The sequence below is a fragment of the Somniosus microcephalus genome, unplaced genomic scaffold, assembly GCF_052327205.1.
Source record: "Somniosus microcephalus isolate GS21.2 unplaced genomic scaffold, FLI_Smic_1.0 unresolved_chr6, whole genome shotgun sequence".
Lineage (NCBI taxonomy): Eukaryota > Metazoa > Chordata > Chondrichthyes > Squaliformes > Somniosidae > Somniosus > Somniosus microcephalus.
The window spans coordinates 28414168-28486256 of NW_028225184.1; the positions used below are offsets into that span (position 1 = coordinate 28414168).

At 43.6% G+C, this 72089-nt stretch overlaps 1 protein-coding gene across 1 annotated transcript; it reads left to right on the forward strand.

Moving 5' to 3' along the window:
- The first annotated feature begins 8142 nt into the window (after positions 1–8142).
- Positions 8143–33035, forward strand: LOC147087148 (Fc receptor-like protein 5). The gene is made up of 6 exons (XM_085978062.1): positions 8143–8209; positions 17913–18251; positions 18942–19247; positions 26240–26527; positions 30858–31154; positions 32896–33035. Exons 1-6 carry the CDS (start codon positions 8143–8145, stop codon positions 33033–33035), a joined length of 1437 nt encoding a protein of 478 aa, XP_085834188.1.
- The last annotated feature ends 39054 nt before the right edge of the window (positions 33036–72089 follow it).

Sequence of the window (72089 nt, forward strand, 5' to 3'; positions counted from 1 at the left end):
TCAATTTCAGTCTAGGCTGACACTCTAGTGCAGTACTGAGGGAGTGCTTAACCATCAGTCTAGCATGACACCCCAGTGCAGTACTGAGGAAGTACTGTCCTATCAGTCTAGGCTGACACTCCAGTGCAGTACTGAGGGAGTGATGTACTGTCAGTCTAGGCTGATACTCCAGTGCAGTACTGAAGGAGTGCTGTCCTATCAGTCTAGGCTGACACTCCAGTGCAGTACTGAGGGAGTGATGTACTGCCAGTCTAGGCTGATACTCCAGTGCAGTACTGGGGGAGTGATGCAATTTCATTCTAGGCTGACACTCCAGTGCAGTACTGAGGGAGTGCTTAACCATCAGTCTAGGCTGACACCCCAGTGCAGTACTGAGGAAGTACTGTCCTATCAGTCTAGGCTGACACTCCAGTGCAGTACTGAGGGAGTGATGTACATCCGGTCTAGGCTGATACTCCAGTGCAGTACTGGGGGAGTGATGCAATTTCAGTCTAGGCTGATACTCCAGTGCAGTACTGAAGGAGTGCTGTCCTATCAGTCTAGGCTGACACTCCAGTGCAGTACTGAGGGAGTGATGTACTATTAGTCTATGCTGATACTCCAGTGCAGTACTGGGGGAGTGATGCAGTTTCAGTCTAGGCTGACACTCCAGTGCAGTACTGAGGGAGTGCTGTACTATCAGTCTAGGCTGATACTCCAGTGCAGTACTGGGGGAGTGATGCAATTTCAGCCTAGGCTGACTACCAAGTGCACTACTTCTGCAGAGTTGTTCTATCAGTCTAGGCTGACACTGCAGTGCAGTACTGAGGGAGTGCTGTATTGTCAGTATAGACTGAAGCTCCAGTGCAGTACTGAGGGAGTGCTGTACTATCAGTCTAGGCTGATACTGCAGTGCAGTACTGAGGGAGTAACATAATATCAGTCTAGGCTGACACTGCAGTGCAGTACTGAGGGAGTGATGTACTATCCGTCTAAGCTGACAGCCCAGTGCAGTACTGAGGGAGTGATGTACTATCAGTCTAGGCTGACACTGCAGTGCAGTACTGAGGCAGTGCTGTAATATCAGTCTAGGCTGAAACTGCAGTGCAGTACTGAGTTAGTGCTGTAAAATCAGTCTAGGCTGACACTGCAGTGTAGTACTGAGGCAGAGTTGTACTATCAGTCTAGGCTGACACTGCAGTGCTGTACTGAGGGAGTGATATACTATCATATTAGGCTGACACTCCAGTGCACTGCTGAGGGAGTGATGCAATTTCAGTCTAGGCTGAGAGCCCAGTGCAGTATTGGGGGAGTGCTGTGCTATCAGTCTAGGGTGACAACCCAGGCCAGTACTGAGGGAGTGATGCAATTTCAGTCTAGGCTTACAACCAAGTGCTGTACTGAGGGAGTGCTGTACTATCAGTCTAGGCTGACAGTCCAGTGCAGTACTGAAGGAGTGCTGTACTATCAGTCTAGGCTGACAGTCCAGTGCAGTACTGAGGGAGTGTTGTACTATCAGTCTAGGCTGACACTGCAGTGCAGTACTGAGGTAGTGCTTTACCATCAGTATGGACTGACGCTCCAGTGCAGTACTGAGGTAGTGCTTTACCATCAGTATGGACTGACGCTCCAGTGCAGTACTGAGGCAGTGATTTACTATCAGTCTAGGCTGACACTGCAGTGCAGTACTGAGGAACTGCTGTAATATCAGTCTAGGCTGACAGTCCAGTGCACTACTGAACGATGAGCCATTAAACCGCATGCCCTGTCTGCTCTCTCTGGTAGACGTAAGCATCCCCATGGCAATATTTCGAATAAGAGCAGGGGAGATAACCCTGGTGTGCTGTAAAAATATATCACTCTATCAACATCCTGTAAGAACCCATTATCAGTCCTTTTTCACATTGCTGTTGCTGCAAACCCACTGTTTGCTAAGTTGACTGACGCCTTTCTTACATTACAACAGTGACTACACTGCAAAGTGCTGTAAACTGCTGTTGGGCAAAACTGCTGTGGTGGTGAAAGGCCCTATATTACTGGAAGTATTCCTTTCATTACTTTGTAATATCCACTTCACTGTTTCGTACTATCTCAAGGTGAATTAATTCGCATTCGGGCTACTAGGTGACTTGCTTTTTTTTAGATGAAACCATGGGGACATTAAAATGCATAGATTTCATTTTCGTGAAAATAGGATTTACATGTTGTGGTTTAAACATCTTTTAGTCACTTTAAAATATTAGGAATCAGAAATAAACATAATGGGGCAGAAATTCCTCCCCAAATGCGTGAGACCGGAAGGGGTACTCTCGCGTCTGGCCGGAAGAAATGCCGGTTTTGAGCATGCACAGCGCATGCGCTGAAAACCGGGATTTCCTCTCCTTTAACCCAAGAGTTGAAGAGGCTAGCATGTGCGCTGTAGGGGGCAGCGCGTGCGTCTTGGATTTCCTCTGCTTTGGGGGATTTGAGCATGTCTAAAGGCCTCCGGTCTTTACGCTTGTAAAAAGCACACGTAAGTATTTATTTTTACAGGTAAGTGGTGTTTTAGTGTAATTTAGAATTTTATTTTTCCACCGGTTTATTATTTTAAAGAATCTACAATAAGGTAAGTTTAGTTTTAGAACCTTTTTATTAAAAAATATCCCAATCATTAAATTAAGTATAAATAAGTTTAAAAAAAATTATTGTATTAATTATTTTTTTAAACTTATTTATACTTAATTTAATGATTGGGATGTTTTTTAATTTTTTATTTAAAGTTTAAATAGTGTTTTGGGCCCCCGTAGTTTTTAATCTCAAAATCATGAATGAACCTTCCCCTCCCCTGATTGGCTGCACAGTGCTCACCTGATCCCAGCCGGCACATCGCACTAACTACGCCGTTGGATCAGTTAAGCACTCCACGCTGACATCTGAACCAGGCCTGTGAAAGGAAATGCAAGCAGGCCCGGGCTTCAGATGTCAGCACGCAGGGTGAGTGCAGATCGGGGGCTTGCACACGCAGCAATCCCCCGACACCAAGTTCTGGGCCTTTAGGTTTTAAGACACATCTTAATTTGCAGCACAGTAAACGGTTAAGAGCTTGTTTTATCCTCAGTTTTCTCACATTGAGTTTGTACACGCCCCTTGTTTATAGTTTAGGAGATGTTATGTGGAATCTTGTCTCCCCATGTGTTTTAAGCGATTAAATTCAATTTTATTATTAACTAAACGTCTGCGAATCAGTCTTTTGCTGCATCTCCAATTGTAACTTTCAAAAGGGAACCGGACAAATATATCAAAAGAAAACAATGCAGGGCTATCGAAAAAGAGCTGATGGGAGAGGTGAATTGGTTGGAAGCCTCAAAGTGCCGGCACAGGCAAGCTGGGCTGAATAGTCTCCTTAATAATTTATAATTTTATGATTCTAATAGTGACGAAATTCGAAAGTAAATTAATTATGTGTTGCATAACGTTCCAGAAAGACTGCTACAATGTAGTTTGATTCAATAATTTGAACGATTCAGTTCTGACACACTGTTTTTAGTGTCCGGAGCTTAACTTCCTTTTTGCCAAAGAGGAAGCACTTCTGAGATGAAATCACAAATTGCCTTTATAAGAACTTCCTGTCACTATCAACTACGCCTGAAATATTTTCACCCTCATTCCAAGCTAAGGGCACACACATTGTGGATTATATGAAAATGAGTAAACTGATGTAAAAGTTTAGATTTCCGGTGAAATGAAACCCCATTGATTTGTAATTATTGGAGTACACTTCACTATGTTATAATTCATCATATCACTGAGATACAGATCTGCACTCTGGGTGTAGTTAATGTACTTCAATAAACGCAATACTGCAACTCTCACTTGTGCTCTGCATTTATTCCTCAAGTTCCTCCTAGATTGTTTGCCATTAAACTTAAATCTGTGCCATCTGTTATCCGATCCTCTTGCCCTTGAAAACAGTGTCTTCCTTTCTACTCTATCAAAACCTTTCCTAATTTTTGAAGGCGTCTATGATATCTCTACATAATCTGCTCTGATCGAAGGATAACTATCCCACCTTCTATAATCTCTCCACTGAAATGAAGACTAAGACCATCCGTTCAGCTGACTCTGCTGCCTTCCTAAATTCCGTCGGCCAATAAAACAAAAATGACCTGAAGCTCTCCCACCTTCCTAGCCCTGATCCTGAGTCGTATAATTTCTCTATTAGGTCCACACATGCAATGCTCGTGTTTAATTTGCCCATGAAAACCATATCCTGCTCCCTTGACATTATTTCCAGTAATCAGCTGATCTCGCAACTTCCTTTCAGGAGCTTGAACCAATTGAAGTTGGTCCATCTCCTCAGATGTTGTCCTCCACTCGCAAAACTACCATCATGCAGTTTGAGCCCTCCTATTTCTCCCATTTGATTTGTACAGTGTCGCTAAATATTCCTGCGTATTTATAGGAAAGGTTATGAGGAATATTAAATATCTCCATACATTTTACGTGAGTGAATTCATTTTTATTAATAAAGAAGTGCATGCGATTAATCTGTTACCACACCTCTAATAGTGATAGTTTACAGAATATTGATTAATTACTCAGTTTAAGCATATTAGAATGTTTGTCAGAATGTATTTTCATTCAATATATTTAAACACATTCTTGGTTCTCAGGCACTGTTTTTACTGACAGGTGTAAATGTACTGATTGTCCGAGATGAATCTTTCTGAGCTGAAACCACTGGTTTACGTTCTAAGCATTTGTTATCGTTGTTAAAATAAGCCTGAAATATTTTCAGATTATTTTAATTATTGTTATTAAATCTTCCATTTTCCATGCTGATTACACCCACCTTGTGATATCTGTGAAAGTGTGTAAACTGGCTATAAATGTTCCAGTGAACAATAATACCTTTCAGTTCTAATTATTTAGACTTCACTTCCTCATTCAGTATACAAGTGATGACATACCACTGAGATACAGATCTGCAAAGTGGGTGGAAACTAATACACTACAAAAACACGATGCTGCATTAACCTCTTAATCACCAACATCTCCAAACACAATTAACACTGGCAATGACGCCATCCTTTCAATAATGGATCTCCCTCACTGCCATTGCAATTATATTTCGTGGTGTTTGCCCCCACACACTATGCAGCTGCAGTATTTTGATTTTCAATCAAGTTTTCATTCCGCGTCAAAAAGGATCTTTTAACTTTTCACCCTGTTTGCTGTCCTTAGGCCCAAGGGCTCATTCTGTTAATTACCGTGGATTATTGGAATTATTTGCAATTGAACATCTCGGTTGAATTTATTCATTTATGGTGTGTGAATCCGTAACAAGGGATAGGATTTTAAAACTGGTGCCAGTTAATTTGTGTGAAACCATGAGGTACTTTCTCACACAAAGTGTAGTGTAAATCTGGAACTCTCTTTATTTAATATCTGCCTACATTATGTGGCCATGATCTGGAGCGGGAGTTTAATTGAAATGGGCCAGAATGTCACCAACTCAGACACACTGAGAAATGTCCATAAAGGAATGCATGGCAATCAGTCTGTACATTCGTACACTAAAGGTGTCTGTGTTCGAATAACTAATACATAATTTCTCTGTTTAGTGACTTTTGGGGCTCAGCGGATCGTTGCACAAGGTTAGTGTCATCTTTTTTCCCTAAAATACGAAATTGTGCAACTAATGTTCAAGCTGCTAAATAATTGAGTTTGTATTTATATAAGTTAAATTGATTGCTGTAACCAATCGTGATGTGACATTGATAATGTTAAGGAAAGTCTGCATCATGGCAGCTTTCATTACGCAGGTACTATGAGAGATGTCCCTGTTCCAGTCAGAGATACAAAGAAAACTAAATTAAATCAAGGAGTGAACTAAATAGCTTCAATTTAAGTCAAATAAATGGCGATGAGGATGCTAATGAGATCAAAAACAGATAAATGTCGAGGAATCGATCATTTCTACTTAAAATAAGAGGGAAAGAGAGATCAACTATGAATGTGTCGGCCGAATAGTCTGCTGTCAGCCGTGGGAATGCACTACAATCTATTATTAGGGACAGAGTGACTGGGCATTTGGACAGATATGAACTGAGCTGAGAGATCCAGCATGGATTGTAAAGTGTAAAACTAACGAGCCTAGTTGATCTTTTTGAAGAGGTACCTTACATGGTAGATAAAGCACGGCCTGTGGATGTAATGTCTGGAGTGGGAGTTTAATTGAAACGGGTCAGCTTGTGCGTGGAATTGGAGGCAATTTATTGAGTTGGACAGGAAATTGGTTATTTGGTTGGAGACAGATATCAGGGATTATGGCTCTATACTCACGTTGGCAGAATGTGACTAATGTTGACCCCCGGGGATCTGTACTGGAGCCTCAGCTTTTCACTATATTTGTAGCTGACCTGGATGGAGAAATCGAAAGCTGTATATCTAAGTTTGGTGGCGAACCTATATTACGTGCCAGAGTAAATATTGCATATATGAGCAGAAAGTTGTAAAGGGAAATTGCTAGATTGTGTAAGTGGCAAAACTGTAGCAAAATGAATTTCAAGTGAGAAAATGTGAGGCCTTGCACTTTGGAAGTAAAAGCAAGATCATTCAATTTTCTAATTAGTGAAAAGCTCGGGAAAGTGGAGGATCGGAGATATTTAAGATTCAAAATACGGAAATGACAAAAATCTAATGGGCAGGTACGAAAATAATTAAAGCGAGAGTTGAAAAAGTAGCGGTGAAAGTGATATCACAAAAGACCTTGTTGTTGAATCAATAATTGGGCCAGCGGTTGGTGATGAAGCAGAAAGCTGCAGACGCCAGGAAGATATCAATGGACTGGCCAAGTGGTCAGAAAAGTGGCAAATGGAATTCAATCTGGAGAAGTCACAAATAATGCATTTGGACAGGTCTAACAAGGCAAAGGAATAACTTATAAATTGTAGGACACTGAGAATTGCAGAAGATCAGAGGGACCTTGGAATGCATGTCCACAGATCCCTGAAGGTAGCAGGACAGGTAGATAACGTGGTTAATAAGACATACGGGATATTTGCCTTTATTTGCCAAGGCATTGAATAATGGAGCACAGAGGTTATGCTTGAACTTATGGAACACTAGTTGGCCGCAGCTAGAGCACTGCGTGCAGTTGTGTTCACCACATTACAGGAATCTTCACCACACGTCAATTACAAGAGAAACGCAGGGAACAGCACCAACCGCTGTACATGGCCTTCTTTGATCTCACAAAGCCTTCGACACTGTCAACCATGGGGGATTATGGAGTGTCCTCCTCAAATTCAGCTGCCCTCAAAAGTCAGTCACCATCCTCCGCTGGCTCACGACGACATGGCAGCCGTGATCATGACCAATGGTTTCCACCAGAGACACAATACACGTACGAAGTGGGGTCAAACAAGGCTGTCGAATCGCACAAACGCTCTTCTCGATCTTCCTTGCTGCAAGGCTCCATCTCGCCCTCAGTAAGCTCCCCACTGGAGTGTAGCAAATTTACAGAACAAATGGGAAACTTTTCAACCTCCGTCGCCTCCAGTCCAGATACAAATCGTCCCATCTTCTGTCGTCGAATTACAGTATGCAGACTACGCTTATGTCTGCACACACTCGGAGATCGTAATCCAAAACATCACGACCTTCACTGAAGCATATGAGAGCATGGGCAATAGACTAAACATCCGTAAGACAAAGGTCCTCAATGAACCTGCCCCCGCCACACAGTCCGGCCCCCCGATTATCACAATCCACGACAAGGCCGTGGACAACGTGGAATACTTTTCATACCTCGGGAGCCAATTGTCAACAAGCACAGACGTCAACAACGACGTCCATCACCATCTTCAGTGTGCCACTGCAGCCTTCGGTCGCCTGAGGAAGAGAGTGTTTGAAGACGAGGACCTCAAACGCGGCACTAAGCTCATAGTCTACAGAGCAGCTGTGATACCCGCTCTGCTGTATGACTCAGAGACAAGAGCCATATAAAGCAGTCACCTCAAAGCACTGGAGAGGCAATACTAATGCTGCCTCCACAAAATCCTGCAAATCCATTGGCAGGATAGTCGCACCAAAGTCAGTGTTCTTCCTCAGGCCATCATCCCCAGCATCGATGCTTTGACCAGGCACAATCAGCTCCGATGGACGGGTCACATTGTCCGCATGCCAGATAAGAGGCTCCGAAAACAAGCGCACTACTCGGAGCTCTGGCACGGCAATAGAGCCGCAGGTAAGCAGAGGAAATGCTTCAAGGACACCCTGAAAGACTCCTTGAAAAAGTCTAACCTCCCCACCGAAACCTGGGAATCCCTGGACCAAGACCACACGAAGTGGAGGAGAAGTTCTGGTAAGGTGCCAAACACCTCGAGTCTCTTCGCCGGGAGCAAGTGGAAGCCAAGCGCAGGCAGTGCAAGGAGGCACGTCAACCCAAGCACGCCACCCACCCGCCCCTTCAACCATCGTCTGCCCACCTGTGACAGAGACTGTAGGTCCCGCAATAGACTCATCAGTCACTTGAGAACTCATTTTTAATGTGGAAGCAGGTCGTCCTCGGTTCCGAGGGACTGCCTAAGAAGAAGAAGGAGACAGGTAGGATGTGTTTGCACTAGATGGGGTGCAGAGGATATTTACGAGGATGTTGCCTGGGCTGATGAATTTTAGCTATTTGGAAAGATTGGATATGCTCGGGTTGTTTTCTTTGGAACAGAGGAGATTGAGAGAAGAACAAATTGAGGTGTATATAATTATGAGGTGTGTAGATCGAGTGGAGAAGGACATGCCTCCCATAGTAGGACTGTCAATTACCAGGGGGCATAGTTATAAAGTAATTGGTCGGAGATTTAGAGGTGATTTGAGGAGATTCTTTTTCACCCAGATGCTGGTGGGGTTCCAGAACTCGCTGCCCGAAAGACTGGTCGAGGCAGAAATCCTTATCACATTTAAAAACTACTTGGAGTGCCGCAAACTGCAGGGTTTTGGACCAAGTGCTGAAAAGAGGGATTAGGGTGGATAGCTCTTTGTCGTTCAGCACGGAGAAGAAGGGCCAAATGGCCTCTGGCTGTGCTGTAAATTTCTATGATTCTATGTTTAGAGCTCTGGTTAGATCTCAGCTGGAGTAACTGCATTCAGCTCTTGTCTTCTCACCTCATGAAGTATATATAGGCCATTAATTGCAGTCGGTGATGTAACTACAGACTATTGAGCGGCGGAGAATGGAGGCTTGCTGTTCGGTGCGGCAGAGTTGTCTGCAGTGTATGACATCACTCACGCAAGGAGCGCTGCGTTTGCATAAGGGAAGACACGCCCACAGTAGCTGTCAAGATTAAGCCGCGCCCACAGAAAATTATTTCTGTCTCTTCCATTGAAATTACATTTTAAAATCTTTACAAATTTTCTAAAAATTTTCAATTTTTTAAAATTAAACTGGTGCTTGGACTTACATCATGAGTCAGCCGTTTGTTTGATTTTTTCAGCCAAACTCACAATGTAGTAGTCTCTATGGACACAACTTCCTGTTTTGATACTCAGCAATAGTCTAACAATGTTTTATATCCTCTACAAGTAACGGTGTTGAACTTCAAAAAGAGATTCCCAGCCAAATATTCAAAGTGAATTTTCGGGGTTAAACTATATTATTCAGAAATCAATTAGACTGGTAATAGATTAATGTATTCTCCACGTTATAGTTGCATTGGATTGTTTGTTATGTTGTTTATTTGGATGTTTATTCACTGAAATCTGATAGATGTTCACTTTTTTAATTTTCTTTTTCAACTGACAAATAAGTAAATCAAACTCTAATGATAATAAAGACTCCTTCACCAAAACGTCCACAATATACACACACAGATCTTATAACATATGAATCAGGCTCCTGGACATGCTTTCTGTAAGCGTAAAATTTTAAGATGCAATTGCTGGGCAGTTGGTAATAAGCACCAATCTGCGCCAATAATTAGTATTTCCCAATCGTTGCGGATCATCTGTGAAGGTGATCATAGACAGATCGCAACTTCGGGATTTAGCGCATACAAAACCAAATGCAGAAATCCCGAACTTGTGCCAAATTTCAATGGCGGCATTGCGGAGTGCTTTCAGAGTCGACCATCATACCCGCTGCAAAATCTGCCCATTTGGCTTTGTCGTGGGTGCAGCATAGATTCAGCAGAATTTTACCGGGGATAAAATGGTTAAATTATGAGTACAGGGTCCAAAATCTAGGCTTGTATTCCTTCGAGTACATAAGGTTAAGGGGTGATCCAATTGAGCTGTAATAGGTCATTCAATAATTTTATCTCATAGAAAGAGATAAACTCTTTCCTCTGGTGGGAGAGTACATAGCAAGTGGGCAAAAAATAAATTAGTGCTAGATCCTTCAAAGGTGATATCAGGAAACACTTCTGTACACAAAGTGTAGTGAAAATCTTGAACTGTCACCCAAAAGTCGGTTAGGACTAGGTCAATTGAAAATTTCAAAACTGAGATTGATAGATTTTAAGTAAGCAATGGAAATAAGTGTTACAAAACCAAGGCAGGTAGGTGGAGTTAGGATAGACATCAGCGATGAATGAATTGAATGGGGAAACAGGCTCAAAGGGCTCAATGGCCTAGTTCTGTTCATAAGTTCCTACATCCTTAACCTGGTGTGGGTTTAAAAAGTGCACTCAGCATTCCAGGTGTAATACATATCTTGCTTAGGTCCAAAGTGGTGGACCTCACACACCCCCAACACCGAACTGAACCTGCCAGAATTGTGCCCACACAATAATCTAGCAATGTCGCTTTGCAACATTCTGCTGTCATCGACACACCTTACAGTGCTTCCTAACATAGTGTCGTCAGTAAACTTGGATATCTGGAACTCTATTCATTCCTCTAACTTATAGGTCAATGCAGTGAAAACACGAGGTCACATTGCAGAATCCTCGGGACACCTCTTGTCATATCCTGCATTTGGATACAGACCCATTATCCCTGGTCTCTGTCTCCTAACTTCGAATCAATTCGCTACCAACGTCAATAGGTTGCCTTCAGTTCCATGTGATTTACAGGACAAATGCTCTATTATTTAGAGGATTACTGATTTTGATCACACCGGTGTATCATTTTGTCAGCAACCCATATACTGACATTGGGCATGAGCCAGACATGAGCTGCAAGAGTTCATGGCCTAGAAATTCAGTTGTTAGCGGCAGCCGCTAGTGCCTTAGGAGGAGGAGAAGTAGTGCGCTAAGCGGCTAGTGCCCGGGCTCGGCGTGATCTGCGCATCTCGCGAACTTCACTCAAGATTTAGCAGTGGCGCAAGACCACAGCACCTGCTGAGCTGCGCTCTCAGATCGTAACATCATTTCATGGTGCAACGCCCTTGGTGCACCCTGAACCAGAACTTCAGCGGCGCCGCCCTTCTTTGCACTTGCCGCCCCCAGCGACTGGTAGAGGGTAACGGTTCCCAGTCACTACGCGGCACGGGGGGCACTATTTAAAGGGGACTCCTCCTGCATTATAAGTGGCAGCCATTGTGCGCCAAACCTTCTGTGAGAGAGACGGATATTTGGAGAGAGAAAAAAGACAGAGAGCTTTCTGCTTGACTCAGCGCTCACACAGTTACTTCTGGCTTCAAACCAGAGCTTTGCACTTGGATTTAACTTTCAGTGCCATAGCCTTGATTCGCCACATATAATGGGGGTGCAATGGGTGGAAACGTTGGCTTTCTGCATTGCATTTAGAGGGATCAGAGACGCTGTGAGATAGTGCCAGTCATGGCCAGATGGAGAAGGGCCAACAGGCGTCTGCACAGGAGGCTTTACACACCCAGTGTATACCATCAGCAGTTCTCATATCTGAACATGTCTGAGGAGCAGTGTGTTCAGAGGCTGCGATTCAGAAGGGAGGTGATCACTGAGATCTGCCACCTGCTTTGCAGAGAACTGCACCCACAGCTGAGGAGCAGGACGTCTGTGTGGGTGGCAGAGAAGGTGACAGTGGCTCTCAACTTCTATGCCACTGGCTCCTTCCAATCCGCTACTGGGTACATTGCATACATCTCCCAGTTCACGGTACATTGCTGCATCTGCCAGGTGACCAAAGCCCTTTTCAGAAGGAGACGCCAGTATATCTCCTTCCCCATGAACCTGGACAAGCAGCAAGAACGTGCAATGGGATTTGGAAGAATAGCGGGCTTCCCCATGGTCCAGGGCGTAGAACTGATGAACCAGCAATGGTCAGGCATTGCTTCAGGGCTGCAGTGTGCAGGGCATGGCAGCCAAACAATTCGACCCTCCCCCTTTAAGAGCTGACTGCTGCCAGCGTGTCTGCCTTCATTCAGAAATTCGGCGCACCTGCGCTGTGCCCACCCTTGGTGTTAGCACCCCGGCTCGCTGGCTTAGTGCCTTATGATAGTCGTGCATTGCCTGCTTAAGCGCAGCAGCAACCTCTTGGGCCGATGCAACTGAATATCGGCGAAGGTGGCGCTATGTTGCGCCGGGCAATAAATTTAGCGAACAACCGGCTGCAGCACCCCAAACGTGGTTATACTGAATTTCTAGGCCCAAGTGTCAATAATTCACCAGTCCCATATCATTTTATTGATTCTCTCTTTTCTGTATTTTTCTCTTCTGTATTATTGAACCGCCATTATCCCAACAATTCACTAATCCACTAGTTTCCCCATCCCTTGCATTTCTGGAATTGAATTATTCGTTAACAGGTCCATAGTGACCCTTTCTGCCTCTCCTGGCATTTTCCAAAAGGCTCATCGAGAGCTCTGTCAATCGTTGCATGCGAGCAGTGAAACCAACTCCCGCTTCTTCTGTGTTGCTGATCGTCACACCCATCGCACTTGCAGAGGCCTAATCTCACAAACTACTTATCCCTCCCAGTCAAGTAATCCTCCACTCTCCCCTTGGACTCTTCAGTTGATCAACCAACGCCCCTGCCAATTTCCATCAGCATGATGGTTCACTATTAGATGTGCATACTAGCTGGGGGAGCCCGGCTTTGCTAGGGCCGTTTTGGGCCGGGCGGTTTAAATCGAGTCCCAGGCTTTGGGGCCTGTCTGTCTGTCCCTGTGTGAATCTGCTGCCGAGCAACGTTTTAAATCGAGTCCCAGGCTTTGGCGGCCTGTCTCTGTGTCCCTTTGTGAATCTGCTGCCGGGCAACATTTCTACCTTTTACTAGCTTCAAAGATGAAAGTGAAAGTACTTATAAAACGTTTTTGGTCAATGTGATGTTATTTTTAAAAGAGATACTAACTTTTTAGAAGCTGGATTAGCAGATTATGAGATGGAAGTAGTGAAGCAATGGCTGCCCGATGCCGGAGTTGAAAAGCATTAGTCCCACCCACAGACGCAGTGATTGGCCAACCATCAGGTGACTGAACTGTAGGATTGGTCAATCGTGACGGCACAGGATTGGTCGACATTGACATCAGGCAATCAATGCTTTTAGCAGATAATGAGTTTAATTTTGAATGTTTTTTGAATAACGCGCGAACAATATTAGTCTGACCGAAAAGTAAATATGCTTATGACGGTTCTGGAATCGTCAGCTTTCTTTCAACGTAACGCACGTGTAGGTACGCTCTATAACTTTCGAGTTTATTCAAGACAGACAGACAGACGGAATGACAGACAGAAGTATCCTTTTATATATATAAGATACTAGCTGGGGGATCCCGGCTTTGCCAGGGCTGTTTTGGGCCGGGCGGTTTAAATCGAGTCCCAGGCTTTGGGGCCTCTCTGTGTCCCTCTATGAATCTGCTGCCGGGTAACATTTTAAATCGACTCCCAGGCTTTTGGGCCCTGTCTCTGTGTCCCTCTCTCAATCTGCTGCTGGGCAACATTTCTACCTTTTAATACCTTGAAAGATGAAAGTGAAAGTACTTATAAAACGTTTTTGGTAAATCTTATGTTATTTTTAAAAGAGATACTAACTTTTTCGAAGCTGGATTAGCAGAGTAGTTTGAGCTGGAAGTAGTGAAGCAATGGCTGCCTGATGCCTGAGTTGAAAACCATTAGTCCCGCCCACAGATGCAGCGATTGGCCAACCATCAGGCGACTGAACTGTAGGATTGGTCAATCGTGACGGCACAGGATTGGTCGAGATTGACGTCAGTCAATCAATGCTAATTAGCAGATAATCAGTTTAGGTTTGAAGGTTTTTTGCATACCGCGGGAACAATTTTCATCCGACCGAAAAGCAAATACGCTTAGGACGGTACTGGAATCATCAGCTTTCTTTCGCTGTAACACACGTGTAGGTACACTCTATAGTTTTTGAGTTTATTCAATACAGACAGACAGACAGACGGAATGACAGACAGACAGATGTATCTTTTTATATATATAGATATATATAAAAAGATAAAGTGTGACGTGGAAGGTTTTAAGTGGAATAACCTATATATGTGCAATAATGATGGCACTTACTCCTTCGAAACTAAATGCCTAAATGTGGTAGAGAAGCAGAGATAACAGGGGGTCCAGGCACACACATCACTAATAGTTGAGATGCAGGTTAATAAGGCTATGAGGGGTTGTTTTCTTTGGAACAGAGGAGCCAAGGGGAGACATCATCAACTTGTATAAAATGATAAGCGTACTAGATAGATTGGATAGGAAGCACCTATTGCCCCTTGTAAAGAGGTCAATAAACAGAATGCATAGATTTAAATAAATTGTTGGAAGGATTACAATGGATTTGCAGAGAATATTTCCACCCAGACGGTGGTGGGGTTTTGAACTCACTGCCTGAAAGGCTGCTAGAGGCAGAAACACTCATCACATTTAAAAAGTACTTGGCTAAGCACTTAAAGTTCCATAACCTAGAAGGCTACGAACCAAGTGCTGGAATGTGGGATTCGGCATGATGGCTCTTTATCAGTAGGCACGGAAACGGTGGGTCGAATGGCTAACATCTGTGCCATAAAGTTCAATGATGCTCTCATTATAGAAAAGCAAAGGAAACCCTGCGATCCATTTCTGGAGGCCGAGAATTGAACAGCAGAGAAATTAACCAGGTTTAGACCATACTTGGAGCTCTCTGCAGAGTCCTGGTCTCCATATTATAAAATGGAAATGAAAGCCCTGGAGATGTTGCAGTGTATATTGACCAGGAGGATACGATAATTGAAAGGCTATAACTATCAGGAAAGATGGACGAAGTTTGCGCATTTTTATCTAGAAAAGGGAGGGCTGGACATGGGATCTGATAGAGGTATTTAAGTTTATGAAAAGTTTTGAAAGGGCAGACTGAGAAAAGATGTTTCCACTTGCGGGGGAGACCAGAAATAATGTTTACGAATATAAGACCGTCGCGTATGAAACTAATAGGGAATCCAGAAGAAAATCTCAACCTAGAGTGTAGTGAGAATGTGGAACTCGCTACCACAGGGAGTGGCTGAAGCGAACAGAGCACAAATGATTTTGAGCGGAAGCTAGGTGAACACATAAGAAGGAAAGGAAAAAAAGGATACGTTGATAGGTTTAGATGAAGTAGGGGTGGGAGAAGGCTCGTCTGGAGCATAAACACCGGCATTGACGCTCTGCCATTCAATGAGTTCACAATGGCAACATCTTGAACATTACTGAAGCCTCCCAACATGCTTTGACATTCCACAACCTGCCCCACCAGGACCAGTGTGGGAGCACTGTGACCCAAATCATTCAATATCACACTTTATTCTATTCTTGCTCATCTGTTACCGTCTCTTCCATTCACTTGCTCATCCTGATCTACTCTCTGTGCCTTCCATAAGTCATAGTTGTCCAGCGAACCCCAGTTGTATCTGACTATCTAACCAGGATGTATTTTCTCCTTTCATAGCACAGCATCTTATTGAGCGATTTTAATCGTCAGTGGTATCAATCTCCATGGTGGCTTCAACACCCCAACCATTGGTTTTTGCAGCCTGACTGTGCTTCCGAAACTGCTCCCTCCATATCAGCTCGGCTCCCCAAATTGAAGACCGCCGCCCACTCTGCCCCACCCCGGTAATTTGACCCGGCGTGCCTGTATTGGTTTTAAAAGACCTTTCAATTTTAGTCCCACTCCTCAGCTGTTCCTTTAATCCTGCAAATTAGTTATCTTCAGGTATATGTTTAATTCCCTTTCGAGAGGTCCAATGGAATCTACATCCACCGCCCTTTCAGATAGTGCCTTCCAGATCTTAGACTTCTCCTCCCTTCCACACTCGCTGCCTTTTTATATCCCTTATCTAGCCTCGCTGATTCCCCCTCGTTCCATTTCACAAGGATTCTCACGGCGTCCTTCTCGCTCTGTTTCTCCTCCACTCCTATTAATCATCTTCTCCATCGCATTATCTTTTTATCATGGCTTCTCTTCCATGTCATTTGCGCTCCCTTTAACCCGTTCAATTTTCCTTCTTCTCTCTGGATGCTGTCTTTCACTTTGTATCCCACTATTTCTCCCTCTCTCTATCTGTGCCTACCTGGCTGTGCCTCTGCATTTCCCTCTCTTTCTCTATCTCTCTCTTCTATCCATCAGATCGCTCTGTATACTGCACTGTGCCTTATAGCCTTGGGCAGTTTTTGAGAGGCTAGATTAGATGGAGTTATAACATTACAGCAAGAATAATCAGGGGATAATCAAAAGTTAATATGAGGGGCGACAATAGAGTAAATAAAAAGAAACAGTAAACAACAGACAAAGGGGATAAAATTGTGTTGTTTGCGCCTCCCGTTAGAGACTTAAGAGGGCACTAATGGGGCACAAAGCAACTAGCACCCGGGGGCGAAAGTGTTTGCGTCGCTCAGGAAATTAACTGGACATTTTGTGGCAGCGCTAAACACTGCCGCCACGATCTCTTGCACCGGCAGATCATGACGTCAGTAGAGTGCGCAATTCCCTGGTCCGGATATTGTGTGGCACCCCCTGGCTTACCACCCGTTGCGAGGAACAACAGGTTGAGGGGAGCGTTTTGCAGTCAGAAAGGGACAGGGGGAGCAATATTTAAAGGCGACTGCTTCCTGCCTTTTTTTGTTGGTTACATTTGTGCAACACGCATTCTGAGAGAGAGAGAGAGGCTTCTGGAGAGATTCAACGCTGTGTGAAGGAGTTTTGTGTACTTAGCAGCATTATGCAGGTTTATTTTGATATGCACTTCCTTGTTTCGCCAGCGCTCTAAGGTAGCGACTCGCTCCTCTGACTTTGCACCTTAAGACAGGTGTGAAGCGCCTGATTTAGCGCTCCAATCACCTCCAGGGGCGATAAAATCCAAGTTTCCCGTCGGAGGCGTTAACTAGGGCCACGCACTAAACTTTGTGCAGGGCCAATAATGGCGCCCCAAATGGGGTGATACAGAATTTGTCCCGCAAATAATTGATAACTGACAAAAGAACCAGGCAGGAAATAAAGAGAATTGGTTTACGCAGCGAGTTGTTCTGATCTGGAATGCACTGCCTGAAAGGATAGTGGAAACAGATTCAATAATAATTTCCAATTGGAATTGGATAAATACACGGAAAGGGAATGTATTCATGGCTATGGGGCAAGAGCAGAGGATGAGACTAATTGGAAACCTCTTTCAAATATCTTTTTGTGGGTCCACTGATTGAAATGTGAATCCACAGAGTTTAATGGAGATGTTCACCCTTATTGCAGAGTAAAATTTCTGGCCCAACATCTAACGTTGGAAAGAGAACCACAGCTGAATTAATTTATTTGGCTCTGACATTTGATTTCCTACATTGCATCTGTCACTCTAATTCGAAAGCACTTCATTGGCTGTGAAGCATTTTCGGAAGTTATGAATTCCTGAAATGCGCTATAAAAATGCAAGCTTTTCTTATTTTCTTTTTCATCAAATCCCGAATTCTCCTTTTATGGAATCTCAGTCCTCGATGTAAAGACTTCCCACCAAATCAGTGAAACCGGTATTGAATTACCAAACAACTAATGTATATGAAAATCCACAGCTCCACCTCTAATTGTTCTTACCATTTATTTTACCACCGAACGGCTAACACCGACAGTTATATCACTTGACCAACCGACTGGGGTGTATGTAGTAGGAGAGACGGTGAACATTACCTGCACTGTGCCCGGAGATTATAGCCAAGAAAACTTCTACTTTTACACAAATGATCGACAGCTGTCTTCTAGTCAAATCGCCAGAAAGGAGAACATTGGAAGATTCACGATTACCCATGGTGACCACGGAGTTCAGAACCAATACCAATGCCAATATGGAATCTCGATGAATGGAAGGCAGTTCGTTTCCCAGCTGAGCGAGGCTGTGACGCTGACTATAGCAGGTGAGTGACAGGGGACAGAGTTTGTTAATATGTCTAGTCAACACTCGTTGTATTTTCAACAATCCATGCTGGATTCACTCTAACAAAATTAAACGTTTAATATTAGGAGGGGAGTTAAACCGAATGGCCTTCGATCTCATTGCTGAAAGCTTGACAGGATCCCTGTAACAATGGGCCCTGAAGTCGCCCGCTGTGCATCTACCGCCAGCAACAGCATTACTGAGGTAGCGCGGGTGAATTTTTTCTTGGCGGTCGAGCACAACAGGGGAAAATTAATTGGTCGGACGTTTTGCTGATTTTCATTTCCATTTGTATATATCCAATCCCATTGGGGCGATTTTTACCCAGCACGCTCAGCAGAAACCTGGCCTTTGGGCTGTTAAATTGCCTTGGCTCTTTCAAGCTCACAGCTCATGGTGAGACTTGATGGGTTATTGTGACCAAATCTAGAAAGCGGGAAAGAGCTGTTTTTTTATGGAATCCCGTTTTACGCTCCACCCTATTTTCCTCTCCATTGACTTTAGTGCAGTGTAAAATCCTGCTTGCTGATCGTGTCACAAAATGTCGCAATTTACTTTCATTTGACTTTGTGTTCAGTAAAATATTCTGGGATGAAAAGCGTGCAGCAGACCGGCTCCCGGACGACGGGTTCTTGGGTTTAAAATGAATGTTTCCTTGTTATCCTCACAGCTTATCCTCACAAACCGTCCATATCTCTTAACCGTCGTGATAAAGTGTTTGTAAGAGGGGAGATGGTTACAGTTACCTGTGGAGCACGGTCTCCATATTCAGGGAGCAGTTTGTGTTTGTACAGAGGAGGCCAAAATAATCCAATCAAAACGGACACAGCCAAGTCACGACAATCCGCAGTCACCTTTGACATCACGGACAGTGTGTGGACCGGGTCAGAAAATTACTCCTGTGTGTATGAGGAAATAGTGTCAGAGCGGCAGATAACCTCTGAGCGAAGTGATACCGTGGAGGTAACAGTAGTGGGTAAGATTCAATTAATTTCACTCAAAGAAAAACGAATATCATTGCTTGTCTTCCACGTAACGAAAATATATGAGAATGAAATGTGTCTCCTGCGGTAGCACATTACGGGCGCATGAGAAAAGCATCACCTCCAAAACCACCAACTCCAAATTCCTCTCCACACAAACTCTATTAGAGGCTAATAGAGTAGGTCGGAGGCGAGGAATTCTGCGGTGATGGAATCACCTCCTGACTCCGCCAATGCTTTCCACCATCTAGTTGCACAAGTCAGGGATGTGATGGAATACTCTCCTGGGTGAGAGCACCTCCAACTCAGGAAGCTTGACAAAATCGATGACAAAGCAGCCCGCTTGATTGTCACCCCATCTACCAGCTTAAACATTCAATCCCTCCACCACCGATGTACCACGGCTGCAGTGTGTACGATGTACAAAATGCACTGCAGCAACTCACCAACCCTTCTTGGGCAGCACATTTCAAACACACGACCTCTACCACCTAGATTGTGATGCGCAGCAGGAGCATGGGTGCACCAACACCAGCAAGTCCCCCTCCACGTCACACAACATCCTGACTTGGACATATATCGCTGTTCCATCATTGTCGCTAGGTTCAAACCGTAGAATTCACTATATTGTCGGTCACTTGGACGGCACTGAACTCACAGTCGATCAATTGCAAAGCCACCTACCACCTTCTGAAGGGGAAACTAGGGGTGGACATTAGTTGCCGACCATGCCAGCGACTATCACAATGGTAATGATAACAATAATTGCCCACCAAACATCTCGATTATGCGAAATGTGTGACCGTCACAGCCTCACTGAGTTTGGTTTATAACTGGCTTCGCTTCATGGAGGTTTTATACTTGCACTGGTACCGGCCGTGGTGCGGGTATAATGGAGCCTTTCACTCTTTCTCATCTCAGCTTCACCTGTGATAAATTAGCAGCATTCTGCTCTTTAAAGCAACCTTTTCCTTGTTCCATAAAAGAAAAGCAAAAAAGGTGACTCAACCATGACTAACAAGGGAAATTAGTGATAGCATAAGGTCGAAGGAGATGACATATTAAATGGCCAGATAAAGCAGTAAACCTGAAGATTGGGAGCAGTTTAGGATTCAACAAAGGAGGACAAACGGATTAATTATGAAGGGGAAATTAGAATATGAGAGTAAGTTGCAAGGAACAAAAAAAACGACTGTAAAAGCTTTTATAGATATGTGAAGAGAAAAGGATTGCTGAAGTCAAGCGTAAGTCCCTTGCTGTCAGAATCAGGGGAATTTATAATGGGGAACAATGAAATGGTAAACCAATTAAATACATATTTTGGTTCTGTCTTCACAATGGAGGACACAAATAACCTCCCAGAGTGGTCGGGGAAAATAGGGTCCGATAAAAGGGAGGAACTGAAAGAAATCAGTATTTGTAGGGAATTGTGTTAGGGAAATTGATGGGACTGAAGACCGCTAAATCGCCAGGGCCTGATAATCTACATCCTAGGGTAGTTAAAGAAGTGGCCCTGCAAATAGTAGATGCATTGCTGATCATCTTCCAACATTAATGTTACTCAACTATTCAAAAAAGTGGTAGAGAGAAAACGAGGAATTACAGACCGGTAAGCCTGAAATCAGTAGTGTGGAAAGTACTAGAGCCCATTATAAAAGATGTAATAGCAGAGCACTTGGAAAACAGTGACAGGATCGGACAAAATCAACATGGATTTACAAAAGGTAAATCGTGTTTGACTAATCTACTGGAATTTTTTGAGGGTGTAACTGGTAAAATAGATAAGGGAGAAACAGTGGATGTGGTGCATTTGGACTTTCAGAAGGCTTTTGATAAGCTCCGACAAAAGATATTAGCTTGTAAAGTTAAGGCACATGAGATTGAGGGCAAGGTATTGACTTGGATAGAGAACTGGTTGGCAGACAGAAAGCAAAGAGTTCGAATAAATGGCTCTATTTCCAAGTGGCAGGCAGTGACTAGTGGGATACCACAGGGATCGGTCCTTGGATCCCAGCTATTCACAATATATATTAATGATCTAGACAAGGGAACTACATGTAATATCTCTAAGTTTGCAGATGACGCAAAGTTGGGTGGGCATGTGTGCTGTGAGGAGGATGCCAAGAAAATCGATGCTGATGTGGACAGGTTGGGTCTCCTTATCTGAGGAAGGATGTTCTTGCCATGGAAGGAGTTCCTCGAAGATTCACCAGGATGATTCCTGGGAGGGCAGGAATGACGTATGAGGAGAGATTGGGTCGATTTGGCTTATACACGCTGGAATTTAGAAGATTGAGAGGGGATCTCATTGAAACTTATAGCATTCTGACAGGACTGGACACACTAGATGCAGGATGGATATTCCCGCTGGTCAGGGAGTCCAGAATCAGTGGTCACAGTCTAAGGATAAGAGGTAAGCCATTTTGGATAGAAATGAGGAGGAATTTCTTCACCCAGTGAGTGGTGAACCTCTGGAATTCTCTACCACAGAAGACAGGAGAGGCCAATTCCTTAAATATATTCAAGAAGGAGTTGGAGATATTTCTTAAGGCTACATGGATCAAGGGGTATGCTGAGAAAGCAGGGATAGGGTACTGAATTTGCATGATCAGCCATGATCGCTAAGAAAGGCGTAGCAGGCTCGAGGGGCCGAATTGCCAACTCCTGGTCCATTTTCTATCATAGAGTCATAGAGTCATAGAGTTATACAGCACAGAAAGAGGTCCTTCGGCCCATCGTGTCTGCACCGTCCATCAATCCCTGTCCAGTCTAATCCCATTTTCCAGCATTTGGTCCATAGCCTTGTATGCAGTGACATTTCAAGTGCTCATCCAAATGCTTCTTGAATGTTGTGAGGGTTCCTGCCTCTACCACCCTTTGAGGCAGTGAGTGCCAGATTCCAACCACCCTCTGGGTGAAAAAGTTCCTCCTCAAATCCCCTCTAAATCTCCTGCCCCTTACCCTGAATCTATGCCCCCTTGTTATTGACCCCCCTACTAAGGGGAAAAGTTCCTCTTTATCTACCCTATCTATGCCCCTCATCATTTTGTACGCCTCAATCAGGCCCCCCCTCAGCCTTCTTTTCTCCAAGGAAAACTACCCCAGCCTGTTTAGTCTTTCTTCATAGCTGAGGCGCGCCATCCCAGGTAACATCCTTGTGAATCTTCTCTGCACCCTCTCCAAAGCAATTACATCCTTCCTATAGTCAGGCGACCAGAACTGCACACAGTACTCCAGCTGTGTCCTCACCAGCGTTTTGTACAGCTCCATCATAACCTCCCTGCTCTTATATTCTATGCCTCGGCTAATGAAGGCAAGTATCCCATATGCCTTTTTAACCACCTTATCTACCTGTTCCACTGCCTTCAGGGATCTATGTACATGTACACCATGGTCCCTCTGACCCTCTGTACTTCCTAGGGTCCTACCACTCATTTTGTATTCCCTTGTCTTATTTGTCCGTCCAAAATGCATCACCTCGCACTTTTCAGGGTTAAATTCCATTTGCCACTTTTCCACCCATCTGACCAACTCGTTTATATCGTCCTGTAGAGTGAGGCTTTCCTCCTCCTAATTTACCACCCCACCAATTTTCGTGTCATCCGCGAACTTACTGATCATACCTTTTACATTCTCATCCAAATCATTTATGTAGATCACAAACAGCAAGGGACCCAGCACCGATCCCTGAAGTACCCCACTGGACACAGGCTTCCAGTCACAAAAGCAATCTTCGACCATCACCCTCTGCCTCCTGCCACTCAGCCAGTTTAGGATCCAATGCGCCGAGACACCCTGGATCCCATGGGCTCTTACCTTCTTGACCAGTCTCCTATGCGGGACCTTGTCAAAAGCTTTGCTGAAGTCCATGTAAACCACATCCACAGCATTTCCCTCATCCACCCCCCTAGTCACCCCCTCGAAAAATTCAATCAGGTTTGTCAGACATGATTTACCCTTGACAAAGCCATGCTGACTATCCCCGATTAATCCTTGCCTCTCCAAGTGGAGACTCATTTTGTCCCTCAGAATTTTTTCCAATAATTTCCCTACCACAGATGTTAGGCTCACTGGTCTGTAATTCCCTGGTTTATCCCTGCTACCCTTCCTGTATAATGGTACTACGTTAGCTGTTCTCCAGTCCTCTGGTACATCCCCTGTGGCCAGAGAGGTTCTGAAAATTTGTGTCAGAGCCTCTGCAATCTCCTCCTTTGCCTCATACAACAGCCTGGGATACATCTCGTCCGGGCCTGGGGATTTATCCACTTTTTGTACTGCTAAAACCGCTAGTACCTCTTCCCTATCGATGCTAATATGTTCAAGTATGTCACAGTCCCCTTGCCCGATTTCTATGTCTACATCGTCTTTCTCCATAGTGAACACAGATGCAAAAATGTCATTCAAAACCCCGCCTACATCATCTGGCTCTACACACAGATTGCCACTTTGGTCCCTAATGGGCCCTACCTTTTCCCTGGTTATCCTCTTGCCCTTAATATACTTATAAAACTACTTAGGATTTTCCTTTATGTTGCTCGCCAGTGTTACTTCATGGCCCCTCCTCGCCCTCCAATTTCTGTTTTTAATATGCCCCTGCACTTTTTATACTCCTCTAGGGCTTCCTCCATCTTTAGTCTTTTGTAACTGCCAAAAGCCCCCCTTTTTTTCCTAATGCATTTTTGTATATCCCTTGTCATCCAAGGCACGCTTTGCTTGTTGGTCCCACCCTTGACCTTTACAGGAAGATGTTGGCGTTGTACTCCCTCTATTTCCCTTCTGAAAATCTCCCACTGTTTTGATGTGGTTTTTCCTATAAGTAGCTGCTCCCAGTCCACTTTGGCCAGATCCTGCCTTATCATATTAAAATCGGCCTTCCCCCAATTTAGAAAACTTATTTCCGGGCCGTCTTTGTCTTTTTCCATGACCACCTTAAATCTCACCGAATTATGGTCACTGTCGCCAAAATGCTCTCCTACTGACACTTCCACCACTTGCCCGGCTACATTCCCTAGAATTAGGTGCAGTACCGCCCCCTCTCTTGTAGGACTTTCTACATGTTGGCTCAAAAAGCTCTCCTGGATGCACGTTAAGAATTCTGCACCCTCTAAGCCTTTCACACTCTGACTATCCCAATTAATATTGGGGAAGTTGAAATCCCCCACTATTATTACCCTATTATTTTCGCACTTCTCTGAGATTTGCCTACATATCTGTTCCTCTATCTCCCCCTGGATGTTTTGGGGCCTATAGTACACTCCCAGCAAAGTGCTTGCCCCCTTTTTGTTTTAAATTCTACCCATATGGCCTCATTAGAGGAACCCGCTAATATATCATCCCTCCTTACAGCAGTAATTGACTCCTTAATTAATATTGCAACACCCCCTCCCCTTTTACACCCCCCTCTGTCTCGCCTGAAGATTCTATACCCCGAAATATTGAGCTGCCAATCCTGACCCTCCCTCAACCATGTCTCCGTGATTGCAACAATATCGTACTCCCATGTGTTCAACAACAACTTCAGTTCATCCAACTTGTTTTCAAGACTCCTTGCATTAAAATAAATGCCTTCCAGCCTTACCATATTCCCTTTTCCCTTCCCAGTTGACTTGTTTTTTCCTCAGGATTTGGCTGTAAATCACCCACTACTATAGCTCCACTCTCTATCCCATCCCCCTGCCAAGTTAGTTTAACTCCCCCCCCCCGGCACTGCTAGCAAACCTCCCCGCAAGGATATTGGTCACCCTTTGGTTCAGGTGTAAACCGTCCGACTTGTACAAGTCCCACCTTTCCCAGAAGCAGACCCAGTGATCCAGGAAACTAAACCTCCCTCCTGCACCATCCCTTTAGCCACGCATTCATCTGTTCTATCTTCCTATTCCTTTACTCACTAGCACGTGGCACCGGGAGTAATCCAGAGATTCCAACCTTTGAGGTCCTGCTCTTTAATCTTCCACCTAGCTCCCTAAATTCTTGCTGCAGGACCTCATCCCTCTTTATACCTATGTCGTTGGTACCAATGTGGAACACGACCTCTTGCTGTTCACCCTCCCCCTCCAGAATGCCCTGCAGCCGTTCAGTGACATCCTTGACGCTGGCACCAGGGAGGCAACAAACTATCCTGGATTCACGTCTACGGCCACAGAAACGCCTATCTGTTCCCCTTACTATAGAATCCCCTACCACTATTGCTCTCCAACTCTTTCCCCCCCCTTCCTGGTCAGCAGGAGCACCCCCAGTGCTAGGAAGTTGGCTGCTGCTGCCTTCCCCTGGTGAGTCATCCCCCTCAACAGTGTCCAAATCGGTATACCTGTTTGAGAGGGGAATGGTCACAGGGGTCTCCTGCACTACCTGCCTGCTTCTATTGCTCCGCCTGGTGGTCACCCATTTCCTTTCTTCCTGTGCAGCCCTTACCTGCGGTGTGACCAACTCACTAAACGTGTTATCCACGTCCCTCTCAGCATCGTGAATGCTCCACAACCCATCCACCCGCAGCTCCAGCGCCTCAATGCAGTCTGCTGGTAGCCGCAGCGGGATGCGTTTCCGGCACACGTGGTCATCAGGGGCACTGGCAGTGTTCCTATGTTTCCGATGTTCCTATATTTCTATGTTTCTATATTTCCACTTGTACAACAGAGTAAATTCGCCGGCCTAATTCCGGATTTTGGACAGAGAACTCGAGCTGATTTAGGTTCATTGGCTCTGTCATTTGATTTCCTACATTACAGCATTGACTGCATTTCAATAGTAGTAAAATGGCTGACAAGCGCTTGGGGAAGTCCAGAGGACATGAGAGGCACTATAGACATGCAAGTCTTTCCCTGCTTCTTTGTAATCAAATCCGGATCTGCACTTTTGTGGAATCTCTGCATCCAAAGTGAAAGTGCTTTTCAACATTGCACAATCATCATTGATTAACCAACCTTGCACTGTACATGAAGATCCGCAGATCAATTTCTCATTGTAAATTCCATTAATTTTTCCACAGATCCGCTAACACCGCCAGTGATATCTCTTGATCAATCCATTGGGCTGTATGCAGTAGGAGAGACGGTGACCATTAGCTGCACCATGACTGGAGATTGTAGCTATAAAACCTTCTACTTTTACAATGAAAGTAAATGTCTGTACTCCGCTCAAAGCCTCACAAACATTGGAACATTCCTGGTTACCAGGGCAGGTCAAGGAGGAAGGTACCAGTGCAAATATGGAACATTCGTCAAGGGGAGGTGGTTAGAATCTAATCGCAGCCAGTTTGTGAAGGTCACTATAGCAGGTGAATGACTGGGAGCAACGATTTTCCATGTTTTTTTTCATCACTTAGTATTTTTATAAAATCATACTTTAGTCACTGTAACAAAATGAATGGCTTAATATTAGATGAGAGGAATATAAACTTATTTATTTAAGAACATGAGAAAATAAGCAGTAGGAGCAGGAGTGGATATTTTATCCCATCAAGCCTGCTCCACCTTTCAATAACACCATGGCTGATCGTCTACCCCATCTCGACTTGCCTGCACTTTCCCCATATCCATCGATTACCTTAATATTCAAAATATATCTGTCTCTTCCTTGAATATACTCAACGACTGCGCATAATGGTCCTCTGGGTTAGAGAATTCCAAAGGTTCACCATCATCTCAGTGGAGAAATTTCTCCTCATTCAGTCCTAAATGGCCATCCCCTTATTCTGAGACTGTGACCCCTGATTCTAGACTTACATGTCTCCACATTAGATTCCATTTGGCATGTTATTTTCCACTCACATAGCTTGTCTATAACCCCTTGAAGCCTTCTTGCATCCTCCTCTCACCATGTGTTGCACCAACTTTGAATCATCAGCAAACTTGGATATATTACATTTAGCTCCCTCTTCCAAATCATTGATGTAGATTGTGAATAGCTGAGGCCCAAACAATGAACCTTAGTGTACCCCACGAGTTACAGCCTGCCAACATGAAAATGGCCCGTTTATTCCGACTCGCTGTTTTCTGTCCATTAACCGATCATCAAGGCTTGCTAGAATAGTATCCCCAATCCCATGATCCCGAATTCTGTTCCGTAACTTCGTGTGTTGCACCTTATCGAATGCATTCTGAAAATCCAATTGCAACTCATCCACGGGTTTCCCCTTATCTATTCTGCTAGTTACAACCGCAAAACCCTCAAACAGATTTGTCAAACACGATTTCACTTTCATAAATCCGTTCTGACTCTGCCCAATCCTACTTTAATTTCCTAAGTGCCCTGTTACCACGTCCTTAAAAAAAATTCCAGCATTTTCCCTACTACTGATGTCAGGCTAACTGGTCTGCAGTTCCCGGTTTTCTCTCTTCCTCCTTTTATTAAGTAGGTTAGGTTTTGATTTTATTGTTAAATTCTAGACAGGATCCCAGTAAACCTGTGCCCTGCGATCACCTGCTGTGAATCTCTTAGCAGCAAAGGGCGTTCCTGGAGATAAGACGGTGAAAATCGTCATGGGCGGAAGCGCAAAAGGGGCAAAAGCGTAACAGCCGCCCGTTTCACATCCGCCCGATTTCGGATTCCATTTTAAGCAATGGGAACGGAAATCCAGCCATGTATAAACGGGCTGATGATGAGCTATTTCCTTTTTTAGGCTACTGTACAAGACTGTATACCCCATTGCCTCCGAATTTTGTGATGTGACCCCGCCAAAGCAACAGGAGCTCACATCCCGCGACGACATGTGGAGAGTAACTTTAACCACATCTTCCAGGCGGGAAAGATGAGGATATTGATCGGCCCTCCTTTTTACTCTCCATCCAATGATACCCTCCATTGATCTGAATGGAATGTAATGTGGTGCTAGATGACAATTGCCACTGTAACTCAGTGCTGAGGCAATGCTGTATTATGGAGCTGAGAGACCAGATATTTTGCGATGTGAAGACCAGGCCTTCTGACAAGGTGACTGCATGCTGTCGGGTATCATTACACAATCTATGTCCCTGATTTCCAATTTTAACCCCTTAATCTCTGAACCTACCACAGCGAACTTTTGAATGTCAAATGACATCATCCAGCCAGATTTTTAACCCCACTGTGTGTATATTCACCTCATACCCCATTCTGCATAGGAGATTAGCGTGTATAATTAAGGCACATGGTATTGGGGCAAGGTACTGATTTGGAAAGAGAATTAGTTGGCAAACAGAAAGCAAAGAGTTGGAATAAACTGCACTTTTTCCGAGTGGCAGGCAGTGACTAGTGGAGTACCGCAGGGATCGGTCTTTGGACCCCAGCTATTCACTATATATATTAATGATCCAGACGAGGGAAATAGATGTAATATCTCCAAGTTTGCAGACGACACAAAGCTGGGTGAGTGTGTGTGCTGTGAGGAGGATGCTGAGAAACTCCAGTATGATTTGGGCAGGTTGGGAGATTGGGCAGAAGCATGGCAGATTGCAGAATCTCAGTCAGATAAACGAAGCTGCGTATCGAGATTTTAAAAATCATCCTGAAATGTGAAATATATAACTTATGTACATTGTAGGTTTCTATATGCGTCAATGGATTGTATTTTGACTGCCACTGCAAACCTGCGATGTCCATCATCAAAAAGGACGATGGCAGTAGTTGCATGGGAACAGCCCCACCAACCAGTTCCACCTCCAATTCACACACCATCCTGACTTGGAAAAATATCTGGTGTTCCTTCACCATCGCTCGCTCAAAGGGCTGGAAGCCCATACCGAACAGCATTGTGGGACCACAAGTGGGGTTCAAGAAGAAGGCCGACCACCATCTTCCCAAGGGCAACTGGGATTGCCAGCAACACCCACATGCTAGAGCCCAGTAACACTTACTGTGAACTGCAAATACCCACCCTTCTTCTCCTTCTATCACAGTGGGACATTTCAGCAATAAGCCCAGGTTTCCGAACACGATCCCCAGCTAGTTTATTTTCTTTCCCAATTCTGTTTGAACCCATCAATGCTCCTTTTGGAGATTCTCAATCGCTGATGCAAACATTTCAATGTAACACAGCACAATCGTTATTCCGTTACCAGCCTTTCACGGATCAAGAAAATGTAGAAATCCATTTCTGTTTTGCTTTCTATTTATTTTATCACAAATGCGATAACAACACCAAATATATTAATGCAGAAGAGTGTGAAGTGATGCATTTTGGTGGGAAGAATGAAGAGAGGCAATACAAACTAAATGTTACAATCCTAATGCGGGCGAATGAACAGGGAGACCTGGGGGGATATGAGCACAAATCGTTGAAGGTGGAAGGGTAGGTTGAGAAAAAGGTTAAAGAAGCATAAGGTGCTCCTGGACTTCATTAATAGAGGCACAGAGTTCAAAAGGAAGGAAGTTAGGATGAACCTTTATAAAACACTGGTTCTGCCATACTGTGTCTAATTCTGGGTACTGCAGTGTAACAAAGCCTTAGACAGGGAGCAGAAAAAATGTACGAGGATGAATCTAGGGATACGTTATAAAATCAGGGGTTGTTCACCTAAGAGCAGACAAGTTTGAGAGGAAATTGTATTTGTGCATCGGACCTGTGTCTCCTTGTTACCTACCTTTCTGCCACTGGAAACAGTTTCTCCTTATTTACTCTTTCTAAACCCTTCATTAGTTTGATCACCTCTATTAAATCTGTCCTCAAGATCTCTGCTCTGAGGAGATCAATCACAGCATCTCCAGTGTCTCCATATATCTCAATCCGACAGTCCTGCAACCATTCTGGCAAATCTCCTCTACACCATCTCCCAGGCCTTGACTTCCTTCCTAATTTGTAATGACATGATTTGGAAACAGTATTGCTACATAACTTCTAACCAGGAATGTATACAGCGTTAGCATATCTTCTTTGATTTCTAGTCTATGCCTCTGCTTGATAAAAGTTTCTTAATAGACCCCTAATCTTATTCCACCACCTTCAAAGACTTCTCCATGTACCCACCAGATTCCTCTGTTCGTGCATCTGGCCTAAAATTGCACCATTTCCTTTATACTGTCCTGCCTCTTTCTTTCTGACCAAAATGTGTTACTTCGCACTTGTCTGTGATACATTTCAACTGACATGCTTCTCTCAATTTCTCCGGTCTGTCTATGCCCTCCAGAGAAAAAAAACATAAAATGCCTGAAATACTCAGCAGGTCAGGCAGCAACAATGGAGAGAGAAACAATTTTAACGTTTCAGGTCGATGTCTTCCGCCTGAACTGGATAAAAATTACAGGTATAACAAGCTTTAAGCAAGTGCCGAGGCAGGGAAAGTGGGAGGGGAGAAACAATAAAAGGGAAGGTCTGCTTTAGGGTGGAAGGCAGGAGAGATAAAATGAAAAAAGTCTGATTGTACAAGGTGAAATGCGATGGTAATGCGACAAATAAAGAAATAAAAGATGGGTCCAGAAGAGTTGTAACTGGGAATTGCAGAACCATGCCCTACTGATGTGTGTTGATATCCTCCTCAGTGTTCAATATATTTTCGAGTTTCGTGTCATCTGCAAACTTTGTAATTATGCCTGGTTTACCCAATTCCAGGTCATTCATATTTCGGTTCACAATAATAAGTCTGTATTGCATTTTGAATCGATGGTAACTTCTTGTTCCTTTCGAATTACAGGTCAAGCAAAACCAAATATAACAGTGGATCCTACTGTTGCTGTGAAGGGTGGAGTTGCCGTCTTTACCTGTACAAGCCCCCGGCACCTACCCGGTTTCACATTTTACTTATACAGACACGGAGAAGCAAGTTACTCGGATATCCAGCCTGCTGCTGCAGGGCACAATTCTGTAACCTTCACCATCAGGAATATAGATCACGTCCAAGGAGGAAATTACACCTGCCTTTATGAAGCGGATGTGAGGGGAAGGCGGGTAACATCGGCTCTGAGTGACCCGGTACATATAACTGTAAGAGGTGAGTGAGATTCACAGAGTCACTGTGTTCATCCGACCCCTGTACAAGGAGTTATTGCTTCATGGTTAGCCTGCATCAGTTGTTATGGTTAATGATAAAACTGATGTGGAAATGACATCCAGGAGTTAACATTCTTCTTGGACGGTGTCTCAGAGTTCTCACGCTTTACACGGCGCCCAACAGAATGGAATATCGAGCTGGGCGTAAAACAGGCGGACGATGTGTCAACGCCTATATTGCGCTAGTGCTCGATTACACTTTAAAGCTTAAACCATTAACTGTTCGCTACTTACCGCATAAATGATGTCAGGACAAACTGATCAATGTTGAACAGTTTTATTTCTCCAAATCCGATTAAAAGTTTGATTAATTGTGTTCTCTTGTAGTTCCTCGACGATTCTTTAATATTCCAAAGTTGCTCACTAGAGGAGCTCAGAATAAATTATATCCAAGTTACCAACTTTAAAAAAAGTACATTTTAACCTAGTAAGCAAAAAGCAAAAAAACTATCAGCTGCTGGAAATACACAACAGTTTAGTCGGCGTCTGTGGAGAGCGCAGTGTGCTCTGAACAAGGCCCGCACCTAAAACATTAGCTTGTCTGGTTGTCTCCTCCCATGCGCTGTTTTGACTCAGTGATCAGTATGAAACTTGCAGAATGAAACTGACTAAATTCTACACAGTCTGTTATACTTTGCCACCAGCGGTGAATAATTAAACACTCGCCTGGTCCCAATGATAAAGATATAACATTGTATCATGTCAATATACAATGACGGAATCAAATAATTAATGAGGCAATTAATCAATCGACCAATGACAATTCAGCTTCGTGCTGCATCACATGCATGTCAAACTACTGATCCTTTATTAACGATTCACTGATTCGACAGCAGTGCTTTAATGTGGGTATTTTATTCAGAAAACTGCGAGGAAGAGAGACAGAATCTAGATTCTGATGCACGTTATCGAAACAGTGCAAATCCAAGGAACCACTAAAATAAAGTATTGTGAGTTTTCGAAAGGCTACATCATTTTAAAGGAAGAGTCAATAGCAGGTGGGATTTTTCTCCTTAGAGCAGAGAAGGTCTGGCGGAGATTTATCAGTATTCTACCAGGGATGATGGACATAAGTTACTTGGACAGACTGAGAAGCTGGGGTTGTTCTCCTTGGAGCAAAAGCGGTTAAGGGCAAATTTAATATAACTGCTCCAACATATGAAGGGTCTTGATCGGGTAGAGAGGGAGACATTGTTTCCACTGGCAGGAGGGCGCATAACCAAAGGAGACAGATTTAAATTAACAGACGAGGAACCAGAGGTCAGATCAGGAGAACAGTAGTAAAAATACACAGCGGAGATTTTAAGATCTGGATCGCACTGCCTGAACGTGTGGTGGAAACAGTTTCAATGGTAACCTTCAAAGGTCAATTGGAGAAACTCTTGGAACTGAAAACAGAATACAGGGCTGTGGGGAATGAGCAGAGGTGTGATACTAACTGTTTAACTCTTCAGAAAAGCAAGCACAGGCACGATGGACCAAATCTGTTGATTCTGCTCCGTGCAAATCTATGATTCTATACCAACCTTTTAATTTCTTATGATTTTTTCCTGTTCTGGAATTAACTTCGGATTGTAAGGAATCCCATGCCTATTATTGTATTTCTTTAAGCAGTAAATTAGCGATCTTATGTAGAACATTTTAGTTAACTTGGTTCTACTGTTTCCCTTTATCTCATTTAGATAAATCCTTTGCGCTGGAAGCTGTTGTTGGGTCTGCGGTGGGTCTGATTCTCATCCTTGCTCTGTTGGGTCTGCGTTTCTGGAAGAAAGGTGGGCTAAACAATAAGGAATATCCGTTCATTACAGACGCACAGAGTTAGATTACTGTCGCCACACAACTTACACATTACTAACAAACTCCTCGAACCTTTTGCCACTGAACTGCTACCATCGGACTGTAAATATGGGAGATCGTGGACTGAGATGAAATAGCGAAGGGTGAACATGAAAGTGAACTGGGCAGAAATGCTTCTTGGGTGGAAACTCAAGACGGGAGGTATTTCATTTTCCGCCTGTTATACGGTCCACCTGATAATTAGTTCCATTGATTTCAATAGAACTGAATATGGATTTCAGCGGAAAATGTGCTGCTGATCCATACCGCTACTTTTGCACTCCTGCACTACTGGGGTACAATTGTGCCTTGCTTGATAAAGCAAAATGGAGGATATCGCATTTGCCCCTGTGATCTGCCCTATTTATGGAATGGAACCTCGTGTGGGTTGTACAAGAGGCAGGGCGAGCGATACCGCCCACTTTGCAGCACCAGCCAAGAGGAATTCCCTCCCACAGTGTCACATTATGAAGAATGAATCGACAAATTCGGGCTTCTCAGTCTGGCAGGAGGCGGTTGGGAGATGATGCTCTGGAGGCTGTTACGGTAGTACATGAGCATGGAAGCGGAAAATCTGGGACAGGGCATGGAATTAAACTATAGGGTTAGAGTGTAGTGTATGTGCCTTTAAGAGCCCCATGTGTACTGTAATGCCGGTAATGGCCACTCGGGTTTTATAAGCCTGCATATTGTGTTGTATCAGTTAGTTCCCCTCCAGACTTTGTTCAGTAAACACCTGTGAAACCAACTCCTGTCTTCAGTGTCTCTATTAACACACGGACACAACAGTGGCGACGAATTGGAAACGGACTTAACTACAATTCGGCAGCACCTCAAGGACATCGATTCCCCTGGCGTCCAAAGTTGAAGAAAAATCAAGAAAAACAAAAAGCTGTGGTTTCACCAGCTAGCCAAACTGGTGGCAGGTACTGCAATCATCCTTCCTGGGCGTCGGGCTGGGGCTCCAGCGGCTGGGTCTGCAGCTAGGCCAAGCAGAGAAGGCAGAGGCAAGCAGTAACAGACGGGGAGGGAGCACTCGGGAGACGGCCGGCGCTGCAAGCAGGTCGGCGTTCAGACCTAGAGAGAGAGTCCGGCGGGAACGAGTCTCCATCTGTAAATGAATAAATAAAAAGAACTGAAACCACGGGAAACAGCGTTGTCATCGGCAGCAGCGGCGGGGAAGCGCGGGAAGTGCCATATCTTTTCTGCAGAAAAGAAAGAAAAGCGCGGGAAGCGTCATTTTTTTCTAGGATGCCTAAGTCTGTCAATATTGATGCTTTTGATAACGAGATAGAGGATTGGACCACATATGTGGAAAGAGTGGAGGTATGTTGCACCACAAATGGAATAGAAAATGAATAAAAGCGTCAGTACTGCTAAATCTAATGGGCGCAAAGACATACGGGCTGTTACGAAATTTAATCACTCCAGCCAAACCAAAGGACAAGAATTTTAAAGAAAATGTTGATACCCTACAGGAGCACTTAAACCCAACACCGCTGCTGATAGCGGAACGATTCAAATTCTTCAAGAGAAATCAACAGAAGAATGAAAGTAACGCTGATTACCTCACCGAATTAAGAAAGCTATCAAAACACTGCCAATTCGGGGCAGGACTAGCAGATTATCTTCGAGACAAATTCGTCTGCGTTCTCCTAAGTGAAGGAACACAGAAAAGGCTGCTTTCTGAAAAAGATTTAACACTGGACAAGGCTTTCAGTATGGCTGTAACATACCAAGCAGCCGCAAGAGGAGCTGCAGAGATACAACAAAAGACACAGGACTTCGGCACCCATGAAATGACACAGGGTTTCGAGAGATGCTATCACTGTGGCAGATCCACCCATGACCAGATGGACTGCTGGTTCAAGGACAAAGCATGCAGGCAATGCGGAAAGTTTGGACACATTGCACTGGTATGCCGATCTGGACAAAAAAAATTCACGGACAGGAAATAAAAAATCAATAAAGAAAGGTACAGAAAGGTACAAATGATGATGGGCAGTAGCTCCGAATACCTGAAGAGCGACAGCGACTCTGGAAACAAGAGATTAAGCTGTCTCAAATTACATAATGTAATTGCCAAAGATGATTACCAGACCATTTGGGTTACCCTCACGATAGCAGGGTCCCCAGATAAAATGGAGCTACATACAGGATCACCTCTGACCGTCATAAATCGAAAGGATTACGAGCGGCTATTGCCGCATATACCTTTAAAAGACACATCCATTATCTTGAAAACATATACGGGGCAGAAAGTATACCCCAAAGGAAGAATAAGGGTGCCTGTTGTATACAACGGCAAGGAAATACAGAAGTTGTATGTATACGCTCTACAAGATGGTGGTCCACCGCTGTTGGGACGTGAATGGATCAGGAAAATACGTTTAGACTGGCACTCCATTCAGGCACTGACGCTGACCACGAAGGAAAAAAAACGATGCTGATGTCATACATGAACGATTAAAAGACATCTTGGCCAACGCCAAAGAAGTGTTTCAAGAGAAACTAGAAACCTTGAAAGGCATCACCGCCTCAATAAAAGTGCAAGATGCAGCAATTCCCAAGTTTTTTAAGGCAAGACCGGTGCCATACGCATTTCTTCCAGCAGTCGAGGCAGAGCTGGAGAATTTGGAAATGGCAGGCGTATTATCCAAAATAGATTGGAGCGAGTGGGCAACACCCATCGTCCCAGTCATGCAGAAAGCATTGAATAATGATAAATCTGAAGAACAGAGAAAAATTCGCATCTGTGGAGACTTCAAGGTGACTGTAAACCCGGTCCTTCACACGGTACAGTATCCTCTTCCGAGGATAGAAGACATTTTCGCCTCACTATCCGGAGGGAAACGTTTCACCAAAATTGACTTGGCACAGGCATATCTACAGATGGAGGTTGAAGAGGCCTCTAAAAAATATCTCACGGTAAATACACACAAAGGTCTGTACCAGTACAGTCGACTGGTTTTCGGAGTAGCATCCGCTCCAGCTATCTGGCAAAGAGCTATGGAGCATGTCCTCCAAGGGATTCTGGGAACTCAATGCTACCTAGTCGACATCCTTGTAATAGGAGAAAACGACAACGAGCAACTTGCCAATTTGGATCAGGTGCTCACTAGGCTGAGAGAACTGGGCCTACGAGCAAATCGCCCCAAGTGCGAATTTCCCCAAAATCAAATATCATATTGTGGCCACATAATTAATAAGGAAGGGTTGCATAAGTCACCTGAAAAAATTGAAGCGGTCATAAAAGCCCCAGCACCTGAAAATGTTTCACAATTAAGGTCGTTCCTGGGATTAATAAATTACTATCATAAATTTTTACCGAACTTATCAACTCTTCTGCACCCTCTTAATGAACTGATACAAACAGGAGTAATTTGGAAATGGAGCGAAGATTGTAACCGTGCCTTCCATAAATGCAAAGACTTAATCACGTCCAAAGAAGTTTTGGCTCATTACAACTCATCACTGCCAATCAGACTGGCGTGCGATGCATCCCCTTATGGCATAGGAGCAGTATTATTGCATAAATTCCCTGATGGCTTGGAACGGCCGATAGCTTTTGCATCACACTCATTGAAATCAGCTGAGCGTAACTATGCCCAAATCGACAGGGAAGCACTCAGCCTGTTATGGGGAGTGAAGAAATTCAACCATTACCTACACGGACAAAAATTTACCTTCTTGAATGACCATCAAGCCCTCATCTCCATATTCAACCCTAAAAAGTGTGTACCCATTATGACAGCGCAAAGGCTACAGTGGTGGTCCCTTTTTCTAGGGGCACACCAATACATCATAGAATACAAATGATCAAAACAGCATTGGAATGCTGATGGGTTATCGTGCCTACCATTGCCAACGGTAGAAGAAGCACCTACCGTAGACCCAGTGGAGATTTTCCACTCTACCATAGTCGAATATCTACCAGTAACAAATTCTGCCATTGAAAGGGAAACTAGAAATGACCCGACTCTCTCACGAGTCTACGATTTAACAGTGAAGGGAAGGCCAGCACATGGCGAACCACTGTTGCCAGCATTCTCGCAAAGAAGAGAACAGCTGTCAGTGTGCAGAGGAACCTTGATGTGTGGATCCAGAGTGCGGATTCCACCCAAACTCCAGGATAAAGTTCTAAAGGAGCTTCACGAGGCGCATCTGGGTGGAGTGAAAATGAAGAACCTAGCCAGGGCGTTTGTATGGTGGCCAGGTATCGATGGAGACATCGAAGAAATGACCAAGAGCTGCCTAGGATGCCAGAAGGTCCAAAACGCCCCACCACAAGCCCCTCTACATCCATGGGAGTGGCCCATATCTCCCTGGCAAAGGGTACACATCGACTTTGCTGGTCCATTTATGGACTCAATGTTCTTAATCGCGGTTGATGCACACTCCAAGTGGCCAGAGGTAATAAAGATGTCCTCCACCACCACGGAAAAAACCTTCACAGTATTAAGGACCATATTTGCCAGGAATGGGCTGCCGGAACAGATCTGTTCTGATAATGGACCGCAATCTGTGTCCGAAGAATTCAGGAAGTTCTTAAAAAACAATGGGGTTAAGCACTACACGTCCGCCCCATACCATCCCGCCACCAATGGATTGGCTGAAAGGTTTGTCCAGACCTTCACGAAGGCCATAAAGGCCATGGGTAATGAAGACATTAAACTTCAGCACAAGGTGGATAACTTCTTGTTCGCATACAGGAATGCAACACATATGGGTACAAACCAAACCCCCGCAATGATGTTCTTCAATAGAAGCCTAAGATGCCGGCTGGATTTGATCAAGCCAAACATCAGAATGGACATGGAGAACCAGCAATTTCAAGGCATGAATGAAAGGCCTACTGGAACCTTCCAGATAGGTCAACAAGTTTTGTCCGGGACTACCGTACCGAGAAATGGCAGCCTGGAACTATCTGCACACGACTAGGACCGCTGATGTATACCATGGACATCGGAGAAACAATAATAAGGCGCCATGCTGACCAAATCATACAGTCATCCAAAAAGGGACAACCTACACCACAACTCTATACGCCTAATGATGAAGTAGAGACACCAATATCTACCTCCGATCCGGTGATACTGGAACTCGATGAACCCTACATTGGCATTCAAGCCGAATCAGCCTTGCCAAAAGAACCTACTACACCACCAGAAGCTACTACACCACCGAGGTGTTATCCGGACCGAGTCAGGAAGCCTCCAAAGAGACTGACTTATAATTAATTAACTGCAGCAATGTGTAGATTATTTTTCTTGTAACATGTAATTAAATATTATGTACTGGTTGGCTAAAAGTGGAGGAATTGTAGTGTATGTGCCTTTAAGAGCCTCATGTGTACTGTGTACTGTAATGGCGGTAATGGCCACCCGGGCTATATAAGCCTGTATATTGTGTTGTATCAGTTAGTTCCCCTCCAGACTTTGTTCAGTAAACACCTGTGTAACCAACTCCTGTCTTCAGTGTCTCTATTAACACACGGACACAACATAGACAACGGGATACAGTAGGAAATGTTGACTGCTAAAATACAGCAGATTGAAGGGAGCTCTTCCCGAGGTAGCGGCGATGCTGCGAATGCCTTGGAATCATTGACAAAATCTCAGATCTACCAATGGGGTGAGGGCAAGCTGTAGTGTCCTTCTGGGCTTATGAATTAAGATGTGATGAATGGTCTTGCTCCTCCTCGGTATCTTGTGATCCAAAGTCAACGACAATCCGCTTCTGCCTACGTCTCATTCGACCACTATATTTTCTGGCCCACTTTCACTCAGTGTTGGATAACCCTCTCGAACCAGATTCGAAATGTTCTTTTATATCCGCTCACCCACCAACATCTAATCGAGCTACTCTATCAAGCCCACTGACTGCACACTTGGTCCTTTTCATTCCGAGCTTCTCATCACCAAATCTCTCACCCCAGCCCTCGCTTTTGACTCAATTGCTGCATCTTAAAAAGCTGCTGTCATCGCTCAAGTCCCAATAAATTATCTCAATCCTCTCCAGTTCCCCACATCTGACGGCCGCTTTCTCTATAAGGTGTTTAAAGGTGAGGTTATGTTACGAGAATGCTCCGATTGCTCCCATCACTTCCTGTTCAAGTCCTTGCCATCAAGCTTCCGTCCATCCAATATACCAATGAATCATGTCAGACTGCTGTTGTTGTTTGTTATCACTTATCTTCTTCCAGGACCAAACCACATCGTTTAAATGTTGACCTTTCCTCCAGCATCTGTCCTTCTTTAATCGTCTCCCTGGAGCTGCTTTCTTCCATTTCCACACCTGTCTGTCCACTCCTAGTCTTAGCATTGCGACAAATGACTTATTCTCCCTTGGCTGTAACGTTAACTCTGGCATACACTGTGTTCCGTCCTGGAAAGTATTCATCATCATCATCAACATCCTACACCTTTATCAACAAACATTGAGAAGTATTGGGTCAACCTTCCTTTGTACCCTTACTGAAATTAGTTACCTCTCTCAGACTGCTTCAGGCAAACCATAGCTTTGACCACTCGCTCCAACTGATAAATGGACATTGAGTAATTTTGACTAAGCACGTTGTCCAGGTTAACAGGCGTAACACTGAAGCCATCTTCTTTGGTTCCACAAGTCATTGATGTGCCACTGACCACTCAGTGGAGAGAGAATTGGGTGGCGTCTTGCCCGAATATGCCCGTTTCCCTGTGGTAGGTGAGATAATAATGACACCCTTCGTGTTTCTTCATAATACCGTTGGATGTAGTGACAGTGCTGTTGCGGTGCTGGGGCATAAGTTTCAATGGCCCAAGTACCATTCCTGTTCTTTCATTTTTCTCATGTTCCTATTTTCTAATCCAGTATTTCGCTCAGATTTCTAACACTTATATTTCCTTCTCAGGTAAGCGGAGAAGCAGCAGTGAAATGAGGTGAGAACATGAAGTGTTGAATTGTCAATTTCAACCAAATCCGACCAAGATAAGGCTCAGAAGCAAACGAACAGAAAATATTATGCTCTCTGTATGCACCTTTTCTTTTACATGTTAGATAATAGCTCACCCAATCACACTCATGCACACAATCCAACACACAATTGCACAAATAGACACACTCACCAACACATATACATACACACAAACAGACTTGATTACTTAATCACACACGCACACATTCATTCACACACTCATACTGACACACATGCACATACATTTGAACATACACTTATCGTACTGAAGCAAACACGCTCGCACTTAAACATATGAACTGATATTAAAACACACACTCACACAGAGACACACACAATCACTTACTCAAACACTCATACGTACATGTGCAGGTTTCACTTATTAAGTCATTTTGCCTTAATCTTCTCTTCATCCCTTTAAATGTGTCTTTTCAGTCACTATCTCAATAAGCTATAGCATTTTTCATCTGGGGTCCCATATTACCGACCGCTCAATGAGGGACAAAATCTCTTTTGGTGCTCGTTGAAGTGTTATCGCGATTTCATTCATGACAATTTCATCAATTCTCACTTTTAGCCAAGTGGAATCTGTCTGTGCTCGACAAAATGATTGTGCAACAGCAGGAAATATTCACAAACAATATAATGATGTCACTACACATAGTAAGAGCAGGAGCTACTTTCTAAATAATCGCCCAACACATCAAACAAATCGTTAGTCCCAGGTTAACGTAGAAATATTCCAAGGAATAAACTGGCCTGGGAACTGTTGGATTAACACATGTTCCTGTTCGTGTGCAGAGGGAGACTTCTACATATAACACGGGTTGCTATCTGAAATCCAATCAATACCTGTCTCAGAATATAATAACTTGTGTCATCGAAAATTAAATGATTAATTGACGATTCATGTTTTTTGAAGGAACACAGAGGCTCCTGGTGACCAAAACAGCGAGACCCTAACATGTAAGTTCAGTTTTGTATTTGTGCATCCAGAATTCACATTTGCATTTAGCTTGTTTTGCATTTAACGAAACAGAATAATAAAAAAGTAATTATTACATTGCTAGTAACTGTTTTAGCATTTTTATTGCAGTTAGCAACACGACTGTGCATCACATACAGGGTCAATCATTCAGAAACATTTAGTGAATCTGACCAGGAAGCAACATAAACAGTGAATTATTATTTTACATTTTCAATTAAAGTGATTTTTCAGACAGGGATTGAAAAGCGAGTATATTCAACAGATGCAGAGGTGGTAGAGGGAAATATGTCATTTGACAGCGGTGAAAAGATGTAATCCAATCGTCAATTTAAAATCCAATATTGTATGCTTCTGATGTTCGAGTGTACATTGTTTAAAGATTTATTGATTTACATTAAAATAGTGTAATAGTTGGCAATTACTGCAGCATTTATAGTCGATGAAATCATCACAGGTTTCTGAAAACATGCAATGCAGCAAGGAGATGCAAAATCCAACGGCATAGCGCCGCCGCTGGTGGTAAACTGTAATTACAGCATCGCAAATTTCCATCGACAGATTATTATTGTACGAGTAGAGCAGAGGAATTTGTAGTGGAAAAGTGACACAGCAGACTGAAAAACAATAACAATCGGAAGTAACTTTTTGTAAACAGCAGGCATAAGATTTTTAATATATTGCTAATTAAGCACACAGCACATATGGCACATGGAGTCAAGTCCATGTATTATCTTCAGGTGACGGATTGTGGGAAGTGCATTACTGCACCAGGGTGTACAAATGTAATTCATTCCAAATGTTAATGTCAGTCTGTCCTTGTTGTACAATAATTCACTTTTCTTATAAAAAACCGTTTCAAATTTGTGAAGCTGCGAACTTCCTCTGCAGTATCAATTGATATACTATAGTTCCGCCAGAGTTGAGACTGCGTAAGTAAAACGTGAGAAATTTACCCAGACACATGCCATTACCATCACGTTTTTCTTTTCACCATCGATTAATCTCCCTTAATGTCTCTTAATTGATTGATTGGGGAATGGCACTCAAAAGGTTGACGGTGGAAAGGCAATGGCAAACATTCAAAGACCGAATCGATGAGCTACAGATGTTGTTCATCCCAGTTTGGCATAAAAAAAAACAAAAAGGGTGACTCAACCGTGGCTAACAAGGGGAATTAGAGATAGCATAAGATCCAAGGAGAGGACATATAAATTAGCTAGAAAAATCAATAATCCTGAGGATTTGGAACAGTTTAGGAGTCAACAAAGGAGGACAAAAGGATTAATTAAGAAAGGGAAAATGGATTATGAGAGTAATCCTGCAGGGAACATAAAAACTGACTGTAAAAGCTTTTATAGATATGTGAAGAGAAAAAGATTGATGAAGTCAAGCATAGGTCCCTTCCAGTCAGAATCAGGGGAATTTATAATGGATAACAAGGAAATGGTAAAACCAACTAAATACATACTTTGGTTCTGTCTTCACAAAGGAGGACACAAATAACCTCCCAGATATGCCGGGGAACATAGGGTCTGATGAAAGGGAGGAACTGAAAGTATTCAGTAATTGTAGGGAAATGGTGTTAGGAAAATTGATGGGACTGAATGCCGATAAATCCCCAGGACCTGAACGTCGACATCCCGGGGTACTTAAGGACGAAGCCCTAGAGATAGTGGATGCATTGCTGGTCATCTTTCAAAACTCGATAGATTCTGGAACGGTACACATGGATTGGAGGGTAGCTAATGTTACCCCACTATTCAAAAAAGGAGGTAGAGAAAAAGCGGGTAAGCCTGTCATCGGTAGTGGGGAAAATGCTAGAGTCTATTATAAAATATGTAATAGAAGAGCACTTGGAAAGCAGTGACTGGATCGGACAAAGTCAATATGGATTTACGAAAGGTAAATCATGCTTGACAAATCTACTGGAATTTTTTGACGATGTAACTGGTAAAATAGATAAGGGAGAACCAGAGGACGTGCTTTATTTGGACTTTCAGAAGGTTTTCGATAAGGTCCCACATAAGAGATTAGCGTGCAAAATTAAGGCACATGGGATTGGGGACAAGGTATTAACTTGGATAGAGAACTGGTTGGCGGACAGAAAGCAAAGAGTTGGAATAAACGGGTCATTTTCTGAGTGGCTGGCAGTGACAAGTGGGGTACCACAAGGATCGGTCCGAGGACCCCAGCTGTTCACAATATATATTAATGATCTGGACGAGGGAATTGGATGTAATATGTTCAAATTTGCAGACGACACAAAGCTGGGTGGGAGGGTATGCCGTGACGAGGATGTCGTGAAAATCCAGTACGATTTGGACAGGTTGGGTGATTGGGCAGAAACATGGCAAATGCACTATAATGTGGATAAATGTGAGGTTGTTCACTTTGGTGGCAAAAACATGAAGGCAGATTATTATTTGAATGGCAATAGATTGAGAGAAGTGGAAGTGCAAAGAGACCTGGTTGTTATTGTGCAGCAGTCGCTGAAGGTAAGCATGCAGGTGCAGCAGGCGGTTAAGAAGGCAAATGGTATGTTGGCCTTCATAGCAAGAGGGTTCGAGTAAGGGAACAAGGATGTCTTGCTACATTTGTACAGGGCCTTGGTGAGACCGCACCTTGAGTATTGTGTTCAGTTTTGGTCACCTTACCTGAGGAAGAACGTTCTTGCCATGGAGGGAGTGCAGCGAAGATTCACCAGGCTGATACCTGGGATGGCAGGAATTACGTATGAGGAGAGATTGTGTCGATTGGGCTTATACTCACTGGAGTTTAGAAGATTGAGAGGGGATGTCATCGAAACCTATAAAAATCTGGCAGGTAAGGAGAGACTAGATGCGGAAAGAATGTTTCTGATGGCCGTGGAGTCCAGAACCAGGGGTCATAGTCTAAGCTTAAGGGGTAAGCCATTTAGGACTGAAATGACGAGGAGTTTCTCCACCCAGAGAGTGGTGAACCTGTGGAATTCTTTGCCACAGAGGGCGGTGGAGGCCAGTTCATTAAATATATTCAAGAAAGAGTTGGATATATTTCTTGAGGCTGAAGGGATCAAGGGATATGGGGAGAAGGCAGGGACAGGGTACTGAAATTGAATGATCAGCCATGATCTCATTGAATGGCGGAGCAGGCTCGAAGTGACGAATGGCCTACTCCTATCTTCTATGAATCTATGAATCTATGAATCTATAATTTCTCCTCCCTTCCATCATATCACAGATCATCCCTTATTTTATTTCCTCCCCTCCCCCCTTTCCCTGCCCCTGCACTTGCTTAATAATCTGTTCCTCCTCCAGCTTTTTCCCGTTCTGACGAAGAGTCATCGACCTGAAACGTTAACTCTGTTTCTCTTCCACAGGTGCTGCCTGACCTGCTCAGTATTTCCAGCATTTTCTGTTGTTAGTTCAGATATCCAGCATCCGCAGTATTTTGCTTCTGTATTCTAAAATAAAGGTTGACATTGGGTTTGTACTGAGAAATGATTGACACAAAACTATAACAGTAACTTGACAACAGAAAGTAAGAACTTGTAGAAAGGTAGCAAGATGCCTCTGTTATGTTGATACTTTAAAGCTATGTAAATATTTAGGATTCAAGTCCTACCTTGTTCAAATTGCTAAAACTATTATCATGGATGAAAATGCATTAATAGTCAACAATGGATACTGTTAAGCACACATTGAGATCACAAGGCAATTCAAGACTTTGCAAGTTGTCGCTGCATCTGTGATTATCCTAAACACATCAATTGACACACAGTGCAAATCTACTGCCCCTGTCGAGAGAAACCATTTCCAACCCATCCACTTGCTGGGGCAGAGGAAGTGGGTAGGGAAGCCCAGCGTAGGAGTCCCATTCACACCCTATTGGACAGTCAGAGACCCATTGGTGGTTGTCAAAGACCATATATTTCCATTATTGAGAGTGGAGATGATTTCCCGTCCATATAATGATAAACAAAACGTCCATAGGTTTACAACTATTAATAAAAGGGGGAAATGCTCTTAGTATTTAAATATTAATCCATTGATTCACGTGTTTTCTTTACTTTAGATGCTGTGCTTAACCTGCAAACACAGCCAAGGAGAAACGCTGTAAGTTACAAACGATCGAAGAGTTTATTTTTTCCTTTGATGTTATTTTTAATCTCGCTCATTTCTGCTCCAGGAAAGATGGGTCCAAATATTTTGCTGCTTTCTCTCACAGTGTCCTTGTTCTTTTTGAATAGCATAATTGTCTTGTTCGGTAATTTATATTCGTGAGACCCAAGACTTTTTCGATCACACTTCAATATGTCTTTAAACGGCGACAGAAAGATATACAAGACATAATAGTGAACGGATCTCTATTTGTCTAAGCGGACTGAACAAATTATTCTCTATAGAACACTGATCTTTGAGGGATGAGGCTTAGAGCTGCTCCCGCTATAGAAACTGAAGGGAAATGACAGAGTTTAATTACCAGAGTTGCAGCTGTAATTGTGCAAATACACTTCTCTACAACCGAATCTAGACAGTGTGCAGCAGTTACAGTTTAACTGTTGGTTTATGTGTAGAATATGCAGAGCATTGTGATATAAACAAGACAGATTTCTATTTCCAAAATGAACTAGCGTGCAGTTTCCATGTCCTACAACACCCATTCTTGTATCCCGCCTGGAATGTAAATTGTGCCTTCATTTTCCGATGTTGTCAGAAATACACGCGGAAACCTCTGTGTTGGCAGGGATGTAAAACGTTGATCTGGATTCATCCCTCATGAAGTCCCTTTCCATCAAAATCACTGTACCCAGCAGGCGAATACTTATCACCAATTTAGCGACTCTGATCAAGTAGAGAGTTGCTCCCGCTCTCTATTTCCAGCATATCCTGTTACCCTGCTGCTGCTAGGGAGTCCCTCCATGCTTTTAAACAAACAGCATTACATTGAGGTGATAACATCATCTGAAAATGTAACCAACAGCAGAGAGTTAATATCATTTACAGTAGTGCAATATTCCCCTTTAACTACTGCCCACTGTAACAACGCTTCTTTTGAATTTTTTCGGCTTCTGCAACGACGCATCAATTGATAGAATTTCGCTGAACTGTTACCAGAGTGTAAAATGATCCACTGAATTACTGACAACTTTCACCGTTCATTTCAGGGTCAGCGAGACACCATCCAAACTCTCGGTGAGGAAACCGCCATATACGCAGCGGTGAAACTGTAGAAAATTTGCAGGTCTCCCAGACACCAGGAGTGCCCATCCCAACAGTGCCGGGCAATGCTGTGGTCATCAGCATTCCACCCATTACAATATTATCCAGAGAGACTTTGTGTTTGAAAATAGCCATCTATAGAAATGTAATCTGCGAGAAATATCCTACCTCGCTCCTGGTATTTAGTTTATTTTGTACGTAATTTAAAAGACCATTTTGGAACATGGTAAGCAGGACCAGGCCTTTCAGTCCCTCGAGCTTGCTCTCTGGAATGGGACCATGGCCCGTCTGCACCTCAACTGCATTTACCCGGCTTCTGCCTTATCCTTTGATAACCTTAACTAGCAGAAACTTTTCAATCCCAATCTCGAAATCTCCTACTGTCACCCAGCACACAGAGCCATTTTGGGATAAAGTTTCAAATTTCTACCAAACTTTGGGTTAAAACGCGCTTTCTGAATATGCTCTGAGCGTCCTACCGCTAATTTTATGTCCCCCCCCACCATTATTCTAGATTTCACTACCAGAAGAATTGAAATGTAATTTGAGAGAAATGTCCTGCATCGCCCCAGGTATTTAATTTACTTTGCTGTTTGCTGTTTGTAGTGCTCGATAATGATTTAGCTATGAAGGTAGGAGGTTCGATAAGTAAGTTCACAGATGACAGGAAAATTGGAGGAGTGACAAATAGCGAGGAGAGAAACCTCAGTGTACAGGACGATATAGATGGGCTGGTCAGATGGGCAGAGCAGTGGCAAATGAAATATAACCCTGAAAAGTGTGAGGTGATGCATTTTGGTAGAACTAACAAGCCAAGCGAATACACAAAGAATGGTAGGATCCTAGGAAGGACAGAGCATCAGAGGGACCTTAGTGTGCATGTACATAGATCCCTGAAGGCAGCAGGACAGGTAGATAAGTTGGTTAAAAAGTCTTATGGGTTACTTGCCTTCATTATCCGAGGCATAGAATAAAAAAGCAAGGAGGTTAAGATGGAGCTGTACAAAACGCTAGTTAGGCCACAGCTGGAATACTGTGTGCAGTTCTGGGCGCCACACTATATGAGGGATGTGATTTCATCGGAGAGGGTGCAGAGGAGGTTCACCAGGATGTTACCTGGGATGGAGTGCTTTAACTATGAAAAGAGACTGGACAAGCTGGAGTTATTTTCCTTAGAGCAGAGAAGGCTGAGGCGTGACTTGATTGAGGTGTACAAAATTATAAGGGGCATGGATAGGGAAGATAGAAAGGAACATTTCACCTAAGTAGAGCGGTAAATAACCAGGGGGCATAATTTCAAGGTAATGGGCAGGAGGTTTTGCGAGGATTTGAGGAAAAACCTTTTCACCCAGTGCGTGTTTGGAATCTGGAACTCACTGCATGAAAGGGTGCTAGAGGCAGGAAGTGTCACAGCATTCAAGAACCATTTAGATGAGCACTTGAAACGCCATAGCTGACAAGGCTATGGACCAAGTGCTGGAAAATGGGATTAGAATAGAGAGTGCTTGAAGAACGGCGCAGACACGATGAGCCGAATGGTCTCTTTCTGTGCTGTACAACTCTATGTATCTAAGAAATGAAATAGTTTCTCTCTGTCTACCTTATCAGGTAGTTTAAACATTTTATGAACCTTGATTAATTTACACAGTAATCTCCTGCACTAAAGGGAATACAAGCCTAGTCAATGCAACCTGTCGTCAGAATTTAACCTTCTAAGACCCGGTATAAATATGCCCTGCACGCCCTCCAAGGCCAATATATCCTTCCTGACGTGCGGTGTGAGGTGACTATAGGATTGGTGCATGTTATTAGCTCTACCTCTGTCTATTAGTGAGAGGTGACTATAGGATTGGTGCATGTGATTAGCTCTACCTCTGTCTATTAGTGTGAGGTGACTATAGGAATGGTGCATGTTATTAGCTCTACATCTGTCTATTAGTGTGAGGTGACTATAGGAATGGTGCATGTTAATAGCTCTACCTCTGTCTATTGGTGTGAGGTGACTATAGGATTGGTGCATGTTATTAGCTCTACCTCTGTCTATTAGTGTGAGGTGACTATAGGAATGGTGCATGTGATTAGCTCTACCTCTGTCTATTAGTGTGAGGTGACTATAGGAATGGTGCATGTGATTAGCTCTACCTCTGTCTATTAGTGAGAGGTGACTATAGGATTGGTGCATGTTATTAGCTCTACCTCTGTCTATTAGTGTGAGGTGACTATAGGATTGGTGCATGTGATTAGCTCTACCTCTGTCTATTAGTGTGAGGTGACTATAGGATTGGTGCATGTGATTAGCTCTACCTCTGTCTATTAGTGTGAGGTGACTATAGGAATGGTGCATGTGATTAGCTCTACCTCTGTCTATTAGTGTGAGGTGACTATAGGAATGGTGCATGTTATTAGCTCTACCTCTGTCTATTAGTGTGAGGTGACTATAGGATTGGTGCATGTGATTAGCTCTACCTCTGTCTATTAGTGTGAGGTGACTATAGGATTGGTGCATGTTATTAGCTCTACCTCTGTCTATTAGTGTGAGGTGACTATAGGAATGGTGCATGTGATTAGCTCTACCTCTGTCTATTAGTGAGAGGTGACTATAGGAATGGTGCATGTTATTAGCTCTACCTCTGTCTATTAGTGAGAGGTGACTATAGGAATGGTGCATGTGATTAGCTCTACCTCTGTCTATTAGTGTGAGGTGACTATAGGAATGGTGCATGTGATTAGCTCTACCTCTGTCTATTAGTGTGAGGTGACTATAGGATTGGTGCATGTTATTAGCTCTACCTCTGTCTATTAGTGTGAGGTGACTATAGGAATGGTGCATGTGATTAGCTCTACCTCTGTCTATTAGTGTGAGGTGACTATAGGAATGGTGCATGTTATTAGCTCTACCTCTGTCTATTAGTGTGAGGGGACTATAGGAATGGTGCATGTTATTAGCTCTACCTCTGTCTATTAGTGTGAGGTGACTATAGGAATGGTGCATGTTATTAGCTCTACCTCTGTCTATTAGTGTGAGGTGACTATAGGAATGGTGCATGTGATTAGCTCTACCTCTGTCTAATAGTGTGAGGTGACTATAGGAATGGTGCATGTTATTAGCTCTACCTCTGTCTATTAGTGTGAGGTGACTATAGGAATGGTGCATGTTATTAGCTCTACCTCTGTCTATTAGTGTGAGGTGACTATAGGAATGGAGCATGTTATTAGCTCTACCTCTGTCTATTAGTGTGAGGTGACTATAGGAATGGTGCATGTGATTAGCTCTACCTCTGTCTATTAGTGAGAGGTGACTATAGGATTGGTGCATGTTATTAGCTCTACCTCTGTCTATTAGTGTGAGGTGACTATAGGATTGGTGCATGTGATTAGCTCTACCTCTGTCTATTAGTGTGAGGTGACTATAGGATTGGTGCATGTGATTAGCTCTACCTCTGTCTATTAGTGTGAGGTGACTATAGGAATGGTGCATGTGATTAGCTCTACCTCTGTCTATTAGTGTGAGGTGACTATAGGAATGGTGCATGTTATTAGCTCTACCTCTGTCTATTAGTGTGAGGTGACTATATGATTGGTGCATGTGATTAGCTCTACCTCTGTCTATTAGTGTGAGGTGACTATAGGATTGGTGCATGTTATTAGCTCTACCTCTGTCTATTAGTGTGAGGTGACTATAGGAATGGTGCATGTGATTAGCTCTACCTCTGTCTATTAGTGTGAGGTGACTATAGGAATGGTGCATGTTATTAGCTCTACCTCTGTCTATTAGTGAGAGGTGACTATAGGAATGGTGCATGTGATTAGCTCTACCTCTGTCTATTAGTGTGAGGTGACTATAGGAATGGTGCATGTGATTAGCTCTACCTCTGTCTATTAGTGTGAGGTGACTATAGGATTGGTGCATGTTATTAGCTCTACCTCTGTCTATTAGTGTGAGGTGACTATAGGAATGGTGCATGTGATTAGCTCTACCTCTGTCTATTAGTGTGAGGTGACTATAGGAATGGTGCATGTTATTAGCTCTACCTCTGTCTATTAGTGTGAGGGGACTATAGGAATGGTGCATGTTATTAGCTCTACCTCTGTCTATTAGTGTGAGGTGACTATAGGAATGGTGCATGTTATTAGCTCTACCTCTGTCTATTAGTGTGAGGTGACTATAGGAATGGTGCATGTGATTAGCTCTACCTCTGTCTAATAGTGTGAGGTGACTATAGGAATGGTGCATGTTATTAGCTCTACCTCTGTCTATTAGTGTGAGGTGACTATAGGAATGGTGCATGTTATTAGCTCTACCTCTGTCTATTAGTGTGAGGTGACTATAGGAATGGTGCATGTTATTAGCTCTACCTCTGTCTATTAGTGTGAGGTGACTATAGGATTGGTGCATGTTATTAGCTCTACCTCTGTCTATTAGTGTGAGGTGACTATGGGAATGGTGCATGTGATTAGCTCTACCTCTGTCTATTAGTGAGAGGTGACTATAGGAATGGTGCATGTGATTAGCTCTACCTCTGTCTATTAGTGTGAGGTGACTATAGGAATGGTGCATGTGATTAGCTCTACCTCTGTCTATTAGTGTGAGGTGACTATAGGAATGGTGCATGTTATTAGCTCTACCTCTGTCTATTAGTGAGAGGTGACTATAGGAATGGTGCATGTGATTAGCTCTACCTCTGTCTATTAGTGTGAGGTGACTATAGGAATGGTGCATGTGATTAGCTCTACCTCTGTCTATTAGTGTGAGGTGACTATAGGATTGGTGCATGTGATTAGCTCTACCTCTGTCTATTAGTGTGAGGTGACTATAGGAATGGTGCATGTGATTAGCTCTACCTCTGTCTATTAGTGTGAGGTGACGATAGGAATGGTGCATGTGATTAGCTCTACCTCTGTCTATTAGTGTGAGGTGACTATAGGAATGGTGCATGTTATTAGCTCTACCTCTGTCTATTAGTGTGAGGTGATTATAGGAATGGTGCATGTGATTAGCTCTACCTCTGTCTATTAGTGAGAGGTGACTATAGGAATGGTGCATGTTATTAGCTCTACCTCTGTCTATTAGTGTGAGGTGACTATAGGAATGGTGCATGTGATTAGCTCTACCTCTGTCTATTAGTGTGAGGTGACTATAGGAATGGTGCATGTGATTAGCTCCACCTCTGTCTATTGGTGTGAGGTGACTATAGGAATGGTGCATGTTATTAGCTCTACCTCTGTCTATTTGTGTGAGGTGACTATAGGAATGGTGCATGTGATTAGCTCTACCTCTGTCTATTAGTGTGAGGTGACTATAGGATTGGTGCATGTGATTAGCTCTACCTCTGTCTATTAGTGTGAGGTGACTATAGGATTGGTGCATGTGATTAGCTCTACCTCTGTCTATTAGTGTGAGGTGACTATAGGATTGGTGCATGTGATTAGCTCTACCTCTGTCTATTAGTGTGAGGTGACTATAGGATTGGTGCATGTTATTAGCTCTACCTCTGTCTATTAGTGTGAGGTGACTATAGGATTGGTGCATGTTATTAGCTCCACCTCTGTCTATTGGTGTGAGGTGACTATAGGAATGGTGCATGTTATTAGCTCTACCTCTGTCTATTAGCGTGAGGTGACTATAGGAATGGTGCATGTGATTAGCTCTACCTCTGTCTATTAGTGTGAGGTGACTATGGGATTGGTGCATGTGATTAGCTCTCCCTCTGTCTATTAGTGTGAGGTGACTATAGGAATGGTGCATGTGATTAGCTCTACCTCTGTCTATTAGTGTGAGGTGACTATAGGAATGGTGCATGTGATTAGCTCTACCTCTGTCTATTAGTGTGAGGTGACCATAGGAATGGTGCATGTTATTAGCTCTACCTCTGTCTATTAGTGTGAGGTGACTATAGGAATGGTGCATGTGATTAGCTCTACGTCAGTGTATTAGTGAGAGGTGACTATAAGAACGGTGCTATTTTCCAGTTGGGGACTAAGTAAGGAACAGTACAAATGAAGCATCACTTCCATCACTTTGTATTCCATGTTCCTTTAGATAATTGCGACTGAATCGCTGCTTCTGCATAGTTGGGCTCAAAACCCCAACTTGGCCCCCAGACCGTGAAGTTGAATAGTTGAGTAACCACGTGACTGGGGTATGCACAATTTCGCAAAGACTTTCAGAACAGCCGGGAGGGCAGAAGTGATACTTTTATTATAAAATCAACCTTATGAATAAGTTTGCATATTAAAGAACGGATCTCACTGTGGGGAAATTAGAATAGGTCAGGAAAATTCATGAGTATTTTGCCCCCTTCTTTATTGCTAAATTTTCGTCCAGGAAGTGAATGCTGCTCTAAATAAACTCGTGCAAAATTTGTTTTTTGCTTTTACTGCCTGTGCGGTAAATATCATCTGAGCAGAGCGCTGAAAGGAAAATCTGTCATGGTGCATCACACGCACCTTGCGGAATGGGATTGACTTTCCTTTATTGAGAGTAACGGGGTTTTATTCTGTTAAAACTGTGTGATTCCTTGCTGTCCCGCCAGATTATCCGCTCTGCGCTCCGCCTGGGTGATGCTTTGTCGCAGGAAATAATTATTACTGTTACCGGCATTGAAAATGCTTTAAAAGCTTTATACTTTCATACGCATTTGATTGTACAGCAATGGAATGTTTTCAATATCAGAATAAATACATTACAGTTTCACAGAAGTCTATTGACACAGTAGTGGTGTTTGTGTATTTACTACAAGGCCCCATGAGAACGAAAAGTTCAACAACAACCACTTGCATTTAAATAGCCCCTTTAACATAGTAAAACATCCCAAGGCGGTTCACATGAGTGGAATCGGAAAAAAAGTGAGATCAAGACATATGAGACAATATCTATTCCTTGATACCCCTGGAGTGCAAAAATCTATCTGTCTCAGCCTTGAATATGCTCAGCGAATCATCATCCACAGCCCTTTGAGGTAGAGAATTCGAAAGATTCATAATCCTCTGAATGAAGATATTCTTCCTCATCTCAATCTTAAGTGGCCGACCACTGAGACTATGCCCCTAGTTCTAGACTCTACAGCCAGGGGAAACAGCCTCTCATTATGTACCCTGACAATCACCCTCAGAATTTTATGTGTTTCATTTTATCACCTCTCATTCTTCTAAACTCCATGGAGTACAGGCCCAATCAACACAATCTCTCCAAAGAGAATAACCCTCTCCTCCCAGGAATCAATCTAGTGACTTTCGTTGCACCGCTCCTAAGGCAAGTATATCCTTCCTTAGATAAGGAGACCAAAACTGAATGAAACGTTAAACCAAGTCCACATCTACCCTCTCAAGTAGATATAAAGTATCCCATGGCACTACTTGATAAAGCGCAGGTGAGTTCTCCCCGGTGTTCTCGACAATGTTTATCTTCAGCCAACATAACTAAAACGGATCATCTCAACATTATCACATTGATCTTTGTGGGACTATGCTTTGCACAAATTGGATGCCGCGTTTCCGTCATTGCCAAAGTTACTGCACTTCAAAGGTACTTCACTTGCTGTAAAGGGTGTCCTGCGGTCGTGAAATGGGTGTTTCTTTATTCTTTCGATGGAAACAGGGTGGCAACACCTGGCCTCGTACTAAAGCCACGTAACAAGCCATAATTTCCGTCCTCGTTCCTGTCCAATCATTTCCACTAATGGGCGACTAAACCAATATCGTCCATTTTACACTAGCGCCCAAAGTTAAAATCACAAACATGCTATGGGGCAGCGGTCACCGCCCTAGTAAAAGGGAAATCTGACGACTGGGCTGAAATATTAACAGTGAATCAGAAAGTGGTTGGCCAATCACAGGAGTCAATCAGGAACAAGAGGGGAATGCTCACTTGCCGTGGACACCATCACATATTCTGGCGCTACCCTTTGTTGGTAGTGGTATAGTGGGCCGAACTGTTTCCGGGAACCTGAGATCATGTCCTGCTGCGGTATCATTAAATGATTGGGCATTGATCAGTCCGCAGGAGAGGCGCTGAAAGAAGGAACCAGCAGCCCTCAGTCAGCAGCGCTCCGCTCTCTGCCGAAAATTTGCATGTGGGGATGTAGCTGAGTGTTGGAGCAGTGTCAAGTTCCCGGGTTCTAATTCTAGCGCCTCCGAGCAACTTATCCTGCCAAATGTGCATATAATGTTGAATATATCCTCTCTATTGTCTCGCCCAGACAGGCAGCTCCGCAGCGATGCCGAGGGATCAATGTTTTTAAATTTGGCTTCAGTTCACGCGGTTTCTGCTCCTCTTAGAACGTTATAAAACAGGTCTGTGGCAAAAATGCTTTGGGCAAGCTTCAGTGACCAGGCTTAAATCCGATTTCTGAATCAGAAAGTGAGATGGGTGCAGGACAGGGAGTCAAACAGGAACTAGAGCTGTGTCTGCTCGCTCTGCGTTGCAACGTCACTAAATCCGGTCAGTCTGTGGTTAAGGGGGTGAAGGGCAGCTCTGGGCTGATTGAATGTTTCTGGAGCCTCAGATGTTGGAACCTGCTGCCCTCATAAAGCAACTTTCAGCAACTGTGCTAAACAAAATTGCTTGCAGATGCTGGGGATTAAACTTCGGCTCGCATACCAGCGAGCTACATCTCAGGGCACTATGGTAATAACATCAAGGGTAGAATGTCTGATTGCCTTACATTCTTATTGCCACCAAATTCATTGCTGGACTTAAACTAATTTACTTTTGTGCACCAAGTATGTCCTGAAGGCTGTACACCTGATACAACTGTGGGCAAAGTGCAGAAACCAGGGCTCGACACTGAAGTGAGAAAGGGGCATTGAGAAAGAAGACTTCGGGGCTATTTGGGCTCTTCCCTCATGGAAAGAGCAGATGAAGGTAAGACCACGGGGAGGCCTTTAACATTATGAAGGTATTAAAAACAAATAATGATGGATCTTACAGCACAGCAGGGGGCATTCGCCCCGTCATGACTGAGCTGTCTCTTAGAGAGGGCTTTCCAATTCAATTTCACAGCCCAGTATTTGTCCAATAACTTCATTCTAAGAACCTATGAGAAATAGACGCAGGGGTAGGCCATTTTAACACTCGAGCCTGCTCTGCATTTCAACAAGATCATGGCTGATCTTCGACATCAATTCCACTTTCCTGCCTATCGCCGTTTCCCTGGATTCCATTAATATCTTAAAATCTATCGATCTCTGCCTTGAATTTACCCAATGTCTGAGCCTCCACAGCCTTCTGGGGTAGACAAATCCAAAGATACACCAACCTCTGAGTGAACACATTTTTCCTCATCACTGTTCTAAATGGCCGACCCCTTATTCTCAAACTGTGACCGCTGGTTTTATAATCTCAAGCCTGGGTCTACACCCTCCCTGCCTCTAACCTCAAAAGCCCTCTAAGAATGTTCTATGTTTCAATGAGATCACCTCTCATTCTTCTAAACACTAGAGATTAATGCCCTAGTCTTTTCAATTTATACTCATAGTACAATCCCCAAATCCTAGGAATCAGTCTGGTGAACCTTCGTTGATCTCCCTCTGTGGCAGAGAGAGGAGCGCCGCTAACTGAAGGCAGCTGGTTCCTTCTTTGAGCTCCTCTCCTGCAGCCTCATCACCCTGCAGTCAATTAATGATACCGCAGCACGGCTTAAGCTCAGGCTCCCAGAAACATCACTCGTCATGATGCCTCTACCAGCAAAGGGGAAGGGTAGCGCCGGAATATGTGACTTTGCCCACAGCGTGCGACAAGACTCCTCAAAAAATTCCAGTAGATTAGTCAAGCACGATTTACCTTTTGTAATTCCATGCTGACTTTGTCTGATCCTGTCGCTGCTTTCCAAGTCTTCTGCTATTCCATCTTTTCTAATGGACTCTAGCATTTTCCCCACCACTGATGCCAGGCTTACCGGTCTATAATTCCCCACTTTTTCTCTACCACCTTTTTTGAATAGTGGGGTAACATTAGCTACCCTCCAATCCATGGGTACTGTTCCAGAGTCTATCGAGTTCTGGAAGATGACCAGCAATGCATCTACTATTTCTAGGGCCACTTCGTTAAGTACCCGAGGATGTAGATTATTAGGCCCTGGGGATTTATCGGCCTTCAGTCCCATTATTTTCCTAACACCATATAAGAAAGTTATCTTGCTATAAATGCCAATATACCATTTGCTTTTCTAATTGTTTGCTTTATCTGCATGTTACCTTTCAGCAATACAAAAGCAAAATACTGCGGGTGCTGGAAATCTGAAATTAAAAATGAAAATGCTTGAAATACTCCCCAGGTCAGGCAGCATCTGTAGAAATCGAAACTCCCTGTAGAAACTCTCTCTACAGATGCTGTTTGACCTGCTGAATATTTCCAGAGTTTTCTGTTTTATTTATTATTGTTAAATTTCAGTGATTCATGTGGAAATACACCAAGGTCCCTCTGAAAATCAACATCCCCCAATCACTCGCCAGTGCTAATTTTGTTTAATATCCTCCTGTGTGGCACCTTTTCGAATGCCTTCTGAAAGTACAAATACACCACATCCACCAGCTCCAACTTATGTATTCTGCTTATTGCAATCTCAATAAACTTTAACACATTTGTCAACATATGATTTACCTTGCATAAATCCGTGTTGACTCTGCCCAATTCTATTATTATTTTCTTACTGCTCTGTTACCACATCCTTAATAATATTTCTAGCATTTTCACTCTTACTGATGTGATGCTAACTATTCTGTCGTTCCCCGTTTTCTCCCTCCTTCCTTACTTAAATAGTAGGGTTACATTTGCTACCTTACAATCCGCGTGGATATTTATAGAATCAATGCAATTTTTGAAGGTGACAAGCCAAGCATCCAGTATCTTTGGAGTCACCTGTTTATAAAACTCTCGGCTATTGACCATCAGTTCCGGGGGATTTATCACCATTGAGTCCTATTAATTTCGCCGCTATGAATTTCTTTCAGTTCCTCAATCTCGCTCGACCCTTGGTTATCCTCTATTTCCGGGAAGTTTTTTCCATCTTCTTCTGTGAACAATGTATTTGATTAAATTCTCAGCCGATTCCTTATTACCCATTATATTTTCTCCTGACTCAACTTGTGAGCGAACAACATTTACTTTCGCTAATCTTTCCTTTTTACACACATATAGAAGCTTTTACATTCTACTTTTACATCTCTCTCTAGTTTGCTCTCTCTTTATAAAATCATTTTCTTGGTACTCCTTTGCTGAATTCGAAAATGCTCCCAATCATCAGGCATACTGTTATTTTAGGCAACATTATAAGTCTCTGCCTTTAATATATTACTATCTTTAAATTCGCTAGAGAGCCAACGTTGGAACTTTTTTTCCCGTGCTGTTCATATTTCTTAAGGGAATGTATATTCGTCGTGAAATATGAATTATTTCTTTAAATTATTACCATGGGGTCTCGTGTGACGGGTCCTTCAATGAAAAATCAGAACTCCATTTCAATCATTTATGAAGGGAAATTCCAAATGATATGCAATGGAATCACGAAATCTATTATTTTACTACTTATAGAAATGGAATTTTATTCATAATTACTTTCATTGCACCAGCCTCAATAACAATTTTTTTTTAGAATAATTTTAAACAGCATTAACACAGTAGTGCTGGCCAATATTTAGATTCCATCAACCATGCAGAGAGCGACATTGTATCCGTCTTCCCGGTAGAAGACACTAACAACGTTCCAATAATGGCTAATCAAGGGGCCAAAGGAAGTGGGGAACTAAAGACAATTACTATCACTGAGCAAATAATATGCGGTAAAATAATGGGACTAAAAGGTAACAAGTCCTCTGGACCAGGTGGCCTTCATCCGAAGATCTTTAAAGAAGTGGCTGCAGAGTTAATGGATGCATTGGTTGCAATATACCAAAATTCCCTGGACTCTGGAGAGTTCCCAGCTGATTGGAAAATCGCAAATGTAACACCCCTATTTTAATAAAGGAGGAAGACAGAAAGCAGGAAACTAGACCAGTTAACCTAATATCTGTCGTTGGGAAAATGCTGCTGTCTTTCATTAAGGAAGTAATAGCAGGGCATTTGAAAATCATAATGCAGTCAAGCAGGGTCAACATGTTTGAGGAGGTAAGGAGTAGGGTGGACAAAGGTGAACCACTGGATGTGGTGTAATTGTATTTCCAGAAGGCATTAGAAAAGGAGCCACATATAAAGTTATTGTATAAGATAAGATCTCACGGAATTGAGGGTAATATATTTTCATGGATAGAGAATTGGCTAACTAACAGAAAGCACAGAGTCGGGATACTTGGGTCATTTTCTGGTTGGCAAACGGTAACTAGTGGGTTGCCACAGGGATCTCAATTATTTATAATCTGCATTAATGACGTGGATGAAGTGACCAAGTGTAATGTAGCCAAGTTTGTGGATGATACAAAAATGGGTGGGAAAGCAAGTTGTGCAGAGGACTCAAAGAACCTGCTAAAGATAGAGACAGGCTAAGTGATTGGGCACACATTTGGCAGATGGAGTATAATGTGGGAAAGTGGGAGGTTATACGCCATGGCAGGAAAAATAAAGTTATTATTTAAATGGAGAGAGGTTACAAAATGCTACAGTTCAGAGGAACCTGGTAATCCTTGTGCATGAAACATAAAAAGTTAGCATGCAGGTCCAGCAAGTGATCAAAAAGGCAAATGGAATTGGCCTTTATTTCAAATGGGTTGGAGTATAAAAGCAGGAATGTCCTGCTGCAACTATACAGGGTATAGGTGAGATCGCACCTTGAGTACTGCATACAGTTTTGGTCTCCTTAATTAACAAAGAATACACTTGCATTGGAGGAAGTTCAGAGACGATTCACCAGGTTAATTCCAGAGATGAGGGGGTTGAATTATGAGGAAAGTTTGAGCAGGCTGGTCCTATACGCATTGGAATTTAGAAGAATGAGAGGTGATCCTATTGAAATATATAGGGTACTGAGTAAACTATACAATCTAGAAGCAAGTAGCATGTTTCCTCTCGTCGGGTAACCTGGAACGCGGGGACACAGATTTAGAATAAAGGGTCGCCCTTTTCGAACTGAGATGCGGAGGAATTTACATAGATACATAGAAGATAGGAGCAGGAGTAGGCCATTCGGCCCTTCGTGCCTGCTCCGCCATTCGATGAGATCATGGCTGATCCTTTAATTCAGTATCCCGTCCCCGCCTTCTCTCCGTAACCCTTAACCCCTTTTGCCCGTAGAAATATATCTAATTCCCTCTTAAATATATTTAATGAGCTGGCGTACACTGCCCTCTGTGGCAATGAGTTCCACAGGTTCACCACTCTCTGAGTGAAGAAATTCCCCCTCATCTCTGTCCTAAATGGTTTAGCCCTTATCCTTAAATTATGTCCTCTAGTTCTGTTCTCACCCGCCAAGGGAAACATTCCTTCTGCATCCAGTCTGTCTAGACCTGTCAGAATTTTATACACTTCTATGAGGTCCCCTCTCAATCTTCTAAACTCCAGTGTGTACATCCCTAAACTACATAGTCTCTCCTCATAGGTCATTCCCGCCATTCCTGGTATCAGCCTGGTGAATCGCCGCTGCACCCCCTCCATGGCAAGAACATCCTTCCTCAGATGAGGCGACCAAAACTGTACACAGTACTCGAGGTGTGGTCTCACCAGTGCCCTGTACAGCTGCAGCAAGGTATCCCTGTTCCTGTATTCTAACCCTTTTGCTATGAAGGCCAGCATACCGTTTGCCTTCTTGACCGCCTGTTGCACCTGCATGCTCGCCTTCAGTGACTGGTGTACAAGAACACCCAGGTCTCTCTGTACTTCCCCCTCTCCCAATCTATTGCCATTTAAATAATAATTTGCCCTCCCGTTCCTGCACCCAAGGTGGATAACTTCGCACTTGTCCACATTATAGTGCATCTGCCATTTATCCGCCCAATCGCCCAGTCTGTCCAAATCGCTCTGGAGCTTCCTGGTCTCTTCCTCTGAGCCCACCCCCCCTCCTAGTTTAGTGTCGTCTGCAAATTTGGAAATGCTGCATCCGACTCCCTGATCCAGGTCATTAATGTCGCAAATCCATGGAATTATCTGCCTCAGAGAGCTGTGGAGGCTGGGTCATTAATACATTTAAGGTGGAGATAGACAAATTTTTGCAAGATAAGGGAATGACGGGTTATGGGGAGCGCGCAAGGAAGTGGCTTTTAGCCCAAGATCAGCCATGATCTTATTGAATGGCGGAGCATGCTCAAGAGGCCAAGTAGTCTATTCCTGCTACTGTTGCTTATTTTCTTATATTCTAATGGTCTTATGACATGCAGTGACATAGTCAGACAGAGAGATGTAGACTGAGACAGAGACGGACAGATGGAGACAGACAGAAATAAAGACATACAGAGTGATAGCCTGACAGACTGAAGCAGACTATGACAGAGAGACAGTCAAAAAAGAAAGATAGAGACACAGATTGACACAGACATCCGAGATTGACATCCGAGACAGACACAGAAACAGAGCAAGTTGACATGGGCATACATACTGTGAAATACAGACACAGAGAGAGAGAGACAGAGGGAGAGAGAGCCAGAGAGCGAGATTGAAGGACAGGTTGAATGAGACAGAGATATACAGGCAGACTATACCAGATAGAGACAGACGAAATCAGACAAAAATATCAGTCAGACGGAGACAGATAGACAGATACAGAAAAAATGTGCTCGACAGACAAGAAAAACATACAAATAAAGACATTGATTGTCAGACACAAAGAGACAGAGACACGGATACAGACAGACAGAGACAGACAGACAGAAAGAGGCATCCGGAGACACAGATAGATGGAGATGGAGAAGGACGGACACAGAGATACAGAGAGAGGCGGACAGAGAGAGGGAGAGAGAGGGAGGACAGAGAAAGAAAGTGAGAAAGAGAGATACAGTGAGTGACAGAGGGAGAGACCGAGAGAGATTGTCAGTAGGAGAGAGAGGCAGAGGGAGAGGCAGACAGAGAGGCAGAGAGAGAGAGAGAGAGCGAGAGAGACAGAAATAGAGAAACAAGCTTCGATGGAGACACAGGCAGATAGACAGAGACACATTCAGACAGAGAGGAGCGGACAGGTAAATCTGGTGTCGTCAGCGCATGTGTAAGAGCTGGTGCCATATGTGCCGCTGGAAGGTTCAGCAGGAAGCATGTAGAAGAGGAATAAATGAGGGCTAGGATAGATCCTTGGGAGTCATCACAGGGAAAGGTGCTGTGGAGGGTTGGGGAAGGGGAGAGAAGCCATTGCTGGAGTTTTCTGGCTCCAATCAGGTAGGTAAACGTGAAAACAAACAAGGGAAGTCCCACCAAGGAGGCAATGTCAGAGGAATGAAGAGGCAGCGGACTGGAGGAGAGGACAGAGTGTCTGGAGCTGATGACTGTCTGATTGAGGGTTTGAGGGCCAGCTGGGCTGAGGCAGGGGTAGATGCCGGCGATTATATGGTGATGGAAGAAGGGACAGATATGATGGAGCTGATATGAGCTGGGATAGTCATATCAGGTACGATTAGGGATCAGAGGTCACAAACTTCATATGCCGCCAGTGATAAAAGCGAGATGGAGTAATGGAAGTGTTGAGGTGGATATCGAGATTGTGTTGGGCTAAAGATAACGGCTTCGGTCTTCCCAATGTTTAATTGGAGCAAATAGCAGCTCCTGCAAAAGAGTTGCAGTCTGAGAACACTGAGGTAGTGGAGGGTGGAGAGAGATGTTGGAGAGTTGGAGCTGGGTACTGTCAGCAGACATGTGGAATCTGAAACCATGCCTGTGGATGATGTCACAATGGGAAGTTCAGAGATTCGAGTTTTACCGATGCTGGTTTGGGAGGAGAACACATTGCTGGTTATGCTCTGGCTCCGATCAGATCGGGAAGGCTGGAAACAAGTGAGGACTCTCCCACCGACAGAGGACAGTTTGACAGGTGTGGAGAGATCATGCTAGGTTTTGCTGAAGGTATGGAGGAGTGTGTGGAGATGGCGAGGTGTGAGGTCATGGAAGGATTTAAACCCGAGGCTAAGAATTTTATATTTAAGTCTTTCGGACACTGAGTGACAATGAGGGTCAGTGAGCGCGAGGGTGATGGGCGAGCGGGACTTGGGGAGGGTTGGACATGGACAGAAGAGTGTTAGTTCGGTTAACGTTGATGGGAGGTGGATGTTGGGTGAACGGCCAGGAGTGGACTGGAAGAATGGAGTCAGGAGGTGGCACCGTTCTAATTTTACTGGAACCATTAAGCAATGTAGAATAAACAGGTAAACATCTGCTGTAAAATAGAGGAGAGAAGAATGTCAATGGGGCACGTTCAGTGATCGCCCCCTAATATCACACATAATAATTTATGGACTCCTATCCTGAAACGTGACATTTAACTGTTCGTGTCAGAGAAAGAAAGATATTTACACTGGCAAACTGCAGGGACAGATTGAAACGTGGACGGTTCTGTTCCTTGTTCACTGCGGAGAAATCGGTAAAATGTATAAATCAATTGGCAGGAGTAAACATGATCAAGGCAATTACATGGAAACTGCAAATGAAGCCGCTCATTATTGTGGGATCTGTCCTGTATGAACGCAGCTTTCAGCCTTATTCCTGAGAGAGATCTGATTAAGATAATGTCCTGGACTTTGAGGTGTTTGTGTTCTATCCACCACATTATTTACATCGGTGTCAACGGTCTTGATGTAATGTGTTTGTTCAAGTAACTGTAACTAATAGCAATGCTCAGAGGTATAACCTGTCAGTGTCAGTGGAGACTTATCCTCTGTATAAATCAGGGCCCAATGGATAGGATCAGCTCAGAGTGCCTGCCGGAGCTGCGGATTCCACCCCAACAGAAGTCGCTGCTTCTCACAGAAATGGGATATCCAGTAATCTATCAGATAGAAGACATTTACTATCCTGTTATTGCAGCCGTTGGAGTTACTGGTAAGCCGTTATCTTTGCTGTTAATGGTGTAAATCGGTGTTACCTCTGCTGTTGGTAAAGTTTTACTCGCTGTGTGTTTTCCACAGCCGCCTGTTCAGTTCCAGCAGTTCAATGATGTGATGTCCTCAGACGTTACTCTTTCGGCCTTGTAATAGCTGCAGTATAACCGCAATGATATTGGTTGATCCAACCCAGAGAATTATTAGATGTTTGCCGGTACTGAATGCATTGCACTCAGATTATTCAGGAGTCTGTGCTAAGAGCATGAGGAGTTGTTGTCAACTTCGTATTATGACGTAAACTGTCATGGAATATTGTTTTCATGAATATGTTTTCAGTGATTGATAATGAGAGAGCTGACGGTCTCAGTGTTACAAGTAGGCGGCGCAATGTCCTCCCTCCCCAATTACATGCTTCACTTTAACTGGGATTTCAATGTTTGTATTAGTTGTCACTGTTAGTTCACTGTGTGTGTATCTGACGCCGCTTCAGAGGTCTGACGACTGAACTAAGTTTGTTGCTGACAACTTCACATCTGCTTCTCTGCTTCAGTGTGGATTGATGTAGTGACTGTCCCTGGACTTCATTGTAAAATGAAATATTTTGAGGTTATGTTCTATCTGTTTGCATTGTATCTGTTGGAATCAGGAGCCCTTCTATCGATATGGAGATTATAATTGGCAACCGTAATTTTGGTATTATGTTAATTGAACAATTCCACCATCTACTGCTGGACTTTATAATTACAGGAGAAGGAATATCAATTAGTGTCAGTTCTTTCTGGAAGATATATTCCGTTCTATTTATTGTATGCACTGCAGATCAAAGTAGGTTATCAGGTAAAGACTTGCGTGATCTATAGGAACACCAACATATTCAAAGAGGCCTCAGCGATGAGCAACCTGATAATCAGAATAGAATTATTGAACACGGGGATAGTGAACAGAATGCAGGCACAGCATGTGCGGATTAAATGACAAAATGTATTGAGCGAGAGATAGTAGACCGTGGGGAGAGATAGAGTGGATCAATAGAGACATCGACTGAGAAGGAAAACTAGAGGGAGGGGGTGAATAGAGAGCGAGACGGAGAGGAAGATAGATTGATAGGATTGCGTAGGATAAACGGCACAGAGGCAGGCCATTCGGCCCAAACAGTCCATCCTGGCATTTATGCTCCACTCGAGCCCCCTCCCATCCTTCCACATCTAACTCTATTAAAGTAGCCCTCTAGTCCATTCTCGCTCATATGCTTATCTAGCCTCCCTTTAAATACATGTATGTATGTCACATCAACCATTCCCTGTGGTAGCAATTTCCATATTCTCACCAATCTCTGGGTAAATAAGTTTTTCGTAATTTTTTTTACCTGCTTTCTGGGTGAATATCTTATATTGATGGCTTCTAGATATGCTGTTCCCCAACATTGTAAACACTCTCTCTGTGTCTACGCTATCAAAATCGTTCATCATTTTAAAAACCTCTATTAGGTCACACATCAAACTTATCTTCTCAAGAAGAGAAACCCAGATTTTTCATCCTGATAGGTATACCCTCGATTTGCTGGCATTATCCTTGTAAATCTAAGACAGAGAGCGAGAGAGGCAGCGTTGTGACTAATTAATCGGAATGATCTGCTGAAACATCCAGTCCAAATATGATGTGGAAATGAGCTTTGAAGGTGATATTAGGATGTTGTCAGATTGTGAGAACTTATTATATCGCTATGAGGTCCCCAGTCTGTTTTGGTGAATGATTATTTTTCTCATTCAATGACGGGACAAATTTAGTTATAGAATAGAATCAGAGATTTATTGATTGTAATGGATTATTAGCATATTATATTTTGTACACACTGGGTCAGCGGAATTCAGTAAAGAACGAGTTTGATATAATTAATAGATTTTTTTTTAATTGTATGTGCGAATTAAATTTATTGAACATATTTTGTACACAGTCTGCCGTTCACTGGCACCATGAGCCACAGAAATTAATGGCTGAATGCATTCGTTGAGTTATGTTGCTGGGATTCATGAATTAGATTTCCTCTCACTGTCACTCTCTGCTAATTCCAATCTCTCCTGCCCCTGCATTGGATCCTTTGTCTCCTCATCCGCTGCTTCAGTTTGTCCACTTTCCCAAACCCTCAGCTCCAACTCCCCTCCAGCTCTCACATGTCCTTTTCCTTCTCTCCCTCCCAGTCTCTCTCACTGGCCCGCCCTCATGTTACTTCTTCCCGTTTAGTGACAGCCCCTGTAGGCTCCCTTAACCCAGAGCAACCAGCTAGATTCACCTCCCCCTATCCCAAAAGCTTCCCGGCCTTCAGTCTGGAGCTCATTCCGGAATTAACGCATTGGATTCTGGTACAGCTTTCCCCACCGGCGCTGTGCCTTCACTCGGCTCCTCCAGTGGTGCCGGTGATCACTTTATTCACTTTCCGTATCTAGTTCCCAACTCATTCTCGATACGGTGTTGCAAACATTTCCCACTCAGGAAGTGCTGCCCTGGTCCATAAAGCAGCGGCCAATTGTATGTTTTGTTGATTTTCCATCAGCATGGGGTGCCTAGATCTGGCGAGCTACAATATGGGGAACATTGACCAAGATATGGATTGCTCTAACAATAAAACTACTTATAAAAAAAGTAACCTGACACTCGTATTGAACACTTCGGAGTAAAATGAGCATTACAATGAAACAGTCAGATCTCACTACTGGGCAGTCTGGAATATGTTGCAACAGCTCATGGCAGGAGCTTAACGTTTTGTGCTGAAGATTTTTAAGAGGGGGAGACTGGGGGCTCGGGGGAAAGCGAGGGGCAATGGGATTCGTTGGGTGGGGAATTGGAGTCAGAGATAGATTAGGGGAAAGGGGGCAGAGAAAATGGGGAAATGGGGATCACAGAGAGGGGGAATTGGTGCCAGGAAAAGGGGAATGGTGGGGTACCCCAGAGGGCTTTGGATGTTCAGTCGTTGAGTATATTCAAGACTGAGATTGATTAGATTTTTTGCCACTAAGGTAATCAAGGGATATGTGGATAGTGATGGAAAGTGGAGTTGAGCTCCATGATCAGCCAGGATCTTATTGAATGGTGAAGCAGCCTCGAGGGCCCATACGGCCTACTTCTGCTCCTATGTCTTATGTCACCTTCTGACGGCAGTGTCCATTTTTGATGAGGCAACCAGCCCCACCCGCAACAGCGGCTATTTTGATGATGTCAATTCCTAGCGGTGGTGCCCATTTTTGATGAGGGCAGCAGCCTTGCTTCCCCCACAGCGGTCATTATGATGATGTCTATTCCTGGCGGAGTCCATTTTTATTGACGTCGCCAGCCCCGCCCACAAGTACAGCCATTTTAAAGATATAACATCCTGGTGGCGGTGGTCATTTTTGATTACGTCACCAGCACCGCCACCAACTGCAGCAAATTTGCTGATGGCACCTCCTGGCGGCAGTGGCCATTTTTGGTCAAAATTAAGAAACAGATCCACAAGGGTAATAATACCACCTGAGCCACGCACAGATTGGCACAGCGGCAAGCAGGTCAATGACATAAATGCCTGGCTCAAATGCTGGTGTGGGAAAAAGGTGTTTCAATTCATGGGGCACTGACACCAGCACAGTGGAAAGAAGGGGCTGTTCCATCAACCGGGCTGGGACCAGTGTCCTTGTGAATCGAACAACTTGGGCTTTAGCTAGGAGCGTGCAACAAAGGAACTGCAATAAACTTGGGGACTTTCATTTACATATAAGCTGGAAAAATCAAATTGGCAAAGGTAGTGTGGAAGACGATTTCCTGGAATGCACTTGGCACAGATTCGTCGAACAATATGTCATGGAACCAATCAGGGAACAGGTTATTTTAAAACTTTTACCACGTAATGAGACAGGGCAATCTCATAGTAAAGGATCCTCTGGGGCAGATTGACCATAAATCTATATATATAAAGCGGTACTTCTGTCATTCTGTCTTTCTGTGTTTCTTTCTGTCTATCTGTCATTCTGTCTGTCATTTCCTGTGCGTCCTGCGGGTATGCACTCGAAAGTTACAGGGCGTACCTACGCGTGCATTACCTCCAAAGAAAGCTTACACTTCAGAGACGGTTTTAAGCATATTTACTTTTCGGTCGGACGAAAATTGTTCGCGCCTTATGCAAAAAACCTTCAAAATTAAACTCATTATCTGCTAGCATTGATTGACTGACATCAAGGTTCCACCAATCCTGTTCCGTCACGATTGACCAATCCTACAGTACGGTCCCCTGATGGTTGGTCAATCTGTGTGTGTGTGGGCGGGACTATTCGTTTTCATCTCGGGGATGTGGCAGTCATTCTTTCACTACCAGCTCTGTTCAGCTTCCAGCTCAAATGACTTCAGCTTCCAGCTAAAACGACTTTCAAAGTTAGTATCTCTTTTAAAAATAACATAAGATTTAACAAAAACGTTTTATAAGTACATTCACTTTCATTTTTCAAGCTTTTAAAAGGTAGACATACAGGGACACAGACAGGGCCCTAAGCCTGCCACTCGATTTAAAATGTTGCCCAGCACCAGATTCACAGAGGGACACAGACAGGGCCCCAAAGCCTGGCACTCGATTTAAACCGCCTGCCCCAAAACAGCCCTGGCAACGCCGGGCTCCCCAGCTAGTATAATATAATTTTACATTAATTTTTAAAGTGAATTACCTAAGTCAAATACTAGATTGCTAAACATAAGTAAAGCCAATTACATAGGTATGAGGGGCGAGTTAGCTAAGGCAGATTAGAAAAATCGATTAATGGGTAACACGTTATATAATCAGTGGCTAGCATTTAAATATATGTTTCAATATTCACAACAAAAATATATTCCACTGAGAAACAAAAACTCCACGTGAAAAGTGATCCAACCGTGGCTAACTAAAGAAGTTAAATACAGCATTATATTGAATGTAGAAGCTTATAATAATGGAAATAATAATTGTAAGCCTGAGGATTGGGAAAGTTTGGCAGATTGTAAGACTTTCTACAAGAATGTAAACATGGAAAGAGTAGCAAAAGTAAGCGTTGGTCGCTTAGAGGCTGAGACAGGAATGTTAAACAAAAGATTTGTATCTGTCTTCACAGTAGGAGAGATAAAAAGCATAAAAAAATGTTGCTGAACCAAGGGTCTAATGAGGGTAAGGAACTTAATTTAATTAATATGAGCACAACAAAGTATCAGAGACACTAATGGGACTAAAAGCTGACAAATCCCCTGGACAGGACGGACATCATCCTAGGGTTCTAAAAGAGGTGGCTGAAGAGATAGTGGATGCATTGGTTTTGATCTTCCAAAATTCCCTAGATTCTGGAGAGTTTCCAGCGGATTGGAAGAGCCCAAATGTAACACCGCTATTCAAGAAAGGAGGGAGTTAAAAAACTGGGAATTGCAGGCCAGTTAGCCTGACATCAGTCGTCGGAAAATACAGGAATCCACTGCTAAGGAGGGGTTATCCAGTAACTTAGAAAATCATTACATGACTGGGCAGTGTCAACATGGTTTTATGGAAGAGAATTTATGTTTTTCAAATTAATTGGAGTTTTTTGAGGATGTAACTAGCAGGGTAGATAAAGGGGAACAAGTGGACTTTGTATACTTGGATTTCCAAAACGCATTCGATAAGTTGCCAAATAAAAGATTATTACACAAGATTAGGGCTCTTGGGGATGGCGGTAAAATAGTAGCATAGATAGTGGATTGTTTAATGGACAGGAAGCAGAGAGTAGGGATAAATGATCTTACTCAGGTTGGCAGGCTGTAATTACTGGGGTGCCAAAAGGATTATTGTTGGGGCCTCCGATATTTACAATCTATATTAATGACCTAGACGAAGGGGCCTCCTGTAATGTATCCAAGCTTTCTGATGATACAAAAAGTCTGCAAAGGGTTACAGATAGACTAACTGAGTGGGCAATGTAAGTAAATGTGAGGTATTTCCCTTTGGTAGCAAGAATAGAAAATCAGAATATTTTTTAAATGGTGAGAAGCTTTTAAATGTTGGTGTTCAGAGAGATTTGGGAGCACTCGTGCAAGAAACACAGAAAGCTACCATGCAGGTACAGCAAGAAATAAAGTAGGCAAATGGCATTTTGTCCTTTATTGCAATGGGGTTGTAGTATAGGAATATGGACGCCTTGCTACAATTGTACAGGACCTTGCTGAGACCAAACCTGCAGTACTGTGCACAGTTCTGGTCTCTACCTAAGCAAGGATATGCTTGCCTTGGAGGCGGTGCAGTGAAGGTTTACTAGATTGATTCCTGGGATGAGAGGGCAGTCCTATGATGAGAGATTGTATAGAATGGGTCTATCGTCTCTGTCGTTTAGAAGAATGAGGGGTGATCTCATTGTAACATACAAAATGCTGAAGGGGATTGACTGCGTAGATGCTGAGAGGTTGCTTCCCCTGGCTGGGTTGTCGAGAAATAGGGGGCATAGTCTCAGAATAAGGGGTAGGCCAATTAAGACAGAGATGAGGAGGAATTTCTTCACTCAGAGGTTGTGAATATTCGGATTATTCCACCCCAGTGGGGTGTAAATGTTAAGTTTTGGAGTATATTCCAGGCTGAGATAGATATATTTTTATCATCAAGGAGAACTAAGGGATATGGAGATAAGGCGGGAAAGTGGAGTTGAGTTCAATGATTAGCCATGATTTTATTGAATGGCGGAGCAGGCTCGAAGAACGTATGGCCTACTCCTGCTCTTATTTCTTATGTTCTTAAGTTGATGAGGTCACCAGCCCCGCCCCCAACTGCGGTCATTTTGCTAATGTTGCTTCCTAATGGCTGTGGCCATTTTTGATTAGGTCATCCGCCCCGCCCCCAACTCTGGCCATTTTGATGATGCCATTTCCTCGTGGGGGTGTCCATTTGTGATGCGGTCACCAGCCACCCTCGCTACAGCAGCCATTTTGAAGTTATCGGTTTCTGACTCCGGTGGCAAATTTTGATATGGTTACCAGCCCCTCACCTAATAGCGGCCATTTGGATGATGCCACTTCTTGGTGGTGGTGTCCATTTCTAATGAAGTCAGCAGCCCCGCCCCTGCAGCCGCCATTTTGAGTGTATCACTTCCTGGCGCCAGTGACCATTTTTGAATGACCTTCAGCCACGCCCCTGAATGTAGCCATTTAGATTATGTCACTTCCTTTCTGCAGCATCCGATTTGGATGAGGCCACCAGCCCCGCCCCCAATTCTGGCCATTTTGATGATGCCACTTCCTGGCGGTGGAGGCCATTTTTGATGAGGTCACCATTCACACCCACATCTTTGGCCATTTTTATTATGTCACATCCTTTCTGAGGTGGACATTATTGATGATGTCTCCAGACCCGCCACCCCTCCTCCAAGCGGCCTTGTTGATGATATCACTTCCTGGCAGTGGTCGCCATTTTTCATATGGTCACCAGCCACACCCATAAATGCGGCCATTGTGATGATGGCACGTCCTCGCGGGTGTGACCTTTTTTGATGGAGCAACAAAGCTTGAAAATGTTTTCCAGACCCTGTCTAACTTCTGCTTTTGCTCCAAGTCTGATCAGTAATTTCTCTGCTTCCTTTTCTCTCTCTTACAGTTAACTTGGTGGCGATTGTGATCCTGTCCCGAGGAAAACGCGGTCTTTCCAAATGTATCACTCGCTACCTGGTGGGAATGGCAGCTGCCAATCTCCTGGTCGTTATCACTGATCCCATATTGAATTGGATTGGCAAGATTTATTTCCCATCTTCATTCCTGTTCATTACTCCCGTGTGTAGTCTCATTTACATCCTGGTGTTTGCAACTGCGATGATTTCTGTCTGGCTCACAGTCGCTTTCACCTTTGATCGATATGTGGCCATTTGTTGTGAGAAGCTGAAAAGAAAATATTGCACCGAGACAACAGCGACTGTGGTTATCGGAACAGTGAGCGTGCTGGGCTGTTTAGAGTCTGTCCCCTGGTATTTTACCAGAGAACCTTACTTGATTAAATCTAATGTTCCTCGGTACTTTATCGCTAAACCGAGCTTCTATACTTCTCCCGCATGGGTAGCATTTGACATGGTCCACCAGACTTTAACCCCTTGTGCCCCTTTCTTTCTGATTTTGTTGCTCAATGCCCTGATGGTCAGACGTATTTTAGCGGCCAGCAGAGTCCGCAGGGGATTCCGGGGCCACAGCAGTGGAGAGAATAACATGGACCCAGAGATGGAGAACCGAAAGAAATCCATCGTTTTACTCTTCAGTATAACCGGCAGTTTTATTCTGTTATGGCTGACACTGGTTTTGTATAACATTTATGCACGAATTGCAGATGTTCCGTCCTATTACTCCACCAGCGACCCTCATTATATCACAGAACACACAGCAACAATGCTTCAGCTTCTCAGTTCCTGCACCAACACTTGTACTTACTCTGTGACCCAGACCAAATTCAGAGAGGAGCTGAAGAACGCGGTGAAATACCCACTCAATCTAATAGTTAAATTAGTTAAATCATAGAAAGATCTGAAGGGTTCGAAGCACCAGAACTACAGCCCATTTCATCCCCCGTCTCCTGTCCTCCCCACTGGATGGACAGTGCGTTTTACTTCAGCAGCCCCGCATCCTGAGATGATCTTATAGCTCATTTATATGTCAGGTTTTGTTGTAAATCAGACCTATTGAGGCGGGTCACCTTTACCGATGACACTTGTATTGTGTCTCGAAAAGGCATCGCTAAAGCATTCAACTGGACTTCAACTGAACAAGCTGCCAATCAATGTAGCTGCTGCTGGCCCGCTGAGAGAATGGCAGAGAAAAGGAGAGAAAATACCAAAAACGACAGACAGCAGATGAATAGCAAAAAGGTGCAGAAGTAAAGATAGAAATAAAAAGGTAAAGAGGAACAGTAACGTGACAAGATGATAAATGCATAAAGAAGCAAAGATTGAAACATATAGAGTCAGA

Bases quoted from the DNA above. Each gene is read 5' to 3' on its own strand.
- LOC147087148 (XM_085978062.1), top strand. From the start codon at position 8,143: ATGCCAGATAAGAGGCTCCGAAAACAAGCGCACTACTCGGAGCTCTGG. The intron at 8,210-17,912 runs GTAAGCAGAGGA...GAAAATCCACAG, and splicing joins GCACGGCAATAGAGCCGCAG to CTCCACCTCTAATTGTTCTT. The intron at 31,155-32,895 runs GTGAGTGAGATT...TATCTCATTTAG, and splicing joins GGTACATATAACTGTAAGAG to ATAAATCCTTTGCGCTGGAA.